This window comes from Mirounga leonina, unplaced genomic scaffold (genome assembly GCF_011800145.1).
Source record: "Mirounga leonina isolate KUSES-001 unplaced genomic scaffold, KU_Mleo_1.0 Mir_129, whole genome shotgun sequence".
Lineage (NCBI taxonomy): Eukaryota > Metazoa > Chordata > Mammalia > Carnivora > Phocidae > Mirounga > Mirounga leonina.
The window spans coordinates 16,967,166-17,039,254 of NW_023270323.1; the positions used below are offsets into that span (position 1 = coordinate 16,967,166).

Consider the following 72,089-nt stretch of genomic DNA (forward strand, 5'->3'; position numbering starts at 1 on the left):
CATACATGGTACATGGCTAAGAAACACTGAATACTATAATAAATGCAGCATTTTACCTTTAAAAAGGTCTTATAGTTGCTTGTACTTAAGCTTCCAGTGTATCCTGTATAACAGAGAAAGAGAAGAAGGGTAGAAAAAAAGTGAGACAAAACTTTTATCATAAAAGAGATGAAGAAAAAAAGAATAGAGAACAGAGAGGAAGAGCAAGAAAAAGGCAGAGAGGAAAGAGGAGAGCATTAAAAGGAGGGAGGGAGGGTGCTGGCTGTGGGAAACAGAGTTGTAGCTTCTGAGTTACTGTCAAGTGGTTTGTGTTAGTTGGCTCGGGCTGCCGTAATTGGTGGCTGAAACAACAGAAAATCTGTTTCTCACAGATCTAGAAGCTGGAAGTCCTAGATGGAGGCCCTAGCGGATTCGGTTTCTGGAGAAACTCTCTTCCTGGCTCACATGTTGTCAAAAACTGACCTCTGTGCTCAGGAGCCCACATATCCAACACGGAGACAGAGTTCGTGAATAAAGGAGGAAGATGGTTTATTGCTTTGCTGGGCAAAGGAGGCTACAGCAGCCTAAGGCCTTCCAAAAAACCTGCAAGCCCGCCCCAAGGGAGGGGCTGGGGGGTATATAGGGAAATACAGGATCTAGCCAGTTTTGACAGGAATTGTGTAGGTGCTGCCAGCCTCCTTAGTCATTTTCGGGGTGGTACTGGGTTCCTGAAACAAAAGGCTAGGAAGGGAGGAGGGGAGGTTTATGGAAGAGAGGAAAAAGGTTACTTAGTTCAAAATCGAGCCTGGCTGAGGCATCAGTGCAGCCATGTTGGTTTTGTTCAACTTTATGCTTTTAAGCAGTTTCATACAGACAAGTGCCTTCTCACGTTGTCCTCCCACGGCCTTTTTCCTCTGTGTATGTGTGGGGAGAGAGAATGAGCTCTGGTGGCTCTGCCTCTTCTTCTGAGGAATACCAGGCCTATTAAATTAGGGCCCCACTCTTAATGACCTCATTTAACCTTAATTATCTCCTTGAAGGCTCTATCTCCAAATACAGTCACATTGGAAGTCAGGGCTTTGACATATGAATTTGGGAGGGAGACACCATTCAGTCCATCACAGGGTTGAAAGAGAGTTATCTGAAATCAGGTGGAAAGTCGTAAAACCAGATGAGGACAGGTGCGGCTCACTGACCTCATGAGGTGTGTGTAGTATGCGTTGTGTATTCCTATGCAGCCTGGCTCAGCTAAAATGCCTAGTATTTGTGACAGATGAAACTGCATGTAAGCAAACCCAAAATTCACATCATGCTCAAATTGTTCTCTTCTATATGAATCGGGTTGCAACAAATTAGTGTTTTACAGAACAAGCATTATAGCAGAACTGACTGTTTTCAGTCATTCAGTCAACACTGAGTGCCTTCTACGTGCCAGGCACATTGCTTGGTACCAAAGAAACTGTAGTGAATAAGGCAAACAAGGTGGCTTCCCCTGAGGGGCTTACATTCTACTGGGGGGAGATTTCAACATTGTGATTTATAAGAAACACATACATATATATATTTTTTAAATAAGATTTACAAGAAATACTTATATTTATATAAATTTATATATTTGTAAGAAAGATTTATAAGAAATAATATATATATCTTGTCCATGGTTCCTGGCTCGCAGCCCCCCAAAACCCTTGGAATTTCCTGAGCAATAAGAGCAGCGGGAGCATCTTTCGTTACAATATTTGATCTATTCTCCTCAGTTTCTGAAATCACTTCAGAGCCATAAAGGTGAAAGGAATGTCTTGTTGTTCACAACAGTTTATGTCAATGAGGTGACTTTTGGAAAGCACCTACAGATGGGAGCTGGTTACCAGAAGAACCAACCAGGACTAGAGGGTTGGAACTTTCAGTTCCACACCGTGATTTCCAAGGAGGGAAAAGGGACTAGAGGTTCAAACAATCCCCAAGGGCCAAGGAGTTAATCAATAATGCCTATGTAATGAAGCCTCCATAAAAACCCCAGAAGGAGGGGGTGTGGTTTGCTTCCATGTTGGTGAACCAGAACGCTTCCACGTGCCTTGTGCTGGGCCCCAAACTCCACAAGGACAAAAGCTCCATTGTTTGGGATCTCTTCATGTACATCTTCTATGTATCTCTTCATCTGGCTTTTGATTCATATCCTTTGTAAGATACCAGTAAGCTAGTGATTTAACTGGTTTCTGAATTCTGTGAGCTGCTCTAACAAATTAAGCCAACCCAAGGAAGGGAGGCATAGGAACCTCAGATTTTTGTTCAGAAGCCCAGGTAACAAACTGGGCTTGTGATTAGCATCTGAAGTGGAGGGCATCTTGTGGGTCTGAGCTCTTCACTAGTGGGATCTGATGCTATCTCTGCTCTGGGTAGACAGTATCAAAATTGAATTGAATGGGGCGCCTGAGTGGCTCAGTTGGTTAAGCGACTGCCTTCGTCTCAGGTCATGATCCTGGAGTCCCGGGATCGAGTCCCACATCGGGCTCCCTGCTCGGCAGGGAGTCTGCTTCTCCCTCTGACCCTCCTCCCTCTCATGCTCTCTGTCTCTTGTTCTCTCTCTCACAAATAAATAAAATCTTTAAAAAAAAAAAAAATTGAATTGAATGGTAGGACAGCATAGCTAGTGTCAGAGAATTGCTTTCCGGTGAGAAAAACTCCACTAGCTTACTGGTGGATTGGATGAGGTTTATGAGGAAAAGAGAGGCACAAGAATGATTCCTAGATTTTGGCTCAAGGCACTGCATAAATAAATCATCATGCTGTTTATTAACCTGTGGAAGTCAGGAAGCTTAACCGGTTTGGGAACGAGAGTGGAGCTCTGGCCATGCTAGGTTTGAGATTCCTGTCAGAAGTGCAAGTAGCGATGTGGAGTAGGCAGTGATCGTGAGAACCGGGAACTCTGAGAGAGGCTGAGGCTGGGGATCGAAATTTGGGAGTCATTAGCCTGGAGATGGCACTTAGAGCAGAGGTGAGGTCACAGAGGGAGTGAGTTTAGAGAGAGAAAAGAGCCAGGAACAGCATTGGGATCCCGCATGGTTTAGAGGCCAGGTAGAAGCAGGGTTAGCCGAAGAGACAAGGAAGAAGCAGCCACTGAACTGTCAGAAAGACCAGGAGCTTGGGGCACTTTGGAAAAATGTTCCACGAAGGAGGAAGTGATCAACTTTTAAAGAGACTTTCAGAAATGTGGGTGATGAGTCACAGATTGGTTACAGTCCCTGTCTAATTTTAGGCAGTACAGTCCGTGTGCTTTGGTGTAATACATACACAAGCCCACAGACCCAGAGCCGATATCCTGTGTGGCAGAGTGAAGAGTTAAAGCCTCAGTATCACACTTGGGATAAATAATCCCAAGGGCCTGTATGGCCACCGAAACTTCTCAGTCTGTCTTTGCTTCTAAGTATAAAGGTCTTTTATACTTGAAATATGTCCCCCCCCCCAAATGTGAAAGAGATCTTTCTAGATCCTCTTCTTGTTCCCCTCTGAGTTTTCCGTTTAGTTCAGAGTTCTCCTGGTTGCTTACTGACTATATACTTTTTCCTAGTGAATGCGTTTCCTAGAAAAAATCTGTGGCTGAGAGTGGCACATGGGAAATTTATTGGGGAGTGCTCTTGAGAGTTACACCTGTAAATAGGGTTGCCAAATTTGATAAATAAAAATACAGGATGCCCATGAAATATTTAAATATACTAATACTAAAACATTCTGCATTTTTTACTTGGAATTCAAATTTAAGCGAGTGTATTGTGATTTATCTGCATCCTTACCTCTAAGGAAGTGAAGAAGGCAGGGTAGAGAGAGAAGATGATCCAATGTACAGTGACAAGAGGCTTCAGCAGATCCTAGTGCTTTGAAGCTAGTACGGCCCTATATGTATGACAAATTGTAGCAGGTGGGCCAGGCCATTGTATCAGAATCAGCCAGTCATTGGCCTCAGGGTGCCTTTGGGAGTGGGAGTAACCTCAGACAGGGCAGGGTGGTTCCCCAAGGTCCAGGGACACAGTCTTGAGCAGCTGCATCTCCAGTGGCTGGGAATGAGAGTCCCAGGACTGAAGAGCAAATCTGCACAGGGCACTGTAATACCCAAGGTTTAATGCTAACACCTTAGAAGCTATTCATTTCTTTTTAGATGATTTCCTTCTGTATCTAATTAGATAAGGTAGTTAAATATATTCTGCAAACAAAAAGTGCTAAACTAAAACATGCTGTTCAAATGCAAGGTGGTTGTAGTAATTATCATAGTCAAGTTACTAATACTAATATGATTGCCTACAGAGACCAGCCCCTCCACCCTAGGATGAATGGGGCTTATTTGTTTAATTGTCCATCTTTCCATCTAGACTTTAAGCTGCTGCTGCTTTTTTTTTTTTTAAGTGGGCTCCATGCCCAACGTGGAGCTTGAACTCACCACCCTGAGATTAAGAGTCACATGCTCTACCGACTGAGCCAGCCAGGCATGCCTAGACTTCAAGCTTCTTGAAGAAAGAAACCCTGCCTTCTTTATCTCTGATTACCCAATTCTTAGTACTATATTTGGCATACAGTAGGTACTCAACCGATGTCCATAAAAAACAAACAAGCAGGAAATAGATAAGCAAACCGTCCAAATTATAATGATAACACCCAGACCCACCCTCCATAAGGTGAGCCGTCATTTTCATTTTTCCTCTTATTTTCTTTAGTGACACAAAACTGGCTCTACTTTCTCTGGCCTTTGAGTCTCTTTATCAGACAGTTAGAAACTTGACCAAACCCTGAATCATTCAGTTCATTAGATATTTACTTGGTGCTTTACTGTTTTGAGGCACAACTCATGGCATGTTTTAAAGAGTTAAGGAGTCATGGATCCCTTTCCACTCGGGTCCCTGGCTTTTGGGAATTTTGAGTGTCCTTCCTAAACAGAAGAAAACATTGTAGTTGCCTCGATGATGAAAGCCTGCTGAGAAGTACAAGAGGCCTCTATTTCTCTCTTAACCTGCAACCTCACCTCTTATGAATGCTTCCTTCCATTAACCCTTGAGTGAGTCACGCTGATGCTTGATGATAATCCTCTGGTGGACATGCTTCTCCTCCCAGAATGAGTGTTGACATGAAGAAGTCTCCAGATCCCCTACAGCCAGACCAGTGATCCCAAATTTTAACCACATTGGATCCTGCCTGTACATCCTGCTTCTGGCTCAACACCCACCTTTACGCCCACAGAGTGAAGCTGTGACCACAGAGGCAGATACTTGCAGGGTGGTCCTCTGAGCACAGCCTCAGGGCAAGAGACATGAAATACTTATTGACTGCAGGCCAACGTTACAGGCACGCTGTCTGAAAGCATGGCAAGGGTGCCTCTATAACACGGAAGGTAGACACAGCAACATTTGCCGACCCCCCTCATTTGTCCTGGGGGCGGTTCGTTTGCACTAATCCTAGCAGCCCCCAAAGCAGCAGCTGTTCTCAAAGGGAGTCTGATATAATCCTTTGCTTAAGAAGAACAGTGGGAGGTAGTAGTTGTTTTTTGTTTTGTTTTTTTTAAAGTGCTAAATTGTTAACAGTTTTCCAGCTTCCTGCAAACAGGTAGAAAGACAGCTGAAAAGTTAGGGGGAACTCAGGACTACATTCGCACCTTCATTTTTTAATCCACACGCTTGTTTCTATCCTGTGTACATCTTTGTCTTGGAAAATAAATCAGACTTTCGAAAGCACAAGTCAGTTTTTCCCATTTTTGAGCAATCCTGAAATGAGATGGTTACTGATCTCCCAAGCCTAGCTATCAGGCTATGGTCGGTCATAACCGATCGAATTTGAGGTCTCCCTAGAAAAGCCTACATTCCATTTTCCTATGTTCTATCAGACTCCTAATTATCTCTTAATGAACATAGAATTATCTTGCATCTTTGTCAATAACCAGTGGAAAACATGCTATAAATTCTGAAAGGGAGAGCCAAAGAAACTGGTGAAATACTTCCAAAGTGTATAATGTAACCTATGGCTTAAGCTTTTGAGTCTATTGTGGTAAGTAGTATCCGACCATATTAAATTCCTTTCACAAGAATAAGTGTCATTTTTAACTAACTGAGAACTGGCTGTAACACACAAAAGATATGATCCATTGCCCTGATAATATAAGCAAGAATATAAGTACTCCCCCCTCCCAAACACAGGTCCTTTTAGTTTTACCTCTAGAATTCAGAACAATGCTAGAGTGCTGTAAGGGGTTAAATGAACATTGAATGTTTTTATTAGAAATGTATTAGAGATTTCTGCCATAAATTATTAGCAACCAAGAAATCGTTATTCTTTTAGTTTGAGTAGGCTCCTTTGGACTGAGTTTGTAAGACGGAGTTGATTTCGCATCATTAAACATTAAACTCCCTTGACTAGTAGAGAGCTTTTGTGGTTTGTGCTCTGGGCCAACAAGCTGGGATATGTCTCTTTCTCATTTGGGCTCTTGCTCTCCAGATGGTAAAGGCTGAGAATCTCAGACAACATGATTTCTAAGGTGAAAACGGACTCTCTCAGAGCTGACCCAATTTTATTATCCGGTGATCCAACTAATGTGGCAACGCCAATGGGCATGACTTTCCCTCCTAATCATAACTGACAAGAACGGCAGGTCTCAGAGGGGATTTCGAGTGGGCATTGCGATGACTGCTACTCTGCTTTTCTGCCATTATTTCAACAGACAACACGTGCTCACCTCTTTGTAGTGCATCCTTTATGCGCAAAAAAGCACCGACTGAGCGCATACAACTTTTATGCTGCTTTTTGTGTCTACACTTTAAACCTATTCTGTCCCATGCTCCATTAGGACGGGACCATTAGGGAGGTCTTTGTATACCCTTGTGGTCCATTTAATATTCTAGTATGCAGTTGCACTTACTCTCAGGGGCCCATTATTGAGGAGAATGTAGGACAACCAGCGAACTTAAAAGAATGTAAATACATCACCTGTGTCAAAGTATGGAGACAGGTTATGGAAGGCACACATCCTACAAAGAGAGCCCTGTGGTAAAATGAATTACTGTTGGGGAAGCAAAGACATAATTGCACTCCAGAGAGTAAAAGACATTGTGTTGCCTCCTCAGCAGAAAGTCACCTCCCTTTATGAAAACCTGATAAATTTCCCAGTTTCCCACAGAGAAAATGACAGAGAATTTAATGAGAAACACATTGGAACCAGACCTGTCACCGTGTGATTACGTATTCACTAATCTCTCTGTAGGGTACAGAGAAAGTCGGTCTTCTCTGAGAGAGTTTATCTGAGTGAAGGGAAGAAACAAATTACCAAAAAGAAATGTCTTCACTCTCCCACTGATACCTACTGACATCCCACTGGACTGCTTGTTTGGCCTCCAAATAGCAAGAGCATCAGGATTTGCATAGTAACCTATTTTTATGGTGACCAATGACCTTGAAGTTTCATACAATGGATAATATATTGGTACTTAAATGCAGCTTGCAAGTGCCTGATATTTTTAGTTTGGGCTCAGGATTTGTGTTTGAGAAGTCCGAGTACAGTGAGAAGGGTAGCAGGTGTTCTTACTCTTGTAGGAGTATGTGACATTTCGTATGTCGCATGACTTCTGTCATCATTACTTTCATCAAACCTTACCCAGCCACCTATATCCATTCTATAAGCATTTTTGAGTACCTAACATATGCCAGGAAACTATATGTAAATACAATTATATACCAAGTTCTGGAATAAGTAGACTATCCCATAAGCTCCACAAAGTCTTTAAGTCAGAGGGACATGTCATTCAAAATTGCTATCAGCTAAGAGCATTTCTTAAGTTCTTTCAATTAGCCTGGACTTGGGTTGGGCAATGTACAATGAGGGCAGATATATTCCCTCCAGAAATTCAAACTCTGGGTGTACACTGATGTTAACATTCACAAAGAATAAACCGAACAAGGATTGAGCAAATAAAGGGCTATTTCACTAGTTGAATGCCTTGTGCGAAGCAGGACCTCAGAAAATACTTACAGAATAATTGGAAAGTAAGGGAATCACGTATGTCATGAGCTATACTTATTTGGAGGAGTGGTGTCAAGATCAGATTACTCATATTCGTGAATTTCTAGAAGGCTTCATGGAGAAAGTGGGATTTCAGTCAAAACAGATATGTTCAAAAATTACATGTTTAATAAGGTCCTAGAACTATTGATTATCAACAATGATACTACTCTGACCATTCCCCTCTGGATTAATTCAAATTTGCAAAGTCCTTCATAAAATGCGAAGCCCAGAGTTGATCCCCATTTTGTAAATCTCTTGATCCAATCTCACACTTAGTTTATCATTATTTTTAAATCCCAGACAAGGCCTTTAAAAAATATCTATGTTTGGGGCGCCTGGGTGGTTCAGTCGGCTAAGCGTCTGCCTTCGGCTCAGGTCATGATCCTGGGGTCTTGGGATCAAGCCCCAAGTTGTGCTCCCGGCTCAGTGGGGAGTCTGCTTCTCCCTCTCCCTCTGCCCCTCCCATCCCCACTCGTGCTCCCTCTCTCTCTCAAATAAATAAAATCTTAAAAAATAAAAAATACCTATGTTTATCACTTCATTGACCATTTTTTTTTCATGTGATTATCCAGTATAATCTGGACATCAATTTTAGTTTTATCTGAGAAGGAACCATGTCCTTTTTTTGGTACCTCAACGTTTTAAGACTCATTCAATCGATGACAAAGCTGGAAATGATGTTAAAGATCATATGGTGGACAATGAAATGAGGCCTAGAGAATGACTTGTGGTAAATATACGGTAGAGTCAGAAAATATGATAATTTAATAAAATAAAAAGTATGTAAGAGCTCTTAATTTCTAATCTACTATTTTTATTACATAAAATTGCTTGAAAACTGGTGGATGATTTGTAGCTCAATTGTCTCATGGTGTATCTGAATGTTGTTTGTGGTTCTTAGATGTAAAAGTGCCTGCACCAACTCAGCTCAGGCTGGGTTCGCCTCCCTTCTCTCCCCTGAAACTTCCCAATAGGCAAAGTAAGATGGAGGAGCTAACTCTTTTCTTTGACTAGTAAATTATATGATAATCTTATCTCAAAAATTGGCTAACACAATTGGACTGACTACTAAAAGAAAAAAACTGATGAGTCATATTCTTTTATCTAAAAGTTTCCTTCTCTCAAAACTTTCTAAAAAGATCATTGGCTTGGGGTGCCTGGGTGGCTCAGTCGGTTAAGCCGCTGCCTTCGGCTCGGGTCATGATCCCGGGGTCCTGGGATGGAGCCCCGCATCCGGCTCCCTGCTCCGCAGGGTGTCTACTTCTCTCTCCCTCTGCCTGCCACTCCCCTGCTTGAGCTCTCTCTCTGTCGAACAAATAAATAAAATCTTTAAAATAAAATAAAATAAAAAGATCATTGGCTTAAAAATAGATTTCACATGATCAAAATGTAGATGTAACAATGAAATAAATCTTAGAGGAGGTATAGAATTCCTTTGACAAATTATTTTTGTTTGTGGGCGCCTGGGTGGCTCAGATGGTTAAGTGTCTGCCTTTGGCTCAAGTCATGATCCCAGGGTCCTGGGATCGAGCCCCGCATCGGGCTCCCTGCTCCTTGGGAGCCTGCTTCTCCCTCTGCCTCTCTCTCTCTCTCTGTCTCTCATGAATAAATAAATAAAATCTTAAAAAAAAAATTATTTTTGTTTGCTTCCCATTGCAGCCATGCCAGCAATGCTGGTTTTATTTTAAAAATTAACTGTACGAGCAATTTTCTGCAACTGTAAAAATGGTGCCAGGATTCAAGGTTTCGGCTGGTGCAATATTTTCATTTTGTTATTGAAAATGTGGGAAGTCCTAGCTTAGTTCCTCTGTCCTTTGGAAGGGTAAAAAATGTTAATGGAAGAAAATTGTTTAGTTCTCTATTTCAAGATCAATTTTATAGAAAATTTTCCTACCAGATTTACGGTGTTTTATTTTCAGTGATAAGAAAGAAAGGCATCTAAAACAATATAATTATTATATTCAGAAATAACTTTTGGCGTTATCCTTTATTGTCATCACATGATTTTGAACTGCTGGGCCACTATAACTCAGCAAAAGAATGAAGATAATTTATATACACCCACACTCTCAAATTAGTTTCTTTAGAAGGAAGTGACGGTATCATTTGTGAAATAAAAACCACAGTGTTATTACATCTTATTGGAAACCTCTATTTACCTCTATAGATGTTCCAAATAAAGAATTTCTGAAATTAAATTAAACGTAATATAAGTAATAAAACTGAATTGTCAGTCGGAAGGTATTTGCCATCTCTCTTCTAGGCAAAGTAGGCTCCTAAATTTTAATACCAAATGCATTGACGTTTTTAGATAAATATAATCATGATTAAACAACGTCATTTGATGTGAGATGGGCCAAGTTACTTAAAAATTATAAAAAACAACATGAGCAAGGACCCACCCCATCAAAAGTTCTAGGTATTAGTAAGGAGTTCTATTTATACATGTTTTCTGTACATGAGTTCATTCAATTACTTAATTTAGGTAACTTTAAGCTTCAGTGAACATTAATTAAATGTAATTGTGTATGGCCAGTAAACTGAAGATAAGTGTAATTTACATTTTTTTTTAAATTTTAGCTTGCTTTTAAATTTTGAAATTAATGAGTCCTGACTTGCATAATATATATTTAGTAACTATCCTACTTTAACTTTCATATACTAATCAAATCAAACTAGGAGTACAAGATAAGCTATTACTTTATGGTTTAACAAACTACCAGCAGCATTAACCTAATATAATATACGCATTAATTTAGTTTGTTGTTAATCATCATTACTATCATCTTTTCCTTGCCCATTTAGCAACACATGTCTACTTTCTGTTTTACAATTTTAATTTTTCATGTGTACTAAGAACTTGATACACAGTGCACAATTCTTAACAATATATTAGAGTAAACTAGAGGGTTATTTTCAGCTGTTTACTGTGCATATAAGGTGATATGCCAGCTGGATAAGAGTCAGACATATTTTGTCTCCAAAATCTTGTTTCATTTAACCCAAGAGAATTATAATGTATAAATTAAAGAAATTTGTGTAGTATTTCATTTTATATTTTTTAAAATCATGCATTAAATGCAAACAATATTTAGTCAGATTATTGGCTTTATAATAAAACATAATACTAGAGTATAGGCATGATGTTTTTGTCGATGGGTGATTTCATATATATTATATGTGTATAATTTGTTTCCATTTAAAGAAAGCAAACTGCTTAAGTAGTAGTAAGTTCAATTGTGATAATTTCTACTTTGCATTTGTGCACCAAAATAAACCATACTTTTAAAAAGTTTGTCAATATCCTTTAAAAGAAAAGAAGCATGCTTAAATGTAAAACACAAGCTTTCTGTGAACTCTCTTGCTCTTCCTGTGAAAGACATACTGGTAAGCTTTAGCTGTACCTTTTTTATTGGCACATTTCTGAATATAAACACTTACATTTTATAGAACTCCATAGAAATGATTGCCCAAGAAAACAAAAATTATGTAAATTCTCTTAAGTTTTCTGTGGTTCATGCCCAACATTCAGTATTCGGGTTGAGAATTAAGTGCCCTTTTCAATGATGGAGTTCCCAAATTAAATTTCCTATACAGCATGGCCAGCTTTCTAAAAATCTACATTAGAAAGTATCTATTCTAAAGGGCTATCTATTCACCGGAATGGTTACCTTCAGGATAGCAAACTCAAAGGGCGTTAGGCTGAGTAATAAGAATATTTTTGACAACAGGACTCGACGTGCATAACTGTTACACGATTCATCTCCTTCGGGTCTACATGTTTTTCTGCTAAGTGGGCTGCTCCCTGTGGATCTGTACAGTGGGGACAGCAGAGGATCATACAAGAGGTATTTTAAAATGTTCTGGTTTCATAGTGTGTGCTTGTTGGACAGAATAAAATGTATTCTTCCAGCTATTCAAGCATGAGGGCAGGAGGGGTAGATAAAAGGAGAAATGAAGGCAAGGCAGAGTTAGATCCCAATAAATGCTGCAAACTTAGTGTACTTGTGCCTCGAATCCTTTTCCTTATCTCCAATTTATAATTCCGTCAAAAAATCCTTATACTCTCCCCTTAGTCCCAACCCATTATAGCCCAGCCACCAAAGGGGTAGGATTCCACATACTGTCATGAATTTACATACATGCACACACGTGCACACACACACACAGATCTAAGCTGAGCCTTTGGTGCCATTGAAGAGAATTTAAGCATTTTAAGATGAAGAAGTAAACTTACGTTATCTGAGGTATGGTAAAAAAAATAATAAAAATTAAAAAGTGCAATGAATAAGAGAAATGAAAAAAATCCACATGTTACAAATGGGCTAGAAACACATTTATATTCATAAACTGCATTCAAATGGTTATGTCATATTAATTAAAATAATAAAAGTAAGAAAATATGCTCAATGCAGAGGTACTTTTAAAAAACAAAAAAACAAACAAAAAACAAAAGTTAATAAAATATTTTATCTGCATCAAAATATTCTTTGGAAACCAAAAATAAAAATGTATCATGTACGTTCTTTCAGGTTGAGCTGTAAAAGTCAGAAAAATACATAGTCCGCACTGTTTAACTTTCTGAAAATACCGAGTATGCACTAAGCATAAAGCAAAAGGCTTTCCTCGTCTTCCGGACCTGAAGCAGTGTGCCCCCCATACTGGACAAAGAATTCCGATTCAGTTCCTATCAGAAGACATCTTTGTTTCAGTCACACTGAAACCCAGGACCTGACTTGGAGACAGTGTAGCAGAGCTGGAGCTGGATCCAAACGTTTTTCTTTTTCAGAGCTGTAAAGACACCCCTGGAAACTCCTGAGAGCAAGGCCTGGTTTCTCACAAGGCCAAGATGAAGATTATCCAAAGCGAAACTTGAGTCTGTATTTCACGGTGTTGGGACTCTTCCGAGGGGCAGACACTGGCACCTTTGGCTTCCCAGGACTGGGTGGCTTTTTCTTCTCAGGAACGGTAACCGTGAAAGAAAGTTCTGGCTGCTCTAGCTGCTTGAATCTTGGCAGAAAGTGGGTGGAGATGTGCTGGGGTTTGACCCGGGGGCTGCAGCCCCGCTTAGCTTTCCCTCTCTTGTTGAGGGCCACATACCACTCCCGGCCCGCTGGCTCAGTTCTGTGTATTGCTGAGGCGTAAGTATTATAGCTGTTTTCCTGAAATCGCTCCCTGAACTTGCAATCATCTGTAAATTTGGCCTGGGGGGAGAAAAGAAGAAGAAACATAGGTGGTAATAATACTTTCAGCATGCAATAAAATGAGGTCTTTGCAATGCTGATTTCGGTTTACTATGTACTTAGTGAAATAATATCAACGTATATAAAAAGGATAACAAGGAACTCTTAATATATTGAAATTCTGTTGTGGTTTTTAAATTTGAGATTGGCAGTGAAAAAAATTAACTTTTAATATTTTAAGATTTTTTTCCCCCTCTTAAGCCATCAAGAAAATAAATGCAACTGAATTACTAAGGAACACTTGCCTGGTAAAACATGAATTCATATTCAGAGAAATGGGGTCATATTATTCCTCTGAAACAAGGATACATTTTTCAATGTTATCAGTGTGATTCATGGTGCTGAGAGAGGGGTAGCATATGGCCCTATTAATATTGCATGTGTTAGAGTTCTTTAGGAAAAAATATATCTTCACACAGAGATACAGGAGAGAATATTCGATGCCAAGAAGAAAAAATTACTTTTGGAGTCACTAGCAATACTTCATCCAGATCTCTCCCTGTCTCTCTCTCCCTCTGTAGACACAGACACACACAGACACACAGACACACACACACACAACCACACTCAGACACACACAATGTCTGCCCTTGAAATGCTCCCAGAATAGTGGAAAAAGCAGACAAGTACACACCCATCATGGTGCAGCTGGATACGGGGGCTCATGACAGCGCTATGCAGAGGGTACAACGATAGCATAGAGGAAAGGAATCTAAGAGGATGGGGGTGGCCGGGCAGAGGGCAGGAAGTCTTCCTACAAAAGATGACATTTGAGCTGAGTCTTCAAGATTTTAGTAAGGCAGGTGACACGAGAAAGGGTTCTCAGAGGGGGAACAGTGTGTCCGCAGGTCGGCATGACATACTATAGGTAGTAACTTTCCTACAGGATGTGTGGTGGAAGAAGAGGTAAGGCTGCCAAAGTTGGCCAGGAAGAGCTCTGAAGATGCTTATTTTGCCATGCTTGTGATGCTGATGATTTTCTGTTTACTGTGTCTTAGTGAAATAATATCAATGCAAATAAAAATAACAGGAACTCTTAATATATTTAAATTCTGTTACTGGTTTTAAATTACTTTGAAATTTCCAGATAAACAATTAACTTTTAACAGAAGATTATGTTGAGGAATTGGGGGCACCTGGGTGGCTCAGTCCTTAACCATCTGCCTTCGGATCGGGTCATGATCCCACCATCCTGGGATCGAGCCCCACATCGGGCTCCCTGCTCAGCGGGAAGCCTGTTTCTCCCTCTCCCTCTGCCCCCTGCTTGTGCTCTCGCTCTCTGACAAATAAATAAATAAAATCTGAAAAAAAAAAGAGATTATATTGAGGAATTAAAGGAAAGTGTATGGGGGAAAAGCATGAGCATAAAGTCAGACCTGAGATCAAATACCAATCCTGCCAATCGAGGTCTTAGCTTTAGGCTCCTTATCCACAATCATTCATAGGGCTATTGTGAGTACCAAAATATTTTTCTAGGGAAAAGATGGGTAGCTTTCATCAAATGCAAAAGAGGCCAAGGGTCCCAAAGAGTAATAATTCCTATCCTAGACCAGACCACCACGTTTCATAGTATCAGTGAGCACCATTATCTGGAATTCCTGGGTTTGCGAATACCAGATATGTTGATGTCTATAGAGAAAAACACTACTTATGAGATATCATTTTCATATCAGACCAAGAGGTACTATAATGGAAATAAGAGTTCTTTTTTTTTTTCTTGCTTTTTCTAATAGTGCCAAGCTTTTCTCTGCACAACATTGTCATCTGAAAGTCAGAACACCACAAGACAATCTACATAGATCTACTGTTGATGGTCACATGAATTTTTTGACTTGTGCAAAGTACTGACAATATTGGAAGGCAACCAATTTCAGAGCGCTTCCAACAGCACATTGATGTTATGTATGACCGTTTACCCAGGTTATTTACATTCAAGCATAGTTCAATCAATAAGGCTCTTTATTTGAAGGCTAGCAAGCTATATATCTAGAACTTCCACAAGTCTACGGCGATTCCCCGGATTTGATCTCTAGCACCTGGAAGCGGGTGTTTTAAAGAACCACCACCTATGGCATTCCTCTCATCCTGTCATACCCTACCAGCCTATGTCTAGGCCAAGGGCGCTATGCTGAAGTCACTATAGAAGAGTACATATTTACTGTTCCTATTTTTGTTTTTAAGATTTTATTTATTTATTTGACAGAGAGAGACACAGCGAGAGAGGGAACACAAGCAGGGGGAGTGGGAGAGGGAGAAGCAGGCTTCCCGTGGAGCAGGGAGCCCGATGAGGGGCTTGATCCCAGGACTCTGGGATCATGACCTGAGCCGAAGGCAGACGCTCAACAACTGAGCCACCCAGGCACCCCCCTATTTTTTATTAAAAAGACTTTCTCACAAGTCAAATGTAGATTTTTTATAGTTGCTTAGCTTTTAAAAGGACTTAAATGCTCTCCCATTTCGTTAGATAATCCTAAAGTGTTATTTTAAAATAAAAGCTATAGCCATCTGTAATGTTTTCTGCTACATAAAAGGATAAGCAGTTTAGAAAGATATATGGGGTTTCATCAAAGAGAGTAGCAGGTATGTTTACCCTCCCTCATATGTTTTTGTTCAAATGTACTTGAAAAACATTTTTAAAAATATATACATTATACCTTGACCTGACTTCTACTCTTGTTTGGCAAAAATCCATTGTCCTGAAAAAGGATAGCAGTGATTGCTTTATTCAATTTTGACAGGTTTTTTAAGTGTACTGTATTATTTAACCTTTTCTTTCCTGACACGTGTGCTCACACACACACACACACACACACCATGGTGAATTAAACCTATAGCAATTCCATCTTAGAGCCTTCATATGGGTGAAAGCCCACCAACTCTACCTGCTAAAATGATTCCATCTAAAACCTTTCTCTTTTCCTCCTTAAGATTGATGTTCTTAATCTCTTTCTTAAGAGGAAAGAAGGCTCTTTGGGCTCTAGATTTTTCAAGGGTCACTAACTGTCACCTGGGGCAGAGGTGCCCAGAACCTAAGGACCCACACACAACGTGAAGCCCTGTAGCCTTTCCAGCTCCCACATTAGAATAGGAGTAAAGGCAGTCAGACTGTTTTGGCTTTCTTAATTGACTTCTAAATTAATGTTTTGTCTGAAAAATTCTTCCAGCTGCGATGGAACAGAACCATTTGAAACAAACATTTCAATGACTTTTTTCATCAGGAGCTCTAGTTTCTTCCTGAGGGACTAACTGCCCCTGTCACTACTCCTGGCCTTGTTCAGATAAGATGGTGACCCTAAGCATGAATTTCTGTCCCTAATATCATGCATGAACCATTTTTATAGCAGAGAGTCAGTAAGCAATATGGGTCTTAGCTACAAGGTATTTAAATATATATACGTTTACCATTACACCATTTCAGATGATAAATTTTCTAGACTTCTTTTAATTTTTTAAATCTCCTTTGAATTATAAGAAGTCCTTTGGCAAAACACATACTTTTATATAATAGAACTACATTATATTTTCCTAGAAAAAGTGAAGTTGCCAGAAAGACATTTTCTATAGTTAAGGTGTGAAGTAGAGAGGTGAATGAAATTTCCAAATAAGCTACTGAATTCTGGACCCCATCACCGCATCATGCTAGCACCCTCGGCCATTACAAGACCAAACGCAAGAATGTTCCTAAAGAACCCATTTCTTTGTTCCAAATTCATTTTTTACGAGTCCATTCGACAGATGCTTATTGACTATGTATCACATGTCAGGCACTGTGCTGTCACTTTTCCAATGAGGAACAATACAGACATGTCCTGTCTATGCTCTTTGTTGAGTTAAACTATATGTTTTTCTCCTTAATTTCTCCTTGATCTTGTGTAAAGAGGAGTGTAAAAAAGGAGTGTAAAAACAAGTTACATTCAACACATCATAATTGCAAAACTACAATGAAATGGTCGGCTAATTTTTATGTAATTTAATACAGTCCTAATGCAATTTAATATAGTCTTAATGGACAAAACAAATGAAACTTAAACAAATGAAACTATTTTTTGCTTGAATAGCCTAATTCTTCAGAGGAAGGGAGAGAGCGCAATTAAGGAAAACAAGAAATTTTTGATTAGAAGGACGCTGTGTCTTGATTCTACTCGTCTCTTCCCACAGTGAGAACACACAATGGATGTTTAGGAGAAAGGTCAAATTCAGTTCAAAGAAAGTAAAACTTTGATTAACTGGGATATTTTAGAAAAGACTAATTCTGCTTAATTGAAATCTGAGGGCCAAGTAAGCCAAACAGAAAGTTCTTTCTGAAACGTTATTTTTTAAAAGCTTTCTAAAACCTCTTAACATAGTTTTGTTCCTTCGTAAATATCCTGTTGTATCATGATTGAGGATCTTGCAGTGAATGAGCTGAGGCCATGCAAACAGGCACCAATTCTCACTTCGTGCAACGACAAAAGTACATATGCAGTATACGGAAGGTGGATGGAGAAAGGAGTGAACTTGGACCGACACCGGTATACTCTTCGGAGTTTGTGGGGTATTTAATCAATTTTAGTTCTTTATTTCACTTTGTTTTCTTTGATTTGCCTCCCTCTTTTGAAAAACCTTGTGAAGAAATAATTAACCAAATACAAATAATTAGAATGTTATTGTGGGCTGGAATATTATTAAATAATTAAATTATTATTATAGACTATAATAAAAACAATTATAAACCAAATTGTACTTTAAGCAAAGTTCCCTTGTTGCATGCATCCCTGCTTCTGGTTCCCCTACCTCCTTTTAGTGCTTCTTGGGCTCCATCCCTATTCCCACATATGGGGCTGTCCCGACCAGGTGCCCTTAGCCTAGGCCGCTTTGTGTAGTTGGGCTGAATGTTCCCTGACCAAAGGCGCCCACCTCTGGTGGTGATTAAAGGCTAAAAGGCAGGCCCTGTTCCAATGCTTCCATGCAGAGTACCCCAGCGCAGGGCAGTGCGCACCCAAAGGGCTGCCTTTTACTTTTGACTACAAAGGCTACTTAGAGGTCAGCTGTGGCCATACTATGCTATCTCCAGGGCATAGCCTACTTCCTGCTTGGCACTGAACATCTGTCCACTCTATATCTCGGTTCTTCATCCTGAGTGACTAAGGGAATATACAAGTTAGATTTAATAATAGACCAACCTGACATAATGTAATGAAGAATACCCACCACAGGACTTCTCCCCCTCCAAACTTTATGAATTGACTTAAAATTACTCCAGGAGCCAGTTCAAAATGCAGACTCCCGAGACCCTACCTCCAGAAGTTGTGTTTTAGTAAATCTAAGGTGAGACCCTGGAATTGCATCATTAACCAGCATCCTGTGTGATTCGATGCAGGTGAGGTAAGAGTTTTCACTCTGATGCTCTTAATAACTCAAAAAGCTGGGCTATCAAGGACTCTTATGTGCCAGGGGGCTTTACATCTCTTATTTCACCCTCGCAATAATCCCGTGACGAGCAGAATGCTATTACCTAATTCTCCGGTCAGAGAAGTAAAGAAAACAATTCACTAAAGCCCCATGTTTACCAAGTGCCAGGGTAGGCACCTGTGACTTCAAGCTCCAATCTCCCAACTCCTAGATTCCAGCTCCTTAACACCACACAAACCCAAGGGCATCTCCTAGACTTCCGTCTAGTCCTACCTGTCTTAAAGTTGCTCCATGTTAAAATACTGATGAAAAACAATGCCTGGGGCGCCTGGGTGGCTCAGTTGGTTAGGTGACTGCCTTCGGTTCAGGTCATGATCCTGGAGTCCCGGGATCGAGTCCCGCATCGGGCTCCCTGCTCAGCAGGGGGTCTGCTTCTCCCTCTGCCCTCTTCCCTCTCGTGCTCTCTGTCTCTCATTCTCTCTCTCTCAAATAAATAAATAAAATCTTTTTAAAAAAAAAGTTTAAAAAAAAACAATGCCATTCCCCAAACCATTGCAGAAATAGAATACCATCTCTCGCTTTTGGCTGAAATGGATCTCTGAAGCTACAAGTCAATTCATCACACCCAGATTTCCTCAATAAAAGAGGCTCCCTAGCTAGAGTCACATAGTGTGAAATCAAGGGAAAACTGGCATTTACTGCAAAGGCAGAGCCCTGAGCCCATTTTTGAGCTTGAATTACTGGACATTTGGTTTTACTATGTAAATTGAAAGCCCTTAGAGGGCAAGGGGAATTTCTATTCAAATGCCTTTATAGAGCTCATGGTCTTGACTGGGAGAGTGGAGTGCTTAATAAGTTCTTTTTTTTTTTTTTTTGATGATGATGCTAACTATTGCCCAAGCCTCCATTTCCCCTTTCAGTAAACATGCCGAGCTCTTGGGGCTGCTGACTCCTCCTCACACTGCCCCCAGCGCAGGAAGTCCAGTCCAGACTCCCATCCTGGGCAAGCCAGCTGGCATCCTCCGAAACCAGGAAAGGAAGATGTTCTAGTCCTTGCTTAGGGCTGATCAAGCACACATTCCATGCCTGTTTCGTAAACTCTGCAATTAGCTTTCCTTCCAAACATGATCCCCTAAAACCCTGAGAAACAAAAATAATTCTACCACATGCTTCTCTCTGGACCTTTAAAACAAGCTAAAATGTTTTTCCCCCAATAGGCAATGCGCTATCATGTATACTTTATGAAAAGGCTGAAAAAAACATGATAACCATCTTTTCCAGGATTTCCGTTTTCTTTAGGGAAAAAACAAGATGCAACAGGGCTCTAAAAGAATTATGAGATTATGATCGTAAGAAATCCTTGTCTCTTAAGAGCTTGAGCCTGAGAATTTTGCTTTCAAATTAGGTTCTTTGAAAAAAAGCAAAACTCTTGAGATAAGGGGCTACTGTGGACACAAAAAATTTGGACCTACAGAAAAAAAGGTCAATGATAAATAGGATTGGGGGCTGGTCTAAATATCTGAGGGGTCACAGCTGCCTGACCCCCAAAGCAGAAAGTCTTTTTCTGAGAGAGGAGACAGGATCATCATACAGCTGCCTCAGAGCAAATTAAAGAAGATCTTTTTTAAATTAAATGCTGAATACTGGGCGCCTGGGTGGCTCAGCTGGTTAAGTGTCTGCCTTTGGTTCAGGTCATGATCCCAGGGTCCTGGGATCGAGTCCCGCATGGGGCTCCCTGCTCTGCATAGAGTCTGCTTCTCCCTCCTCCCCACTGCTTGTGCACTCATGCTCTCTCTCAAATAAATAAATTTTTAAAAATCTTTAAATGCTGAATACTTTCCAGGCACTATTCTAAGTCTTTTATATGTATTATCTCATTTAAACTGCTCAACTATCACAATAGATTGGTACTTTAGTTTTCCTCCTTTTACAGCTGATAAAACCACGGAGAGAAAGATTAGGTAAAATGACTAGCTTTAGGGCGCCTGGGTGGCTCAGATGGTTAAGCGTCTGCCTTCGGCTCAGGTCATGATCCCAGGGTCCTGGGATCGAGTCCCGCATTGGGCTCTCTGCTCCTTGGGAGCCTGCTTCTCCCTCTGCCTCTCTCTCTCTCTTTCTCTGTCTCTCATGAATAAATAAATAAAAATCTTTAAAAAAAAAATGACTAGCTTTAATTTAACTAGAATGACACAATCTAACTGTGTTGGTAACCACCACACTCCTACATCTGGACCCACCTCAGATAAATCTAGAATGGCTCTGTATGGGGATTTCGATAGAGATAATAAACCTGAGGAGAGAGCAAGAACAGAGTGAGGAAGGAACAGGAACAGACAAACAGGCAGAGAGACAAAGACAGAAAGAGAAGCGAGCTCATTTCCACAAGTACCTCAGCCTGGAATGAGTTGAGAAGGAGAGTGGAGGTCACAGCAAAAGCTCTGACTAACCTTCACGGCTCTTGGGGAGGCAGACATCGACTCCAACTCTCAATGATTCTTAGCACATCTTGAGAAGGAGACCAGACACCTTCATCCTTGTAAAGAATGCTGAAAAAACCTGCATGGTAGGAATCTGGCTGCACTGTATATTTGGAGTGTACTAGTAAAGATTTTAAGGAGAGCTGCATGTAGGTTGCGACGAGTATGTAGGTTGAATGAGTGCAGGAAGAAGTGCCCACAGAGATGACTGAAGTTCAAACAAAATTTCTCTTACCGAATTAACAAACTTAGCACGAGAAAAACATCAGCACAAATGTTGCCTAAGTGTAACCCATTCTCGGCTCTTTTTTGTCTGCCATCTTTGTGTCTGCTGATAGTGAAGCATTTTCTAAATGAAAAATTTCAGTGAACAAAACAGAGCTCTCTTCTGCTTTGAAAGTTCATCTTGAGAAGCATTCCCTATGCAACACATCATCACATTGAATGACCAACCTGTGTAAAACTCTGTGATAAGCTCTGCGGCGAACACATCCCCTCTGCTTCTCTGGACTTTAAAGTCAAATACTAGAGACACAGAAATAGATGGGGAAAAAAAAGAGTCCAAACAGAGCTTGGGTAAGGGGGTGCACAGCACAAGCAAAATATTGTAAGGATGCACCACAATATTTATTCTTTAACATGTAATATGAAAATACTATTAAACTATGTGATTATTAATTCCTATAAAACAATAGGTGAAAACAATGTAATTGCTTCCAAACAAAACCTAGCATCTTCTTTCAACTAGCTTTTACCTACAAATCATTATAGCATTTACAGAGAAAGAGAATTTTAAAAGGATGGTTCTGGTTCAATCACTTGTTAACTGTGTTAACCTAGGAAATGATTTAACATTGCTAAGACTCTTTCCTCACCTAATCATGTAATGACATAAAGTGAGTAAAAGAGTTTTTAAAGAACTATGCAAATACATTGTCTGTACCTAGAAACTAATTTTTAATATTCTAATTGTTACTGTAAAAACTAAGTTGAAAATCTACAATTATCCATGAATATTTCTCAATACCGTATGGGCATTACTTTCTCCAGAATTATACGAAGGCTATACATTTTTGGTTCATATTTACTCTATAGATAAAATCCTGAAAGTACTCTATTAATTTAAAATTTTTACCAGTTTTGTTGAGATATAATTGACATATAACATTGTGTAAGTTTAAGATGTATAACATGATTTATACATATACACACATATATATAGCAAAATGATTTTAAAGTACTCTTTAAATGTCTCTGCACAGTTATTAATTTAAAGCAGCTCATGAATTACACATTTAATCCTAAAAATATAAAGGTTTTTTCACCTTTTTAGTGACAAAGCAATTTTGTGAAAATCAAAACTAAAGCAAATAATTATATCTAAAGTTACAAGAACAATTTTCAATGTGTTTAACTAGAAAAAAACAAGAAAGAAACCATCTGGGCATAAAACTGATAATTGCTAGGATTAATATTATTTCTAAATTCAACTTCCTTAAAAATAAATCACTTTATAATTTAATTAGGTTTCCATCTAGAGAAAAAGTGCTAATAAAAGCTCAGATAAGAGAAAGTGGGCTTGGACAATTGCTTTAAAAAGAATCCACATAATCATAGGGCTTAATTTTTTATCTACAATTCAGCTCAAAGTCATTAGAATGACTTTTATATCAAAGAGCTTCAGTGAGTGACAAGAGCAAGACTTGCTTTGTACTGTTTAAAAGTCATTATTCCATGAAATAACTTTAGCCTGCCAAGATGAGAAAGAATAACAGATGCTGTTTTTGCATTATCTGCATTATTTCAGCCAGCCATCCTTAGACATTTGGGTCAAATTTCTGGAAATTTGTTACTTGCATTTGACAGGGGAATCATGTATCCTCACCTCTCGGTATGACCTTTCTAATTGGCATCCATTTGCAATAGTTTGAGTTCTGTGGCAATTATCCTTAAGCTGGCCCAAGTTTAGTCTATTTTTTGCATGTACAAGAGCACAAATTAGAACAATTTAAAAGTTAAGGTGCTCACCCAAAACAAACCAATAAGAGAAAGTTTCTTTACATGCACTGCACTTTATTATGATGCTTAGATTCTGGAAGTGTTTCAATTTTTTACAACCTTAAAGTAGACTGGGGAAAAGCTATTGTGTTCAGATGTGTTTGATCATTGTCTTCTATTCTGCATGTGGATTTTTAAAAATCAAATATTATTTTTTTGATTAAATGGCATGTCCATGAGAGACTATGGACTCTGGGAAACAAACTGAGAGTTTCAGACGGGAGGGGGGTGGGGGGACTGGTTAGCCTGGTGATGGGTATTAAGGAGGGCACGTACTGCATGGAGCACTGGGTGTTATATGAAAACAATGAATTGTGGATCACCACATCAAAAACAAATGATGTATTGTATGGTGACTAACGTAACATAATAAAATAAAATAAAATAAAAATGGCAAGTCCGGGGCGCCTGGGTGGCTCAGATGGTTAAGCGTCTGCCTTCGGCTCAGGTCATGATCCTAGGGTCCTGGGATCAAGTCCCGCATCGGGCTCCCTGCTAGGCGGGGAGCCTGCTTCTCTCCCTCTGCCTCTGCCTCTCTCTCTCTCTCTGACTTTCATGAATAAATAAATAAATTTAAAAAATTTAAAAATAAATGGCACGTCCTACTTGTGCACAGAGATGCAGAACTTTACCCTTTAGAATAAATAATCAAAGAGCAATTACTTTATGAGAACTATATTATAGCTTGCTAGATTACAATAACCACCTCAGAAGATGAAGTAGGTAAATCTTTTCATAATTCTTGCAATCGGTGATTAAAGAGGTTAGCAAAGGTTTTTCATTTATCTTAATCCACTGAGATTTCTATTATATTTAGATTACTGTATAATAATAGATAGTATTTACTAAACACTTACAATGTACCACATACTGTTTTAAAAGTTTTAAATGTATTATCTCATTTAATCCTCAAATAACTGTAGAGATAGCTTGAATTCTGCTACCCCCTCCAAGAGGCATTAACAAGTCACTTTTAGAAAAAGGAAAACTGAACACTAGAAAAAGGAAAATTGAAATTCTCACACATTGAAACAAGTGAAACTCTCAATGAATTTTTTAAAGAACTGTAATTAAAAATCATAAATAGTAAGCTTCAATTGATTACACTCTTAATTAAAATTTCCTATATACTTCAAAAACCAGAAAAGTGGTATTTCTCCAATTCATTTAGTAAAAATTAAAGAGAAAACGAAGTAAAGGACTAACGTTATATAATTGCTTTGTAAAAATGATATAATGTGACAAATCTTAGTACACTATAGAAAAAACATAAATCACTTTTAAGTGCTGTGCAAATGTACTAATATAAGTAAATCAAATCTGTGAGTAGAAAAACCAACCTAGACATATTTTATTATCTTTAAAATGTTTTAATGCTTCCCAAGTAGTGAGCATTTTCAGAAAAAACACAGAAATCTATAATTTGTAAATTGATTATAAAACATATAAGTGGCTTGAAGAAACTTTTGAGTGCAAAATTAGTCTTTGTAATTTTAAGAAGTATTGTTTTTGATGCAACAAAAATACAAAATGAGAGTCCTCAAATGGATAAACTAAATTTCTCTAAGGAAGATCAAAATCTTCCATTATTGGTTTCTCTCCATACTTATTGATGTGAAAATATGTTATATTACTTAGACCTAATTTTTGACATCATGAATATCTTGTAAAATTGAATAAGAACTTGATCTACTAAATATGCACACACAATCACCATAAATATGGACATTTTAACTGTTACATAATATTATCATTTCCATAATATTTTCCCTCAGTTGAGCCAATTTTAAGAAATAAATAATGGCGATCACTTTGAGAGTGCTATCTTCAAATACATTCATCCTTAAAAATTTTTTGTGGATTCTATATTATCTTTTCAAGTTAATGAAATATAAAAATGATTACTTACAAAGACATCTTGGTTAAAAGTACATATAATTAAAAAAAATTACATCCTTTGAGCAAATTTTTCATCTACCAATGTGGAAAATCACTTGATCCATTCTACAAATGTAAAATCTCCATAAGACCTTTAACAAATATAAAGTGGTTCTACTTACACTTGCATGGAGTTTTCCTTTTTTTGACATCGCTAAAAATTTGTTGCTGAAAACTCCTCGTATTCCTACAATCCCCTGAGACACAGCAAATATTTCCAAAATACCTAGGATGACAGAAATCCCAAAATAAAACACAGACTCCTCTACATATCATTGTGAAGAATTAAATTTCTACATAGATTCTTTTCATTCTTTATAGCTGTGATTAAAAAAAAAAAAGACGGTATTTAACATCCTTATTTTTCATGACATTCATTATGTTAAAAAAGAAAAGCTTAGCATGCAAGTGTTCACTTAAAATAACAAATTTTAAGATTCGAAAATTTACTTCTGGTTCATTTGTAATTCTTTTTTTTCTTACAAATAAGTCACTTTTAGTAAGCAATGTTTAACAATAGAATCTTCTCTAGTTGTAAAGGAATCGAAAAGAATTTCTTTAAATGTTTTTCAAAATAATTCTAATCCATTGTTTTCTATCAGAGATAATACACTGCTTTTAATATTAAATCTCATAAAGTCTGGCCCAAGACTAGTATAACCCACGGAAAGTCAGAGATAAATTCTACTTATTTACATGAAATAAATCCCTCTTCTCAAATTATAATAACTATACAAGGACAAATCAATATATACCATATTCAATCATTCAGTGAGTAGTTCATTTAAAGACTACACATAAAAAGATGTTGAAAGCATTATAAATAATTTGGGATTATTGGCTCAATGAGTGTTTAATGCATTACGGTTTGAGACATCTTGCATTTTAAATGGCTTTTCTGGCAAAACATTTAATGAGGTATTTTATTACATTACTGTTTATATTTAGTATTTCATAGTTAGCATTATCAAGTCAATGTCCCTCTGTCTCCTATAATAATTTGAAAGTCCACATCAACTGTGTCAAGAGAATACCACATACCACAGTTCATAAGAGTATTTTAAGAAGACGAAATTCATAGTCTGTATATAATTGGAATTCCTGCCTGTTTATCATAAATTCATATATAATGTTATATGAACATGAGAAAAGCATAGTGCTTTTTGTTAATTGCCTACATCAAATTGCCAAAAAATAGGTGGGGGAGGACAAAATAATATAGTTCACAAGAGCTAAAAAGGGACCTACTCTAGAAAGAAAGGAAGGAAAGAAGAAAGGATGGGAGAAGGGAAGAAAATCTCAACCTTTCAATCTATATTATTCTGAATATACATACTAATTAGGATATCTCAACAGCATTCTGCTGAATAGAGAAATTCACCAGAAATTTAAAAAATAGTAACCTCCCCCTGCAGGATTTGAAGTACACGTAAAATTATTCAATTTACCAAAAGCAATACTGTGGATACACATATCTATGATATATACAAATACATATATATATATATGAATATATTAAGCACTTTTTTGCACAATGTGAATTAATACCTATAATTGTAGCAAATACTGCTGCTTACTTATTCAACTTGATTTCTTAAAAACACTTGATCAGAAAGTTCATGGGGGGGGGGAAGGGGTAGCCAAAGAACTATTGTCTTTGTTATAAGCATATTTAGTCCAGAGTAAATAAAACACATCTTCAGGAAACTGCCACTACCACTTTATTAGTGGATGTTTCTTGAAAACAAAACAAAAAACCCCAAAAAACTATTTGAAAGGAACTACTTTTGCTTTTAGGAAGAAACTCCTAAAGAAACTGTTGTCTCATAAGTTATTTTCTTCAGAATGTTTTCAAAATGCTCTTTTCAATAGATTTGGCTGTACAAATTATTTGACTGTGATGCACACCCAAGGATTTAGAAGCATTACCATTTTATCGAATAGTGACAAAGCACACAGAATGCTTTGTAAAGTTAAATACACCATGTAATATGCTGTGATAATTTTATTAATAAAGCATTACTAGAACATGATGCAAAGTTATATTTCTATCGCAATTACAGAATGATATTAAAAACAGCATTAATGATTTTAGATATTTGGAAGATGGGGAAGTAATTGTGAATGCTGCGTAAATGCGTTAAAAAATGACACATAGAAACAAGAGAAATTGTCTATGTGTGGAAAGAGAGAAACAAAAGGGACAATATGGACTGGTAGAAAAGGAGAGTTAGTTGTGTTTTCCCCCAATTTACTCATGGTTCTACATGGTTAGTGTTTTTATTCCATTCTTTGGAAGATTACTTGGTTTTGTAAATGCAAACCTGTGTGTTAGTGAAAAAAATACAGGGTAGCCCCAAAAGATAAAATTCTTATTAAATATATCTGTTTACAGGTTAACATTTGAGAGGTCAAGACAAAGTCTCTATAAATATTTGTTTAATGGGAGCACTGCTTTGCCTATGTAAACTACAGCTTCTGACAAGTAACGTATTCTATTTTGAGAAAAACTCATTTTGAGGCACTTGTTTCCTAACACACTGTATGTACATTCTGTGTATATATGCTATGTAAAGTTTGCATCATAACAAATTACATGGGGAAGATGAAATAATATATGTAAAGGGTTATTATTTTATTATATACTGCTTGGTTTCTTTTCTTGCAAGTTCCAAAGTAAAAATGATATACTGCCTGGGAATGAATGGATTTTATAATTTTTAAAAAATTTTATTTAATTGAAAGCTTAAAAATGTATTTTTATTACATATATTATTCTATTTAAAAGTATGAAGAATGCAGGAAAGATAAAGATGAGATCAGATGAAATAATTATTTTTTCACATAGGCAACTTTGGCATGATCTTCTAAATCTTAATGTAATTATGATGTAATATTGAGAACGGTATTAAGATCATAATTTCCAACATAATTCAACAGTAATTTCACAATGTCTTTTTTACTAGAATGTTGGAGCAGATTCTACAATTCAACTCTCTGACCTCACCTCCAAGAGATCGCACAATTATTGATTTTACTATGCCAAATCTCAGCAACGCACTAAAGAATTCTATATAATATTTTAAACCCACATGCATTAAATCACACATATATAAATCCCAGAAAACATTTCTCCAAAACTAAATTTTTCTCAATTTCAGTTATTTCCTGACTCCTACTAGAGTCAAGAATAATTAATTTTATGGGAATTTACAATTCACATTATGGATGCCAAGATGGTATCCCTAAGCAAAATTATGGAAGGCCAAGTGTATCTCACAGATCAGATAGTCAGTGAAATGTCTGCTAAACTGGATTGTTTTCTTTGACCTTCTCACTACCTCTCTTCCCTTTTTCAGGACACCCCATGTGTACACATGTATGGATACACGTTTACTCTCCAGTGATTTTGGACTTCTGCTTGGGGAGTCAGGCAGGGTAATTATTTCCCATTAGAGTGCTGGTGACAATGTGTTATCTTTCCTAGGGTGTTAACATGTAAGAGGATCAAAAGAAAAAAGCAGTGCTTAACAGAAAAAAAAACCTATTTTCTCTTGGTGGAATTTGGGGGTTGACATCTAGATTGAAGGAGGCAAGAATTTATATACACATTGTTTAATCCACCCACTTACAAGCATAGGCATGCATTACAAAGTAAATTTATTTCAGTAAGAGAATATATGTCTAGATTTTTTTTACCTTAGTCCTCTCCAGATTTTTTAATACAACAGGACTCTATTAATGATGGTTGATAAAATCATGTAGACTTTTCCCTTTTCTCTTTTCTTAGTGAATGACATAATAGACACAGATATCCCATGTATTCAGAAGCTTTCAACAGCTCATCTGAAAATCCTCGAAAAAAAATAATTTAAAACTGAAGTTTCTCTACTTGCGTTCACACAGCAACAGATATGCCACATCACTATCAAATCTGAGGCTTGAAATACCCAGTTTAGCAGTTTTCAGTGATTAAATTAGTAACAGAAATCTTCCATTTGAGTTTTTCTATTCAGTAGATACAGATTCTGATTTAGCTAGGCTTGGGGGACTATTTAAAAGGTTGACTCTACATGAAACGAAAATTGATAGTGAATTTAGATTTTTAAAAATTAGTAAAATTGAGGGTCCTGTTTAGTCAGAATATATGATTGGAATTTTCATATTTTATGTGAACACTTTGGCTTTGTGCAGCCACATCCTTCAACTTTTGCTCCCTGAATTGATAATTACTTGACTGCCTATTCTTCAATGGTCCGACATAAGTCAACAGAAGCACTGAAGCTAAACTTGAAAGCGTATACATTAAAGCAAAATTTCTTTTTCTATTCAATAGTTAGATTATATCATCTGGGTTTTCTTGCCCATCTTTCTTCACCCTTTCCTAGTATTTCTTCATAATAAGAGTGTATCTCTTGCCCTCTTTCTTCACCCTTTCCTAGTATTTCTTCATAATAAGAGTGTATCTGCAATGAGCTTTTTTTTTTCTGTCTCCAAACTTGGGATATCTACTGTATAAAAGAAGCTAAGAACATATTAAGTGGTATGCTTTAAGTAAATTGTGTTTCGAAATCTATGGCCAGAGTACACTCCGGATGGTAAAACTAGAAAATATTCAGTTTGCAGAAATGTTAATGTCAAATGATAGTTGTGAGATATATATTTATATATATGCATCTCTTCTGACAAACATTACAGAAAATTACTGAGCTTAAAAGAACCTGCTAGAAGGGAGTTTGATGGCAAAGTTTTGACTCTTTTCTGAAGTAGCATGCTGTAACCAAAGAAATGTAAGTTTTTTATCATTGCTAACTTACAGACAGTAAAATGAGATGATGAGGTAAAACTCTGGTGTATCATCTATGGTCCTCTTTGGTCCCAGCTCTCAGTGTCTCTTGTGAGACTTAAACAACAAATGTTTCCTTATGTACTCTAACCAACAGCCCATGACGAACACCTTAGTTTACATACGTGTCAGGAAACCGTCAAGTGCTGTTTTCAAAGAGGTATATGACCACCCAACAATTAGCAGGCTTCTGTTTCTCTTTCACAGCTCTTTAGGGCAGAGGCTTACTTTAAATTTTTAAATTACATGCTTTCCCACTAAACATGACATATTTCATAAATTCTTCATCCAGCAGTGGTGGCAAAATCATAGTTAGTAGTATTGGACACTCCAGACATCACAAAGAAGAACATCACCATGATTTAAGCATTTAAGTTACGGTTTCCTCTGTGAGAAAAATCTATGGAAGGCAAAAACAAACTAAAATTCCCCCAACTCCCAAAAGTAATCAAAATATCAATCTTGATGATGTATGTAGCCTATTATGGGTGCATGAATGAATGAATGAATGAATGAATGAATGAAGGCAAGCCATATGAAAGATACAGACTAAACTCTGAAAGGCTATTCTATACTGGAATGAATTGGGAAAAGTGTTAAATCAAGGAAGTTTTATTTAGGCTACTTAGGCGCTGTTTAGTAAACATCCCTGTTCTTTTTTAGGTATCTTTCAAAGTCGATTTTAAAATAAACTGTACCTTGGAAATAGCAGATATTGGTCAATTGGTCAATTGGTGAGTGTATTCTTTGTTGATCTGTTCTCATTTTCCTTCCTATGTATGCTTTTCTAGAACTTCCCCTCTGGCAAGGCCTAAGCAGCAAAAATCTTTGTCTTTTCCAAGAGAAGAGGGTGGATATGTAGGGAATGAGTCTGGTATTTCAGAGATCCCTAGTACACCCAAACCTCCCCCCCTGAGATCCAACCAGCAGCCTGGTGCATGTTAACTTTGGGTCCTCCCTTGGGAACACAGAAGTTATCTTGTGTTGGTGCTGATTTCCTGGATAAACTACAAGAACAGAACAGAAAAAGTTTTCCTGTAAAAGAGGTGGAAAGATCACTAGAAGTGCGGAATGAGCTCTGTCTGGTATCTGATGGCGTAAAGAATTGGGTGGGGGGAAATGAGAAGGACCAATGGCAATACTGAAGTAAATGTGACTCTCGCTGTCCCTGAAATCTCAGAAAATTCCCCTTCACCCTAACACACCTTGCCCTTTCTCACCAAAGACGGTGAGTTGTTTGATGAGGGCGAAATGAACCTTAAAACCCAGAAACAGGCTCCTGCATGGAGCGCGTGGGAGGCCCCGGGGCTCGCAAGGGCATACTCGAAGAGCCCTCTCTCCGGTTCAGGGCTCCAGACCACCTAAACGCGTGTAACACGGCCAGCCTGAGCGGCACAGGGCGCAAGACGAGTCTGGGGCACGGGCGGGCATGGACTCGCTCCTCTTGCCGCGCGAACCGCCAGGTCTTCCACAGCCCGCCTCCTGAAACCCCCGGGAGGAGCGTCGCCAGCCGGCCACCCCACCGACGTGCGCACCTCCAACCCTGCTTGGGAGGCGGCTGCCAGATTGCCAGCCCCGCTGTGGCGCCCGCGCCCCTCCGGAGCTTGGGTAAGGAAGAAGCTCAGTGGCCCGTGGGGTTGTTGGTTTGAAACGAAGCAAGTTAAGTACACCTGGGAGCTACCAGGCTGACACTCGACAGCCAGGTGACCGTCCGCAGCGCAATCTCCTGGCCACGTTCCCGCTCTTCCTGAATACCTCACAGGCCCGGCTGTGGGTCTGTCTTTTGGATTAACCCCTGCTGGATGAACGATCTGGCCCTACCGAGGAAGAGCCTCAAAGAGATCGCCCCAGTTCCGCACACACCCCCAAATCCTCTCTCCCCTCAGCTACCTAGAGGCAGTGAGAGGAATCAGAGGAGCGCTAGTGATGGTCTGGAAACGCAGATGGGGGTGGAAGGAAAAGAGGCGATGGGAAGAGTGGAAGAAGAGAGAGCTAAAGAGAAAACTCAGAAAGAAAATGTAAAACTTTGCTTTAAAAAAACTTACACGATGTGCACCTGTAAGGAATTGAACGTCCTCTGAGTTTCTTCCAAAATAAAGAACTTTTCCTTAATTGTCCTTGGGGACCAAAGGCTGGCCACTTCCTAACAAGGTGCTGTCATGGTCTCAACATACTAAACGTTGCAAACCCAACTCTGAAATTAATCATTCAAATGTCCATCACCTATCTTTCTCTAAACGTGTCCAGTTTTCCAGATCACTGTCTTCTTCCAAGGAGGGGATGTCTGGTCTCCCCTAGAATATACGTAGATATTCTAATGCATATAATGTGCAAATATGTATATACAATAGACACAAACACGGATACATAAATGTATAATATATATTACTCTGGGGTTTATGGTGGCAGTTGGAGGGGCGGCATGTGAGATTTGATTCGTCTAAAATAACTGTTCACTTATGGGCAAGGAATAGGGATGCGCTTTGATACCTCTTGAAAAATGCTAGCCTGGTAAACAGAAGCAGGAGGTAAACAGGAACCAAAGGAGCAGAAAGAAGATTTTTGTTTTTTCTCCAGGCACAGGCTGGAGGCTCCTCTTTGGGACCCCGGCAAACTGGAAACAAGGTCTACCTGTCTTGTGCACCAGCCTCTGGTAGCCTACACCTCAGGAATCGCCATTCCTCATACCCGCGAGAGGGGTGCGCGTGTGCGTGCCATATAGACGCATCTCCACCCAACCCGCCCGGCCGTTTCGAGGGCCAGCTGGGTCCCAGCGGCCAGGGTTCCAGAAGGTGCTCCCGTGGGCCAGGGAATAACCGCTGTCCGTCCCGAATCTCCCACTGCCCGCTTAGGACGCGCTTGGCCAGGAGAGCGAGCAACTTACTTAACATATTGGCTTCATGGGAGCCATTGACTTTGCCATCCGGGTAGATCTGCAGATGGAAACCGATGCCCACTCTGCAGTAGAGGCTGCCGGTCCGGCGCCCCGAGGGGCTCCACTGGAAACTGCTCTGCTCCAAGCCGCTTCCTTGGTTGCCCAGAGAAGCCCCGGGGGAGGAGGAGACGGAGGAAGAAGAGGAAGACGTCGTGCCGCTGCTGCTCCGGCTGCTGCTGGCGCCCCCCGGGTTCCGACCGGCGGCAGCGGGTCCGGGTTGCCCTTTGGGGGCGAGGTGCTTCTCCCCTTGAGCCCAGGCGCTGAGGATTAGGTGGCTGAGGAAGAGGAGGAGGAGGAAGGACAAGCTCATTCTTCCAGCCGCGGGGTTTCTAAGTGCATCTTGTAGGGCTGGTTCTGGGCTCCGTAGCCCCCGCGCGGCTGCGTGCCTCTGGCGCTGCCCCCCTCGCCGCACCGGGTGGACATAGCCTCGGGGAAGAGAGGGAGGGAGAGCGAGAGGCCACTCGAACGGATCTCGGCGCGGGTGCTGGGATATTTATAACGCCAGTGATCTCACTGCTCGGTGCACGCCTGCAAAGCTTCCCCTCACCCGCCGCTTTGTGTACTCTCTGGCCGGTGCGGGGAGGGAGCCTCGCGGTCCCGGGGGCGGGGGGTGTGGAGGAGGGAGGAGATGGGAGCGAGTGAGTGGGAGGAGAGGCGCTGCACCCCGACGCTGGGCACGCGCAGCCCAGGGCCACGCACCCCAGCAGTTCTCACGCGCCGCACAGCCGGCTACCCTCCCACTAGAGCTAACGCTGCGCGGAATTGAGCTCGGCGCGAGCGTTTGAGTCCTCCAGGGGCAGCAACCGAGATGGGGGGTCTAAACGTGGAAGTGAGTTCGCGTCCTCGCCAACCTCCGCTGCACGCCTGCGTCCCAGCAACGCACTCTTGCCCACCCAGGACCCAATTTCCAGGGTCCCTTCCCCTCGCGCAGCAGACCCCGCAAGCACAAACCCAGCCCCGGGAATCCCTCGGGAACGAAGTCCGGCTGGGAGATTCCCAGCGCTTCAAAGTGCTTGCAGCCGGGAACCAAACCAGGATTCGCAGTCCAACTTGGGAAGCCGTTGGTGTGGCGCGGCAGGAGGAGAAGGCTGTTGTTGTTTGTTGTTGTCTCTGATTTATTAAACAGCTAAGGAGTGGGTTTATTCGGCATTTAGAGAGCCCCTTTGAGCCATTAGGCCACGATTCGAGCCACTTTCCTATTGGAAACTCTGGGTTGCGCTAAACATTATGCCGAATTTGTTTTTCCTTACGGGAAGCTTTCGGTCTGTGTCCGGGAGGGTGAGCGCACACGCACACCGCGCTCGGAGCGGGGCATGAGGGGCAAGTCTGGGCACCAGCACATGTGGCTGACTGTCCAGTTGTCCTCTCTCACCCCAGGATCCTCTTGGCAGGAAGGATTAGCTAAGGGCTCGCTTCGGCTTACTCAGAGCTGCAGTTGACTGAAGGGCCGACCCCAATGAATGATTAATGATGCGCGCGCTGGGTTTCAGGAAACCTGAGAACCGAGAATTCCCGTGTATGCAATGCTCCTACTGTCATTTATCTGAGAAATATACCTGACTTGCATTCTTGTAATATTTCTGTCTGAAAACATATTTGGAGCTTTAAACTACACTCTGATACATTATTCATTGGTCATTTTAATGAAAAGGCTGTAATTTTGACCCATAAGGTCAATTGACAGAAGCCAAGGTTGATGTTAAGATACAGCTTTATCCATTACTGAATACCCATTTAAGAGTTCCTGTCTCAATAATGAAAAGCTTATAAAATGCATATCGATTTTTCAGGATTGGATATATTCCATGACTACAATACTTAACATCAAGGCAGCTATAAAACAGAAAGTCACCTGTACAGTTCAGTGAAGCCACTGTGGGGGAGAGAGGTCATATCACACATGGATGTGCAGAGCTTGGACACATGCCCCTGATACACTACGTAAGATGCTATCCTGGACTGAACACCCCTTCTCTTTACACTGTTCTAGCCTCAGGCTCTGTACTTCTGGCTTTAACTAGTGTGGGCAGGCAGACCCTTACAAGGCAATCCTGAAAGTGGACATTGAGAACAGACAGCAGTCCCTCAGAACAGTGTCCCTGACTGAAGTTGTCTCTTTCCTGAGTGAATGAATGATTGTGGGATGCTAACCTAGGCACTGTGCCTTCTGCAGGTGATGCCCTTGGTTCAGTGACAAAGCTGTCAGAGTTAAAGGCCCATAGGTAGGTGCCACTGGATGCCATCAGTAAGTCCCCTTTCGTGTCACACGGTCTATCCCATGCCTCATGGGGCACAGATTTTCCAAACAAATCCAGTTTCTCTTCTTCCTCTTCCCTAGGAGTCTGCTGAAGGAGCAGGAGTGGCTCCTGCCCCAGACACACTATCAGCCTCTTCCCCAAACTTGGGAAGCCACAGACCACTTGGCTGAGCTTCTGGAGGCGGAGATTTGGCCTCTTGTCTTTTTCCCTTCTTTCAGCTTCTCAAGTCACACCCCCACTGAAACAACCGTTTTTTTTGTATCCCTCTCTTCAGCTGCAAGAGTCCAGAGAGGACCAAACTTTTGTCTAGAGATGACCTAGGAAGGCCAAGACATCTGCCTGGGTTTTAGTCCACCTCGACCTGAAGGCTGGCTAGGTGCACTTAGGCTTCCTCTGGGATCCGAGGGGAAGACTTTAGGAAGAGCCGAGTATTCACTAAGATAAGAGAAGTGACCAGCTCTTGTGGGCAGGGATTGAATTTGGCAAACCGGACCCCAGGTTCCTTTTCAACTCAGATACTGGGGCGGGGGGCGGGGAGGGGGGGAGTACTGTGTGCTTAGAACAGAATCCTCGTGGTGTGCGCAAGGAAGTAGGGTGGAGCCCACTAAACTTTTAAAATCTATAACAAGAGAGTTAAACGTGTATTTGGTTATTAAAAAAACAAAACAAAACAAAAAAACCCTGCAGAAGCTGAACAGTGAAAGAAGACCGTGCACGTGTTTCGCGCGCGAAGCCTGCAAGCCTGCTCCCTCTGCAGCTTAGCAGAGGCTGGAACGGTCGCCCTGCGCTCCCTGGCTGCCCGCCCTGACCCGCGCCCTGCCTAACTCACTGCGCAGCGGGTCCCGCTGAACCTCTGCTCACCGCAACTGTGCAGTCGGAAAAATTCTCATTTCACCTTCTCGGCTAACCCAGGCTATATACGCCCCTAAACTTCACTCAAAGAAATCATCGAAAGCCACCCGCCCCCCGGCCACGTCCCCCACCTACCCCCGGCTGGAGACGTCCCCGCCGCCCCCGCCGCCCCCGCCCCCCCCCCGCAAGCCGCAGCGAGGGGTCAAGGTCTCCTCCGGGCGGTGCTGTTCTTAATTCCCATACTCTCCCAGCCCTGGACACGAGGACCAGGAGAAGGTGCATGCCACTGGCTACCTGCAGAGGTAAAGCAAACAGTCCTCGAAGACTAATTTCCACCCCTTGCCACCCGCCACCCGACATGGAACCGAAAAATGAATCCACAGGTTAGTGGATCCCACCAGTCACCTAGGTGCCAGGTTCCAAGTGCGCGTGCGTCAGCTCGGTCCCCCACCCTCTTCGAGTTTACCTGCCGCTCGGCCTCACTCTCGGTGGTCCCACCTCCTCAGGCTCACCTCTCCTAGCTCCAGCACCCGAACTTTCTTTCTAGACCTTTTCTAGTTCTGTCTGGGAAACCAGATGGTAAATATCTCTTACGTGTTCTGGAGCTATAGCTATGAGCCAGTCGCTAGCGACAGGACTCATAACCTGTCTCCTCAGGCTGGCACCCAAAAGCCTAAGGAGAAAGAAGTCAGGGCAAAAAAAAGTCAGTGCCCAAACTTCCCTTCACCGGAGGGAGAGGCTCATTATTTACAACCTTCCTCTGGTTGTAAACAGAGGCCAGAGTTTCCAGAGGCCAGCGCTCCAGAGGTAAGGCCAGTGTCTGGTCCATCCATCATGCTGGGAGTATGGTGCTGGGACGAGGGAAGGACAAGAGGTAAATAGCGGGATAGGCTGAGCAACCCTGGGCAGGGCAAGCCAGAGTCCGGGGAGCCTCTCCAACCTGGAACCCTAGCTGCTACTGAACCAGCAGATCTTGCCCAGGCTTTTGTTCAGAGAGCCTCAGTGGTGCCAAATCTCTGTTCCTGACGGGACCACACTCTCTCAGGTTTGCCTGGTCTGAGGCTTCTTACACTGGACGGCAAGGATGGGTTTTCTTTGTCTGATCCAAGCACACAAGAGTCCAGAGGTTTTCAGAATGTTTTCCTGACTGAGTTGCTTGAACCTGGCCCTAAAGGACCCTGTGGCCCTCCCTTTCCATTCCTGCCACCCTTCCACACACAGGGAGGCTGTATCCAGATGGCAGGACCACTTTTTTGCTAACCAGGTCCCTGATGACCTGGCAGTGATGTCTCCTTTCCTGCAGTTTGTAATGGGGGCACAGTTGTATTGTGGGAGGAGTCAGGAGTTGACCCTGTTGGGGCCTTCAGTGCATGTTCTCGCCAGGACCCTCTATTTCCTCCAGGCCTGGCTCCTCACCAGCCAAGTTGGCAGCAACTATATAACAAATAGCCTGTGGCTGAAGGAGGGCTGAGCAGGCTGAGCAGGGTGGGGAGTGACTGTGTGAGAAGGAAACAAAGAGTGCACAAGCGGGGTGGCAATGGTGTGATCAGAAATTCCACAGGTCCTGATGTGAGCGCTCTTCCTCGGTCTCTGGCAGCCATGACTTCTCTCTGAGGAGGCAGTTGTTCTGAAACGGCCACAGGCAGCTGGTCTTCTTTATTTCATGTGGAGTCAGAAAGCAAAGCAACTTTTGCTAGTAGAAGTGAGTCTTTTGTGACCTGAACTGACTCAATGAAATCAGTTATCTTTTCTTTAAAAAGTAACTCAAAGCTCAACTAAAGCTCAACTATAAAGCTCAATTCGGGTGCTTTCCAACTAACCTAGTGTCTGTTTTGGTTTTAGCTTCTGATAAATCCAGGCACTGAGTCCCACGGCACTACAGGCCCCCAGGCACCTTAGCGTGCAATATCCAATTCCAGAGACGTCACTGCTCTTCAAGTGCTAGAAGCCCCTTCTCCTGTCTATGGCTAGTCATAGAAGATGAAGGATGTGGTTCCTAGTGCTTGTTATACGTGAGTACAAACAAATATGTATGTTTTTAAAGATCATGTCACATCCCTTCCCCAAACAGAGCCTATTCTGCCCTTTAAAAAAATATATATATATATTTTATATATTTATGTGAGAGAGAGCACAAGTAGGGGGAGGGGCAGAGGGAGAGGAGAAGCACACTCTCTGCTGAGTAGGGAGCCTGATGCAGGGCTGGATGCAGGGCTCCATCCCAGGGCCCTGGGATCATGATCTGAGCAGAAGGCAGACGCTTAACCGACTGAGCCACCCAGGCGCCTGACCATTCTGCCTTTTGTAACAGGTTTTGTGCCTGGCACATTCAGTATCTAATAATGTTGAGAGAGCTCATTCTGAGCATATGTGGAAAGATGTAGGTACTTCCAGTCTTAATTCCCCATACCAAGTGTATCTAGTGGTAAGAAGAGTAGGGGAATCAGAGACTTTTCTCGTCTGTGAGAGGAAAAAAAGGTTGAATTAGAATTACGGCTATTGGAATAGCTCTAGCATTCTGGATGTTTGGTTTGTATCCAGAGAGACAGGCCATAAGCAAATGGGCACTCATTCAAGAAAAATGAGGGCGGGGGATAGAGAGAAAGAAGGCACAGTGTCCTCTTCTAGGACATCCTTCTTGTGCCAAATGAGACAGGAGGGAAGAGAACAGAAGTGAGAACAAGCCTAGCACCAGTGATAAACAGATAGGAAGCTGCTGAAACCCGGGCTGCATGGGCTATCCATTCACCAACCCAGTCAAAGGCCATTTGTTCAGAAAGTAATTTGATCAAAACTGATTTCTCAGACTAAGTCTGAAAGCCAGTCCACACAGACTAAGTTTTTTTCTCCAATAATAAGATGCTTATTTTTTTTCAGTGTTAAAGGGATAGGGGGACCAAAATTGGAGATGCAGCTGTTGGCAGGGAAGTACACAAAACTGTCAAGATATCTTCAACAATAGCAAGTGGATGTTGTGCTTTTTTTCCATTTTTTCCAAGAAAAGCGTGAGTATCATATTCTAGAGAAATACTCCTTGCGTACTTTTTCTAAAATCTGGAATTTTCTGAGAAGTCCAAAAAGTGATTTCAGCTTAACCAAAAGCTGTTTTAAAAAGACAAAGCAAGGGGCACCTGGGTGGCTCAGTGGGTTAAGTGTCTGCCTTTGGCTCAGGTCATGATCCCGGGGTCTGCTCAGTGGGGAGTCTGCTTCTTCCTCTACCCCTCCCCGTGCTCCTACTCTCTCTCTCAAATAAATAAATAAATAAATAAATAAATAAATAAATAAATAAATATCTTTAAAAAAAAAAACCAAAGCAAATAAATAAATATAAATAAAAAGAAAAAAGAAAAACAAGATAAAAGTAGGAGAAATCAGTCAGCCCAATTTGAAGATTTACTACATAGTATAACAAGCAAGACTGTGTGGTACTGGTGAAGGGATAGATGCACAGATTAATGGAAGATAATAGAGAACCCAGAAATAGACCCACATAAATATCCCCAGCTGATTTTTTTTTTTTTTTTTTGCGAAATTACAAGATATTACCATTGGAACAATCTGAATTAAAGGTACATGGGTCTCTTTGTAAAAAAAAAAAAAAAAAAAAGCAAAGACAATGACAAAAAAATTGCAAAAAAATGTATCCCATTCCTGTGACCTCTAGGAGAATTATTTGTGAACAGCCTTTTTTGATTCTTCCTCTTCATTTTTTTTTCACATTGCAAAACTGCTAGCTCAAAAATCCTGGACCATTCTTTTGGTAATCACAGTATAAAAGCACTCAATAATTACAGTATATGACAGATAAAATTGAACTACCCACATGACTACCCCCTCAGCTCCCATGTAAACGTATACAAATGGGATTTGTATAAAATGAAGCAGAAGGACCTAACACATGTAATTTATTTTGAATATTGTGATTGTATATATATAAAAATCATGTTGATGAACTCCATGACTTCTTCCAGTCTATCTATGTCTTTGCCATTGGCCCATACCAGATCAGAGCAGTGACAGGATCTTTAGCTCCTGAAAAAAAAAAATGACGAATTCATGTTCACAGATATTTTTATTTTATGTTTTATTATTTATTTTTTTAAGATTTTATTTATTTATTGGACAAAGAGAGAGAGAGAGAGCGTGAGCACCAAGCAGGGGGAGAGGCAGGCAGAGACAGAGGGAGAAGCAGGCTCCCACTGAGCAGGGAGCCCGATGCTGGGCCTTATCCCAGGACCCTGGGATCCTGACCCGAGCTGAAGGCAGATACTTAACCGACTGAGCCACTCAGACGCCCCTTTACAGATTTTTTTAAAAGAAGAATTTATGCAAGCTACTCTGCTATTTGCTCTATCTTTGAAGCTCCTACATGATCCTTAAGTCAGGGGTTGAGGAACATACACTGTATTATTATCAAGACTTTTCTTGGTTGTAGATGAAGCAGTTTCTTCCTGGAACCCAGAGGGGCACACAGTGGAACTCAGTGCTGTGATGAAGGCCATGACGAAATGTATTGTGATTTAATTATTGCTTAGCTGTTTCACTTTTCTTTCCTTTTTTTTTTTTTTTAAGATTTTATTTATTCATAAGAGACAGAGACAGAGAGAGGCAGAGGGAGAAGCAGGCTCCCCGCTGAGCAGGGAGCCCGATGTGGGACTCGATCCCAGGACCCTGGGATCATGACCTGAGCCGAAGGCAGACGCTTAACCATCTGAGCCACCCAGGCGCCCATGTTTCACTTTTCTTATGGATAGAAATGGTCTCCAATCAATCATAAGTTCCTCAAAGGCAGCCTCCTTCCAGCATACACTGCCTTGTAATCCCCCAAATACACAATAATGTGAATCCTAAATGAGGATCCTTACCAGGAATGGTTTCAAAAGATGGCTTACCAATCATTTCCATTTATCACCAAAAGAGATAAGAACGTTAGGATTTAAAAGTACATTGTATGTTCATTTGTTTTGTGTTTTTGTTTTGTTTTGTTTTGTTTTGTTTTTTTAGATTCCCCATATAGGTGAAATCTTGTGGTATTTATCTTTTTCTGTCTGGTTTATTTCATTTAGCATAATAACCTCCAGGTTCATCCATGTTGTTGTGAATGGCAAGATTTCATTCTTTTTTGTGGCTGAGTAATATTCCACTGAGTATATATACCATCTTTTCTTTTCTTTTTTTAAGATTTTATTTATTTATCTATTGTGGAAAGAGAGAGAGAGAGATCATAAGCAGGGAGAGAAGCAGAGGGAGAGGGAGAAGCAGACTCCAAGCCAAGCACGGAGCCTGACCCAGGCTTTATCCCACCACCCTGAGATCAGGACCTGCGCTGAAACCAAGAGTCAGATGCTCAACCGACTGAGCCACCCAGGCGCCCCTATTCCACATTTTCTTTATCCATTCATTGATCAGTGGACACTTTTAGGTTGCTTCCATATCTTGGCTGTTGTAGATAACACTGTAATAAATATAGGAGTGCATATATCTTTCCTGATTGTGTTTTATTTTCTTCATTTATTTGGATAAATACCCAGAAATGGAATTACTACATTGTATGGTATTTTTATTTTTAGTTTATTATGGAACCTCCATACTGTTTTCCATAGTGACTGCACCAGTTTGCATTCCTACCAACAGTGCTTGGGGGTTCCTTTTCTCCACATCCTTGCCAACACTTGTTGTTTCTTATCTTGAAACATTCTTATTGGCTTCAGATACATCATTTGCAAATATTTTCTCCCATTGAGTAGGTTGTGTTTTTGTTTTGTTGCTGGTTTCCTTCACTGTACAAAAGCTTTTTATTTCAATGTAGTCCCAATTGTTTATTTTTACTCTCGTTTCCTGTGTCTGGGGAGATAGATCCAGAAAAATATTGCCAAGGTTGATGTCCAAGAGATTACTTACTGCCTATGTTTTCTTTGAGGAGTTTTATGCTTTCAAACAAACAAACAAATAAATAAACAAATAACAACAAAGAGAGAAATAGACTCATAAATATGGAGAACAAATTCATGGTTGTGAAAGAGGAGAGAGGCGGGGGTGGGCAAAATGGGTGAGGGGGATTAAGAGATACAAATTTCCAATTATAAAATAAGGTACAGCGATGAAAAATACAGCCTAGGGAATATGGTTAATAATATTATAATACATTTATTGTGGTCTGCATTTCAGAATGTATATAAGTGTTGAACCACTATGTAGTACACCTGAAACTAATTTAATATTGTTTGTCAACTATACTTCAATGACAGATTTTTAAAGGAAGCAAAAGCATCAGAGAAGAAATAAGTGAAGCTTAAAAAGTTTTTTAAAGTACATTGTAATGCGTAGTCTGTGATTTCCTCTATCAAGGGGATGGAGGACTCTGGAGAGTGTGAGGGTGAATGTGTATGCATTTTCATCGTTTGCATCAACATAGCTCTTAATTACAGTAATCATTTTCACAAATGGACTTTGTTTTCTACCCTGGCTCCTTGGCTTTTGGCAGGCGGCACCAGGCAAACACCTGTTGTCTGGTTATACAGAGAAACACCTGTCGGTGGAGCCTCTAAGTACTAACATAGGGGCTGTCATCCGGAGTCTTGGGAACCTTTGCAATTGTGGGCAGAAAGAAGGAGCACCTGCTTAGGACCCAGGAGGACTGAATGATTGCTCATTGACTTGTGACAGAAGATGTCGATGAATCCAGGCCCCTTCCTCTGCCTACTCCCAAGAAATATAGCCTGCGGCTGCAACATCTGTTAATTAGTAAATGAAGGTGGTCAGATTCAAGGAAAATTCCTTTTTAAAGGGAACTGTAGTTTAACAGATATGAGGGCTTTGAGGCATCAAACTCAAAATGGCTTCCATGGATGAATATCCAGTTGGTAAGAATGGAGGAAGGGAAGCAAGAAGAAAAGAGAGATGATAGAAAGAAAAAATGGGACAAAGAAGATTCTTTTTTTCCATTGATAATCTCCTTCAGAAAATCACCATTTTGAGGAGTGCCTGGGTGGTTTAGTTCGTTAAGCATCTGACTCTTGATTTTGGCTCAGGTCATGATCTTAGGGTCATGATATCGTGCATTGAGCTCCCTGCTCAGCAAGAGTCTGTTTGAGATTCTCTCTCTCCCTCTCCCTCTGCCCCTCCCCCTACTCTATCTCTCTCTCTCAAATAAACAAATAAATAAATAACATCTTAAAAAAAAAGAAAATCACCATTTTGAATACGTTGGTGGTATGAGCCCTGGTTCTATGTAGAGACAGTTATATCTAGTCTAATAGGCATCACTGGAAAAAGTCAGTGTCAGTTCCTGAATAATCAATTGTTCTTTGACAGTTTAGATATTTAAATATGGCTTATACCCATACATGGAGAAGGAAGAGAAAAAAAGTGATGAAAAATTCTGGGAAGAGGAGACAGGGGGCGGGGAGATAAAAATCCTACATTTTTTAAAGATAGATTTTTTAGCACCAATATTTATTTTTCAATTTCCTAACCTTCTGTTCCCCATGTCCAAGATACATAGAAATCCATACCAGCTCAGAGAGATGTCTTGAACCTGACTCATCCCATAGAAGATTACCCACAGAGCTGGGCATTCTAAGGATGGGGCCATTGAGCCTCTCCATATATACCTCTTTCCAGCTGGGACTGTTCCCCATGGTACTCTGTGGGAGGGGCTGCCAGCCTGAATTCCTCCTCCAGATGGAGTGTGCTTCTCTCTTCACCCCCTTGTCTCTCGCAAAACCACTCTTCTTCCCTTACATTATGATTTTTTCTAGACTTAGGAGATCTCTTGGCATGAGATAAATAATGCCAAAGAGCAAAACAGAGGAGGGGGATGGAAACAATGGTAGGTAGGAAGGAGGGCAGGGGAAAGAAGTCATTAAGAGGACTTTTAATCCTGGATTCATTCTTGGGTTTTCTTTGTCTTGCACCCAGTAGATGCAGTTTACCAGGAACTCCTTTTGGCTTCATCTTCAAAATGTGTACAGAATCCAAACATTTCTTACGACCTCCATTGCACCCAGCCAGATTTCAGCTGTCATCACCTCTCATCCGGATGGCTGGTCTCCCGGCTTTTGGCCTTGTCTCCCTACAGATCATTTTCAGTGCAGCATTGTAATCTTCCTAAAGAGAAAAGTCAGTGTATGCCATGCTTCTTCTTACAACTACCAGTCACTTCTCATGTCTCACCTAAAACAAAAGCTAAAACCCTCCCAGTGGACTCCAACCCCCTACCTGATCTCCAGGCTCACTCTCTTCAGACCCTACTGGCTTCTTTGCAGTTCTCCCAACTCAGCAGCCACACGCTCAACTTAGGACATTCACAAAGGACATTCACAAAGGTTACTTCCTCTGTTGGAATTGCTCTTCCCCAGCATATTTGGCTGACGAACTCCTTTAAGGCTTTGCTCGTATATTTTCTTCTCAAATGTCACCTGAGCACCTGTATAAAACTACACCCTCTACAGACTCCCTAACACCCACACTGCTTTTCTTTTCAATGTTTTTCACAATAATTATTTATCTAATTAAGAGATAGCTCTTCCTATGAGTCAGACATTCTTGCCAGGTATTAATTCATCTAATGCACATAGCAACCTAATGGAGTAGGCACTATTGTCTTGTCCATTTTACAGGTCATAAGAAAACTGAGGCCCAGAGAGGGTAAGTAGCTTACCCAAGTCACACAGCTAGGAAGTGATCCGGCTAAGGTTTGAACTCAGTTAGATTCTAGGAGCGGTATATCAACAACCGTGCTTTCTGTACTCCTCGCTTTCTAACATACTATAGGATATATTCTGTATTGTGTTTATTGTTTACTGTCTCTTTCACCTTGCTAGCACGTAAGCTCCATGAGGTGAAGGGTCTTTCTTCTGTTCACAACTATTTACCAAACATCTAGAATGACACTTGACATATTGTGGCTGTCCAATAAATATATGTTGAACGAATAAATGAACTTGATGATTGAGAGTCTGCTCCCCAGCTTGAGATCCCTTATTTCAGGCTCATTACCAAAGATCCGCTTCTCAGGCACCCCACTTTATCCTCTATGAGACTTCACGTGGAGTAGAAAAAGGAGAAAGGGCATTCTAGTTCGGGAAACTTATCTCACTCTACAATTTGTGAATGAGTGAAGCTGCCTCAGGGATGCTATCTTTATTTCACTCTGAGCTTTTTTCCACCTTAAGTTCCCCTTACAATTCCCCCTCCCCTTCCCACCCCATATTTGGAGCAGGTAGATGTGGGAGGGCGTAAGCACGGAAAAGAGCAGGGGGCTCACTCTTGTTCCTACACACACGTACTAAACACCAGCTAACCTTTTCAACCTTGTTTGCTGTAAGAATTTTGTAGTAATAACAGCACACATTTAAGAGGGGTTTGATGCCCGCAAATGGGGGGCTCTGCGACGGAAAGCCACCGGTTCTTTGTGGTGCCCACACTTAACAAAACAAAGCAAAACTTATACATCCAATTTCTTGAAATCTCAGCACCATGGCATGGAAGCCTGCAGCGCTTCAAAACTTAGCTCATTTTGTAAAGACGCCAGGGGGAGAGGTGGAAAAGACCCCCTAATGAGAACCAGTATCCCTGAATTCTAATTCTGCGGCTCTCCCCTGCATATAAACACACACATACTGAGTAAAGGGTAGCCTTAGTTAAACTGGAGAGCCTCATTTTCATTCTAAAAATAAGGGTGATCATTTCTGTTTGATGTCTGTTGTTTTGAGAAGGAAATAAGAACACAGGTGTGACTATGAGTGTGAAATCCTTACAGTAATTTAAAATTAAAATTGTGTAATTATAAAAATTATAATTGTTTATGTTAAATTTGTCAAAATAATGTATTAATATTCCAAAAAGTTCTAACTAATGTCTGAGTACAAAAATATTTTCATCAGAGGCCCCTGTGTGGCTCAGTAGGCTGAGCGACCAGCGCTTGAGTTTGGCTCAGGTCCTAATCTTAGGGTTGTGAGACAAAGCCCCTCTATCCCGGAGGCTCAGCGCTGGGCTGGGCATGAAGCCCGCTTAAGATTCTCTCTCTCCCGCTCCATCCGCTCCTCCCCTCACTTGCACTCTCTCTCTCTCTCTCTCAAATAAATAAATAAATCTTTTAAAAAAATTTTAATCAGGGGCGCCTGGGTGGCTCAATCGGTTGAGCCTCTGCCTTCGGCTCAGGTCATGATCCCAGGGTCCTGGGATTGAGCCCCATGTTGGGCTCCCTGCTCAGCGAGGAGCCTGCTTCTCCCTCTCCCTCTGCCCCTCCCCCCTGCTTGTGCTCTCTCTCTCAAATAAATAATAAATAAAATCTTTAAAAAAATAAAAAATATTTTAATCAGTTCATCTTGTCTTTGAAAAATGCAGATAGTAAAACAAAATTAATGCTTGTATATGTCATACTTTGTGGCGGAAGAGCTTGTGTTTACAAGATTGGATTATGACCACCTAGAGGTATCTCAGCAGCTGAAAGGCAATTTCAGTGAACATTTGTGAATTATAGAAGGAATGAGATTTATCTGCCTTAGTCTGAAGAACATGAAAGGAAAGAAAGATAATCAAAGTCAAGAAGCACATCTGCATTTTCAGCTATCTTCTTCAAATAATAGTGATCCTTTTTATTGTTAGAATTACATGAAGGCAGCAATAGTCCCTGGTGGGTCATCTTTTCTGACTCTGAGGCCTCCAGCAGGTGCAGCACAGTTTGCAGGGTGTAAGGATCTGTTCCGATAACTTGCCCCCCGCCCTTAACAAGAAAGCGATTTTGCTTCAGATTTCCGTATCAGAATACCTTTGTAGCAGCCACCTGATGCCATAGTGGTTAAAGCTATGTGTCTTAAAATCAGGCAGATAATCTCACATTGACTGAATCAAATAACCTCACAGTAGCTGAGGGGCTAGAGATCACTTAGAACAAACTCAAACCCATTTTCATCTCTTTTTCCCCAATAGTAAAACTAAGTTACAAACTTGTCAGCTTTAAGAGTGTTTCTCATACGTGACTAAATTTTAAAGTTAAAAAAAAAAAGTATTTTAGGGCCTCTCAACTCCACTAAGTTTCATCTAAAATGTGCTTTGATTTGTTTGGAGAAAGATGAGCAACAAGATTGTATGTTTAAGATAACAAGGCATTATGGGGCGCCTGGGTGGCTCAGTCATTAAGCGTCTGCCTTCAGCTCAGGTCATGATCCCAGGGTCCTGGGATCGAGCCCCGCGTCGGACTCTGCTCAGCGGGAAGCCTGCTTTTCCCTCTCCCACTGCCCCTGCTTGTGTTCCCTCTCTTGCTGTGTCTCTCTCTGTCAAATAAATAAAAAATATTTTTAAAAAAAAAGATAACAAGGCATTATAATGAAAGTTTTGGGACATGTCTAAGATTAAAAACTTTAAATGTATTGTAAGGGGAAATGTCAATGTATTGTAAGGAAAATAGATCATAAAAGAATCATCTATTTAACAGCAAAGTTTATGCTGCTTTGTGACCAAAGTAAAGCATTTTGAAACATTGGAAACTGTAGTTAAAAATATTGGCTTTGTATGAATTAATAAGGAGGAAGGAAACTCTTGCACTTCCCATTGCAATTGTTCCATACCTAATCTCATTGCCATTGAAAGCGGGATTGGTAATGAACCAAAACCCTGGGGGACTCTAATAGCGTCTTAGAGGGAATCACAGGAAGCTACCTTCAGTGTAAATGCTGGGAACCATGTCTGAGGTCTCAATAAGAGCTGACACAAGACACAGTCATCCAACAGTAAGAAATCAGCATGCACCTAAACATCAGAATTAGAAGATGCTTGTTGAATTACTCAGCATTACTCCTCTCCACAAGCACACCTGACCTTGGCACATAAAACACACAATCAATCTCCACAAGCAGAACAAGGCTTAGAGCGCTTCCTAGCTCTGCAGCCTGGAGCAAGTTTCTAAACCTCTCTGGGCCTCACTCTCCTCATTGGTACAACAGAGTCCGTAATAACCTCTTTTGTTTTGATGGTTGCTGTGAAAACCAAGGAGCTAATGCATATAAATAGGGCAGTATTGTCCTTTCCTGGCACATTGAGTACCTGGGCATCATTAACCATCAAAGTGTAATCCCTTTTTCTCCTCCTACGGAATTTGGAGAAAACTCATTTTGGAGGAGAGGGGGATTTACATTTTGATGCAAGTCAGCAAACGCATCTAAATGGACTTTTCTAAGTCAGACTTCTTCAATTCTGTAAAAGGTAGAGAAAAATGCTATTTTACCTGAGTGGTAAAAATCACAAGGGATTTCCTTTGTCATAAATATCAGAGACAATGTCATCAGATGAGACACATAGAGAAATGACAGGCCTCCAATTTAACAACAGTGGTACACAAGTTTCGTGGACTATGAAATAATGATCTTTCCTGTCTTCCCATTACTGGAGTGATGACATTCAGACACCTATATCATGTGCTCTCCCAGCGAGTGTAGCCATATCTCTTCTAGATAACAAAGACACCTGTCATGTAATGCCAGAATAAAGCCTTCAAATGACACTCTATTTGTCAAATCAGTATGCTACAAAACATATTTTTCTTCTAGGGATTTTTCCAACCTGTCTAAATATTAAAGCCATCATAAAAGAGTCCTTCTTGTGTTAGAAACATAAAATATTCAGACAAAGACAAAAAAATAAGAGCAAACATTCCATTCACAAGGGGAAGATTAGAATTTCCAGGAAGCACACATAATCCTGTGCACACTTTTATGTTACTTTTGCTTTTCAACATGAAGCCGAAGAAGCGACTGGGCAACAGTAGTCAGTCAATGCTCTATTTAATTTATATCTTGTTTTCATTCCTTTTAAAAAATTTACATACGGTAAAAATTCATTCTTTTTGGTGTACTGATCTAAGTTTTGACAAATGAACAGACATGTAACTATCACCACAGTCAAGATCTTAATTGGGTTTTAAGTGGCCCTAAGATATATGTAATGTAATGCCATATAAATGACAAGGTGTAAGTGATTCTGTCCTTTAAATGGAAAACATGAAGAAGGGGAGGCAGAATGTTCCTTCCACTTCCCACAGTTTTCCTTATCTAACTTCTTCTTTTTTATTCTTTTATTTATTTTTAAAAATATCGCAGCTTCAAAGCTGCTTCCTCACTAGAGCCTTCCCTGACTTATCTCCCACCCCAAATCCAGATTAGGCCTTTCCATGATGTGCTTTCAAAGTATTCCATTCTTTTTAAAGTATCCCTACTTACCACAACTGTGTCTACACAGCTTTTTTTCTACATAGCTTTTTATGAGATAATTAGTCTAATGCCTGTCTCCTACACTGGGTAAGATAAAAAAGGACTTGAGTTGTGTGATTGGTCCTGCTAGTCTCTCCAAAAACAGCATTTGTTTCAAAAATTTTTTCAGATGCTAGGTTAAAATAAGCCTAATTCTTTGATCAAAGTCTAAACTATACTGTACCAACCTTCCTTTAGGGGTTAGACCTGTATGAAAGTAAAGATCAGTGTGTACAACTGAAAGACAGCAGTGTGATTTATAAAGTACATAAATAAAGTTAAATGTGGAAGCTTTCTGGTAGGAACTTGTTTCCAACCAGCAAATGGCATAAAGAACTGCCAAGAGAAAGAGAAAGCACACTTGGGAGTAGCTTTCACTGGACAATAAACTCTAAACCAGGTTGGTCCACAGAGGTTGATCTGGGTTCAAATACTGGCAAGAAAGGCAATCTAGATCACTTTGCTTTACTACAGAACAAGCAATCGAGGGGAGTAAAGGTTACACACCACAAGAGTTTACAAGGGAGTGCATGCACTGATCATTTCTTCTTAGTTCCTCACACTTGTGTGTGCAGAGTGGTTGGTTTATTCAGTCCCTTAAAGAACCAATCAGGTAAGAGAACCCCAAAAACTATAAGCCTTCTGCCTTTTATACTTTTAAGCTGAGGGGAATAGGCCACATAAGCAGCCAAGATCCTATCAACTAGGAATTCTTGCTATTCCACAATTGAATGTTCCCAGGTTCTCTTTCTTATATCATCATCGGATATATAGCAACCCAGCCGTGGACTACCATGAACTCCTTGAGAGCAGGAACTGTGTTTATTTTAGTCACTATTTGAATTTGCATTCCCTAGCATGACGCCTGCAAAGGAGAATGCACTCAGGAAATATGTATTGCATGAGCAAAGAAATGAGTGAATGAATAAATGAATGAATGGGTTCTGGTTCTAGTTCTGCCATTGGTTAACCATGTGGTTAGCCAAATTACTTACTTTATCAATGTATCAGGCTTTCCTCAGCTGTAAGATGTAAAATCTGTAAAAGCAATTAGATTAGATAATCACTAGGATTCTTTTAAAAACAAGACATGTCTTAAACAAGATCAACAAGAAGTCACTTAACTCTACTCTTAATCTCAGACTTTACTGACCATATTGGAGCTTATTTCAACTAAATTACATTAAAGGACAGAAAGAGTATGTTTTAGTCCTGATAATGCTGATTACTGGACTGTGGCTCTGAACGTATCACTTAAACTTCATGGACCTTCATTTTCTTATATATGGCTTATATATAAGAAGAATGAGAATATTTCTGACCCTTTTTTATCACCAACATTTGATTACTCTAGTTTATTTAATATGTTTTGTTTAAAGTTGTTTTTTGTGTGTGTGAAAATCCTTGAATTAATGTCTTTTGAATGCCCAATTTCCAATGATTTTCTTTAAACTTAAGTCAAATTAACAAGTCCTCTAAACCTTATGAAGAAGATAAATATCATGGAAAAAAATTACTTCTGAAAAAGACAATAGAGAGTAGGTATAAACGTGGGAGGAACAAAGCATAGGGGGGATAACGATACCCTAGGAGATGGGGATCATTGTGCCTGCCGAGGGATTAGGGTAAAGAAACATGATCATAGAATACTTGCGACAGGAAGAGGAAGAGTGCTCTAACTTATAAGAGTGGATTAATCATCATTTCATCTCCCAAACTTTCCATTTTTTGTTCTCAATTTTTGTCTCAAAGACAACAATTTTGATTCAAGCAGAACAATTTTACTTCTCTTAGGACAAATAGCTTTCATTTCTGCAAGGATTTCTTTTAGTCTTTGGAAAAGTGCCAAAGATCCAGGATTTCTCCAGATTTCAACCACATTTCTGACATTGTACATCCAATAAGATATGACACATGGACATAATGGGTTCCTAGAGGTATTTTTTAAAAAGAAAGGAAATGAAACATCTTTGTTACAGCTCTTGGAGACTGACAAAATCAGGCAGGATTAAAATATCTCTTATTGTGTATCTTTCACACTCTTTTTAAAGAATGCTACTTTGCATTTGGTGAAAAAAAGGCACAGAGAAGGTAAAGGAACGTGCCCTTACTCAGTGCAATTAGATTGGGGAAAATATTAGATGTGGCCTTAAGGCTAGAAACTCAAGAGAGACAGAGATTCTCTGAAAAGAAAGTAGACCTGCATATAGTCACATATAATCCATTGGAGGAAGAAAAAGGTGAAGCATTTTATTTATTTTTTTAAAGATTTTATTTATTTATTTGACAGAGAGAAAGAGAAAGCACAAGCAGAGGGAGAAGCAGGCAGAGGGAGAGGGAGAAGCAGACTCCCTACTGAACAGGGAGCCCCATGCAGGACTCGATCCCAGGACCCTGAGATCATGACCTGAGCCAAAGGCAGGTGCTTAACCGACTGAGTCACCCTAGTGCCCCAAGGTGAAGCATTTTAAATGAACTTTCTCTTCAGTGAACTTTTTTTTAAGATCTCAAGGTTTAAGAAAACAACAACAGTAAAATCAGAGAAGCAGCACAGAACAATAGAAAATATAAATGAGTGACAGAACAATTTTTGGAAAGAGAGCTAAGTAGATCAAGACAATGGAAAAGAAGTTATTTTTGAAATGACACTAATTTCTAGCTTTCTAAAGGACATCTTCAACTAATCTTTCCAAGATTCTAAAGCTTTACTTGTCCTAAATATCATTCAATATCTTTTTTTTCTTTTTTCTTTTTTTAGAGAGGGAGAGGGAGAGAGAGAATCTTAAGCAGGCTCCATGGCTGATGTGGGGCTCAATCTCATGACCCTGAGATCATGACCTGAGCCCAAATCAAGAGTTGGATGCTTAACCAACTGAGCCACCCAGGTGCCCCTCATTCAATATTTTTATCTTAGATTTGATGAGAGCCTGAGACAAGGATAGGGTCTAGATGGTTTATTTGGAAGATGATCCTAGAAAGCAGAAAAGAGAGCTTGGAGAGAATGAAACCAGAAATGGGGAAAAGGCCAAAAAAAGGGCGGGGGGCGGAATAGATTACTGAATTGGTTACCAGCATCCGTAGCTGGGGCTCGGACCCACTGGGAGCATGCTGGACACCCTTTGAAACGTGGAACAAAACTGTCTCACAGAAAGATGGGTAAGATGGAGCAATTATTCACTGATTCTTCTTCTTCTTCCTTCCAGGCTGCATCTGTGCCCTGGTTGAGAGTGCCCATGCCTTAGAAGAAAGCCCTGAGGTAGAAAAGCAGAGAGATACAATAGTCCCCATTTGAGATGGGACCCTGGCGATACACAAGAACTGCTTTTTCCAGCAATGCTGAAATCATCTGGGCAAAGAAAAGATGGTGCAAAGTATCTTTTCGATTAGTATTTTCACTCCAAATTGCTCCTCCTCATATATATATTCACTTTTTCCATTAAATGCTATCACCTTCTACCAAGTTATCCAAAGGAGAATGCTTTGAGTAATAACATACTTCCCCATCTACCACACTTATATTGAGTTTTGTTCTTTCCATATTTTAAAAAAAATTCTGATAAAACACACATAACATAAAACTTACCATCTTAACCATTTTAAAGTAATGTTAGTTCAGTAGTGTTTATTATAATTTTTTTTTTTAGATTTTATTTATTTATTTGACAGAGAGAGACAGAGTGAGAGAGGGAACACAAGCAGGGGGAGGGGAGAGGGAGAAGCAGGCTTCCCGCTGAGCAGGGAGCCTGATGCGGGGCTCAATCCCAAGACACTGGGATCATGACCTGAGCCGAAGGCAGACGCTTAACGACTGAGCCACCCAGGCGCCCCTGTGTTTAGTCACATTGTTGTGAAACGGACTTCCCGAAATTTTTAATCTTGCAAAACTGAAACATAACACCCATAAAACAACAACCTTTGCCTTTTATATTAAAGGTGGAAGAACAGGCCACATCAGTAGCCAAGATGCTTTCAGCTAGAAATTCTTGCTACTCCACAATTAAATGTTTCTAAACCCTCTTTCTTATATCATCATTGGATACATAGCAGTTTGTTCAAACAAACAAGATGAAGGTCATCTTAATTTTTTTCCACTTTTATTGAGAAATAATTGACATACCTCATTGCATAAGTTTAATGCATACAGCATGATGGTTTGATTTACATATATTGTGAAATGATTACTACAGTGGTGAAGTTAGCATCCATCTTTTCATATAGACATGAAATAAAGAAAGGAAAATAATTTTCTCCTTGTGATGAGAGCAAGAATTTACTTTCTTAACAACTTTCCTGTATATAATACAGTAGTGTTAGCTATTATCAAGTTGTACAATACATCCCTAGTATTTATTTGTAAGTGGAAGCTTGCACTTTTTGATCACCTTCCTCCAATCCCTCCTCCCCCCACACTATCACCCCCCCACCCTTCTGCCTCTGATAACCAGTCTGATCTCTTTCCATGACTTTGGTTTTCTTTTTTTTAAGATTGCATATATAAGTGGGATAATAAAGTATTTGCTTTTCTCCATTAGACTTATTTTACCTAGGATAATGCCTTCAGGATACTTCCATGTTGTCACAAAGATCAGGATTTCATTGTTTATGGCTGAGTAATATTCTACTGTATATGTATACCACAACTTCTTTATCAGTTCATCCACTGATGGACACCTAGGTTGTTTCCATGTCTTGGCTACTGTGAACAATGTTGCTAAGAAGATGAAAGTACAGATATTTTTTTTTCCAATCTAAATTGTATTTTATTATTATACTTCATCCTGTTAACAGGCTGGTTCAGGGTAACCTAGAGGGCTTATTAAAATACAGATTGCTTTAATGATGTACTGTATGGTGACTAATATAACATAATAACATAAAAAAATACAGATTGCTGGGCCCAAGAATTTTATTTTTAATGAGTTCCTCAGTAATTCTGATGTTGCTGGTCCAGGGACAGTGCACTGATATCCGCTATGCTACATAAAAATGTGACTGGTCAACCCCTGGAAATGTTTTACATGGCTCCTAAAACATTGTCCATTTGGTCAAGTAGCCTCAAAAGACATATTTAAACTATCTTTGGAACTCCAAATCATTCCATGTGCCTTTTAAAAGATTTTATCTATTTATCTGTCAGAGAGAGAGAGTGTGCGTGCATGAGCGGGGGGCGGTGGGGGACAGAGGCAGAGGGAGAAGCAGTCTCACCACTGAGCAGAGAGCCCAATGCAGGACTCGATCCTAGGACCCTGGGATCATGACCTGAACTGAAGGCGGATGCTAAATGACTGAGCCACCTAGGCGCCCCTTGATATGCCTTTCTTTCTTTTTTTTTTTAATAATTTTATTTTATTACATTATGTTAATCACCATACATTACATCATTAGTGTTTGATGTAGTGTTCCATGATTCATTGTTTGCGTATAACACCCAGTGCTCCATTCAATACGTGCCCTCTTTAATACCCATCACCAGGCTAACCCATCCCCCACCCCCTCCCCTCTAGAACGCTCAGTTTGTTTCTCAGAGTCCATAATCTCTCATGGTTCGTCTCCCCCTCTGATTTCCCCCTCTTCATTCTTCCCCTCCTACTATCTTTTTTTTTTTTTAACATATAATGTATTATTTGTTTCAGAGGTACAGGTCTGTGATTCATCAGTCTCACACAATTCACAGCTCTCACCACAGCACATACCCTCCCAATGTCTATCACCCAGCCACCCCATCCCTCCCACCCCCCACCACTCCAGCAACCCTCAGTTTGTTTCCTGAGATTAAGAATTCCTCGTATCAGTGAGGAATCAGTCTTTCTCTGATTGACTTATTTCGCTCAGCATAATACCCTCCAGTTCCATCCACGTTGTTGCAAATGACAAGATTTTGGGTTTTTTGATGGCTGCATAATATTCCATTGTATATATATATATACCACATCTTCTTTATACATCCATCTGTCGATGGACATCTTGGCTCTTTCCATAGTCAGATATTTTTTTGAGTTAGTGTTTTTCCGACCTTTGGATATATTCCCAGAAGTAGAATTTCTGGATTGTATGGTAGTTCTATTTCCATATTGTTTTCCATAGTGGCTGTACCAATTTACAATCCCAGGGGTAAACTCCACTTGATCATGATGAATGATCCTTTTAATGTGCTGCTGAATTTGGTTTGCTGGTATTTTATTGAGAATTTTTACATCTATTCATCAGTGATATTGGCCTATGATTTTCTCTTCTCATAGTGTCCTTTTCTGGTTTTGGTATCAAGATAATGCTAGCCTCATAAAGTGAGTTTGGGAGTGTTTCCTATTTGATTTTTTGGAAGAGTTGAGAAGGATTGATGTTAATTCTTTAAATGTTTGTTAAAATTCACCAGTGAAGCCATCTGGTCCCGGGCTTTTCTTTGTTAGGTTTTTTGATTACTGATTCCATCTCCTTATTAGTAATTGTTCTATTCAAATTTTCTATTTCTTCCTGATTTAGTTTTGGTAAGTTGTATGTTTCTGAGAGTTTTTCCATTTCTTCTAAGTTATCTAGTTTGTTGGTAATATAGTTGTTCACAGTAGCCCTTTACAATCTTGAATTTCAATGGTGTCAGTTTTAATGTCTCCTTTTTCACTGATAATTTTGTTGATTAGGTCCTTTCTCTTTTTTCCTTGGTTAGACTAGCTAAGTTTTTGTTAATTTTGTTTATCTTTTCAAAGAACCAACTTTAAGTTTGGTTAATCTTTTCTATGGTTTTTCTGTTCTCTATGGCACTTATTTCTGTTCTAACCTTTTTTGTTTCTTTTGTTCCACTAACTTTGATCTCAGTTTATTCTTCTTTTTCTAGTTCCTGATGGTGTAGAGTTAGGTTGTTTATTTGGGATCCTTTTTACTTCTTAATGTAGGCGTTTATTGCAATGAACTTCTCCCTTAGAACTGCTTTTGCTGCATCCCACAAGTTCTGGTATGTTGTGCTTTCATTTTTATTTGTCTCAGAAAACATTTTTACTTCTCCTTTGATTTCTTCTTTGACCCATTGATTGTTCAGGAGAGTGTTGTTCAATTTCCATGTGTTCATGAATTTTCCAGTTTTCCTCTTGTTCTTGACTTCTAGTTGCTTGAAAGGCTTTTTCCATCCCTTCATTCTCAGTCTACGTGTGTCTTGAGGCTAAAATGAGTCTTTTGCAGACAGCACATTGTCAAATCTTGTGTTTTATTCATTCAGTCATCCTATGTCTTTTGATTGGTGACTTTAATCTGTTTAAGTTTAAAGTAATTATTGATCGGTAAAGACTTACTATGGCCATTTTGTTCATAGTTTTTTAGTTGTTTGGTAGATCCATTGTCTCTTGTTTCTTATTCTATGTTTATTTGTGTTTTGATGTCTTTTGGTATCAGTATGCTTCAACTTTTTTATCATGTTCTTTTGTGCAATTACTGCAAGATTTATCCTTGTGGTTACCATTAAGCTTACATAAAATACCTTAAGCTTATAACACCCTGTTTTAAACTTATAACAACTTAAGTTTAATAGAATTAATATACTTTAAACTTTTACTTCTTCTCCCACACTTTAGGTTATTGCTGTTACATGTTTTTATTTTTTATTTAATTTTTTTTTAATTAGGCTCCAATGTGGGACTTAAACTCACAACCCTGAGATCAAGACCTGAGTTGAGATCAAGAGTTGGACACTTAACTGACAGCATCATCCAAGTGCCCCTACATGTTTTTAGATTGTGTAGTTAATAACAGATTATTGTATTTTTGGTTATTTTTGCTATGCTCTTTTCTTAACTTTTCAACTAAAGTTATGAGTTATGCACCACTCTTACCATATTATAGAGTCTATGGCTATATATTTATAATTTATAGTAGTGAGATTTACACTATTTTTTTTGTATGATGTTATTTAGCATTCTTTTACTTGCACTCAATGAACTGCATTCAGCATTTCTTGTAAGGTAGATCTGGTGGTAATGAATTCCCTCTGCTTTTGTTTGTTGGGGAAGCCTTTATTCCTCCTTTGTTTCTGAAGGACAGCTTCACTGGGTATAGAGTTCTTGGTTGACACTTATTTTATTTATTTCAATATTTTGGATATGTCATTTCATTCTCTCCTGGTCTGAAAAGTTTCTGTTGAGGAATTTGCTGTTAGCTTTCCAGGTATTCTCTTGTATATAACTTCTCTTTTTTCTCTTGCTGCTCTTAAAATTCTTTCTTTGTCTTTGACTTTTGACAATTTAATTAAAATTTGTCTTAATGTAGCTCTGTTAGGGTTCAACTTGTTTGGGATCCTTTGGGTCTCCTGGATCTGGAGATCCATTTCTCTCCCTGGGTTCAGAAAATTTCAGCCATTATTGTGTTAAATATACTTTCTGTCTCATTCTCTTTCTCTTCTTCTAGAATTCCCATAATGTGAATATTATTTCTTTTTGTTGTGTCCCATAATTCCTATAAGCTTTCCCAAGGCTTTCTTCACTCTTCTTCATTCTTCTTTCTTTTTGCTCTTTCAACTGGGTAATTTTCAATTTCCTATCCTCCATGTCATTGATTCTTTCTTCTGCATGCTGTAGTCTACTTTTGAAACTCTCTTTTGGATTCTTCAGGACAGTTATTGTATCTTACAACTCTAAGATGGTTGCTATTTCCTTGTTATACATCTTGTTTTGTTCATGCATTGCTTTCCTATTTTCATTTAGTTATTGGTCTGTTTTCTTTAAGTTCACTAAACTTTCTTAAGAGCATCATTCTGAATTCTTTGTCTAATAGTTCATAGATCTCCATTTCTTTATAGTCAGTTATTGGAGCTTTATTATTTTCTTTCAGTCGTGTCATATTTACCTGATTTTTCATGATCCTTGATTCCTTACACTGGTATCTGTGCATCTGAGTAACTGGACTTCTCTTCCAATACTTACACATTTGCTTTGACGGAGACAGTTCTTCACCAGTCAGCTCAGTTTAGGTTTCTGGGTATGTCCACTGGTAATGTCATTGGGTAGGTGGGGCCTGGTATTATGGCCTATTTTGGGTGAGGTAACTGCTTGAGATCTGAGTACAGGGGTGGAGGGGAGATGCCACTGGCTAGCTAGGACTGCTAGCTTGGTTCCTTACCAAGTGAAACTGTAGGATGGGCTCCACAGTTGCCTGGATTCTCTAGTCAGGCTTGCTAAATGGTCAGGACTGAGTACTATATTCAGTAGTAGGTGGGGCTATGGGTTAGTCTTCCTACCCTGGCAGGGCCCAGGGCCTGCACAGCTCATTGTTTGGGGGCCTAAATCAGGCTTGAGTGTGCACTGAATTACTGGTCAGGTGAGTCCACCGATTTTGTTCTGCAGATGGAGGAAGCCATGGATAATGCTCTCTGTTCAAGTGCCACTGCAGGTAGAGCTGCTGAATGGGCTACATAGCTTCCCATTAGCTCTGGTTAGGTTTCCTGGTCAGACAGGCTAAAGGTTGTGTTCAGTGATGAGAGGGGCTATGAATTAGATTTCCTGCCTGGGTATAGTTGGAGAAGAAGCTCTAAAACTGATAAAACTTTTTGTTGTCTTTTTTTTTAAGATTTCTTTTATTTATTTATTTGAGAGTGAGCATACACAGGGGCAGCAGCAGGCAGAGGGAGAAGGAGAAGCAGGCTCCCCGCTGAGCAAGGAGCCTGGTGTGGGACTCGATCCCAGGACCCCGGGATCATGACCTGAGCCAAAGGCAGCCTCTTAACTGACTGAGCGACCCAGGCACCCTTTTTGTTGTCTTAACTGAAGCTGACCCACACCCTAAGTTTTCTGGCCAAACAGAGTCACTGGCTTTGCTCTACAAATGATCATTCTGTCTGCCCTTCTCTTGACTTGAATGCTGCTGGGCTACACAGCTTCTAGGAGCTGGTCAAATGGCACTGCAAGTCCTTCTCCACAGCAGGTGGTGGTATGTCTCAGCCCCTTGTCTGGGCAGGTGGTGGAGGGGGTGGAGGACCAGTCTCAATTCCCCCAACAGGCTGTCTTTTTGGAAGGGGCTAAGAGGTACCCTCAGCCTTAGCTATGATCTAGTCCCCCTGCCTGTGCCTAGCATGGGAAACCTCTGTGCTCAGTACTAGCTTTGCTTGGGGAGCAGTCTGCTCGGCTTGTCTGCCTCTCAGCTCAAGCACTGCTGGGCCACACAACTTCCAGGAGTTGTTGCTGCCCCTCTGGTCAATTGCGACCAGAAAACACTGTCCACAGCAGGTGGGGCTGTGACCTGGCACCTTGGCTATGCATGGGCAAACTGGGCTCTTGGGCCAGCAAAACTCCTGTTTGAAGATGCAAATCAGGCAGATCTGCACTCCACTGAGTTCCCTAGTCAAAGTGTGCCCCCAGCTTGGCCCTACAGATAAGCAAAACCACTGGTGGGGATTACTACTTGGGCACTACAGTATGAACTCAGTCTGCCAAGATCCATGTGCAAGTTTTTGCAAGCCCTTCCCCTCTTCTCTGTCACAGTCAGATTCCCAGCTGTTGAGCCCTGCAGATTCCTCCACAATCCCAATGGTGTGGGATCAGAGTAGGGGCTGCTGCGAAGTGACCACAGTGCTGGGGGGAGACTGGTTGACATTTTTCCCCACTGCAGGAACTGGAGGCTCAAGGGAGACTTCTCTGAGTGGTGCTACATTGGCCTGGGGAAGGGGCAATGGGGTCATTGTATAGCAGCTTCTCTTACCCTTCTAATACAGTCTGTCTGGGTCCCTGAGGTATGGGAGGATGAGGGGACACTTCAGCCTCACACCAGTGTTCTAGGATTCCCTCACTGGTGTCTTATTCTGTAATAGCTGTTAGTTGTTCTTCCTGTGAGAGGGAGCAAAGTCAACAACCATCTCTGTTGCCATCTTGGCGATGTCACTATCCCCCCTCCCCTTTTAATTTTTTATTTAAAATAATACAATTTTTTATTTAAATATAATTAAAGGAAATTGTCAAAAAGCAGAGGAGGTCAAATCACTTAGGATTTTAACACCTAACCATATTCATGGTCAATAATTTTAGCTTGTTTATTTTATTTTTTATTTCTTTTAATAAGTAGGTGTATTTTTCACATAATTAAAATCATACCATATGTGCAATATAGTTCTTTTTAAAATTTTTACATGGCAAACACAATCAAATTGAAAGTGGGTAATGATAAAGTCCTACATTTAGGCTAAAAAAAAGAAGATTGCGGGCACCTGGGTGGCTCAGTTGGTTAAGCAACTGCCTTCGGCTCAGGTCATGATCCTGGAGTCCCTGGATCGAGTCCCGCATGGGGCTCCCTGCTCGGCGGGGAGCCTGCTTCTCCCTCTCCCACTCCCCCCTGCTTGTGTTCCCTCTCTCGCTGTGTCTTTCTCTGTCAAATAAATAAATAAAATCTTAAAAAAAAAAAAAAAAAGAAAGAAAGAAAAAGAAGATCACTTGCTCAAGTACAAGACAGATATTAGAGGATCTACATCGTTTCTATTAAAACATTCACAAACACAACACACAAGTAAAAGATTTGGGACTGTTAGTTTGCCAGAACCTCAGTGTAAATCTCTATTGAAATAAGCCTTCTAATATCAATTGCAATCTTGGGATACTTTCAGAAATATATGGATGAATGTTTCCGAGGCAGGATCACATAGTTTAAAATAGAAACAGAGAGTTACAGCCAATATGGTGTGAAAGATCTGAGAAATATTATCATTTGATCAAAAGATCTGGGGATGTCTAGCATAGAAAATAGAACTGGAGGGCTATATCTTTTTTTGGAGTTAAACCTTTTTGACAACATTCATTTGGATAGATTTCCAATTTCAACCCAAATATAAAAATTGAGTACTTAAAAAAAATAACAGTGGCCTTATTGCCATAACTTTGTTAGAGTTGAACAACTCATCAAGATTTTTAATGATTCATGTATGAAAACCAGGGGTCCCTTAGGTATGTTTGTTGCTGTGACTGGGAAAATCAGCACATCATTGCCAAACCAGATGAAATCCTAGAAGCACATACAATTATAGAACAGCGTAGATTGAACTTTATTAAAAAAATATGTTTTGTGATTTTAGATACTGGATCATTTACATTAAAAGAAGAATGCAAACCTATTCAAGCAAAAGAGATGTATATATGTTTTAAATATATAATTAATGTTGATAAGTAGTATGTTCTTCCACGCTTTTTTAATGCTATTTCAAACATTTATCTTCATATATGTATTTGGGTTGTCCCTTGTTTGTTTTAAGAAATGAGATCTTAGGGGCGCCTGGGTGGCACAGTCGGTTAAGCATCTGACTCTTGGTTTTGGCTCAGGTTGTGATCTTGGGGTCATGAGATAGAGCCCCATGTTGGGTTTCCAGGTCAGCACTTAGTCTGCTTAAGACTCTCTCCCTCTTCCTCTGCCCCTCCCCACCCTGTGCTCGCATGCTCTCTCGCTCTCAAATAAATAAATAAATAAATAAATCTAAAAAAAAAAAAAAGAAATGAGACCTTATAATACACATGGTTGTGCTTCTCTCACATAAAAACATACCAAGAGTAGCTGCATATAGATCAACATATATAGATGTAATTCACTCTCTTAAATATTTGCTTTATGTTCCATGGACTCCTATACAATTAATATATATTTTTATGGTTATTTAAGTTGTTTCCAGTATTTTTTTTTTACCATAACTACTCACAATACAAAACATTCAAGTGTACCTCTGATTATATTTCTGTGAGATAGATTCCCAAAACTGGAATAGCTTTAGATCATATGTTATAAATATTACTTTCCAAAAGTAGTATAGCTCCCCAGAGACCCCTCTAACAATGCATGAGAGTCTTGGCTCTCCAATGTTACAGGAACATGGACATTCTGGATTTTACATTTTTATAAAGTTGTCTTCAGTTATTTAAACCAGATTTCATCTGGTTTGGCAATGTTGTGCTGATTTTCCCAGTCACAGCAACAAATATACCTAAGGGACCCCTGGTTTTCATACATGAATCATTAAAAATCTTGATGAGTTATTGCTAATGATATAGAACCATTTTGTATAATTCTAGAGCATAGAACTAGCATAAGTGAAATTAGCTTTTAGCTTGGTATAATTTTTCTAGCAATTAGAGCTGTTCATAAATGAAATAGATTGCCTTATTAAGAAATCAGTTTACTATCTATGGAAGCTGTGCTTTAGAAATAACCTGGTTAAAAATAATCTTTATATTTGCATAATAGTTTATAGTTTACATAGCATATTCATATCTTTTGATTTCCATTAATCTTTGGATCTCTATTAATCCATTCTATGCATACCCAAGTTTTTTAAAAATCCTGTTTTCTAAAAATTTTTATTATTCCCAAATATACTGTTTCATTTACCTTCTCTTTCTCTCATCCCCGATTTTTTCTTTGGCATTTTGGAAAAACAGAATATTATGGGGCACATAATTCATCCAGAAGTATGTGGTTTTTCATGAATATCCTCACTATGTATCTTTTACAAGTTATATACCAAATTAATATTCACTTTAAAATCAAAAAGTTTAATTCAGACTTACCCATAAACCTAATAGGGCCCTTTGATTTAGACTTATTTCTATGCTTTAGCTAATGTCAGTGATACTGGAAACAAACTTTTACGCCCTTCCTCTCCCCCTAACTAAATTTTGATATGAACATCAAGAACTCTTTAAAAACAAGCTTATTAGAGTAGCTTCAATTAACAGATTTTTTTTTTTTTTTTTTTTTTTTTTTGGTAGAGGCTGCCGTTCTTAGAAAGCCAGGGAAAGAAAACGTTCTTAGAACAGTAAACACCACAGACCTCAGAATTTGGTGGTTAAATATCTTGGCAGCAATGAGATGAGTACACCGTCTCAAGGACAGGTGACATGGTATTTCCCAGATGTCACTGTTTAGTTGTGTCACTGTCCAGCAGCAGCCATTGATTAAGAAAAAAATCCTTCCTCCCCATGAAGGAGCGTGGCCAGCAGTGAAGGCAGTAGGGGAGATGCTGGCAAAGTACCGGAACAGGTGGCAGCAGCAGGTGTGATAGGCGAGAGATGACAAGGGCACAGAGCGCGCTGTTGGCAAGCTGTCGGTAACCAGAGTTCAGGAACTACTGAGAGCAGAGAAAGAGCAGAGATGGTGGCATGGGGACAGAGGAACAGGGCAGAACAGACTGCCATAGCAGGATGACAGGTACCCTCCGAACGCGCACAGACAACGAAGGTGATGAGAGTGGAAGTGGGGGCCGGCAGCCCCAAACTGGCTTGGGAGGATCGCACCGTGATGGCCGGGAAGCCCGCCGTACCCCAGCAGACGTGCGAGTCACCCCGAGCTCACGTGCCAGAAGGCAGCCCGCAAGCTGCAGCCACCGCGGAGAGAAGAAAACAAAGGGAAAGGAAGCTTAGTGATATTTTATTCTTCATTGATTGTTGATACTGCTTTTTTTTTTTCCCAGGCGAGGAACAATGATGTGAGAGGAGCATCTGGGTATCCCCAAATACTCTAAGAACCCAGAGTCCTTAGCTTCAGAACATCTTGTTGTGGCCCCAATTCTATTTGCTCTATAGCCCTTTGAGACCACCTATCATGAAGGCTAATTGCACATGATGGCAAAATGCTTCTCTTATATGATTCAATTGAATAAATATTACTGAGCTAGGTTACCGCATAAAAATTCTGTACAATAGAGCCATGGAGGACTACTGCTCTGCCGGATTTGGATACTGCCTTGACACTATGTAACCATACAGGGTGAAGACATTTAATTCAAGGTGATAGAACTCCATCAATATTTTACTATGTTTCCTTTGACACATTGTCCCACAAAAAGAAGATATTCTTGGAGGAGCAATATCTGCAGGAGTGTCAGTCCTGCTCAAGGAAAAGTTGAGTTGCAAAACAGTTTAGTTTCAGTAGCTTACCATATATATTATGTTTTCTGATACACTGAATCATTTTAAAGGTACTGGTTTTAAAATGGCCAAATTGTAGCCATGACAAAATTGGTTTATTCATTCAGAAAAATTTCCTTAGTGCTTACTTTCTGCCAGGTGTTATTCTGATTGCTGGAGATGTCATGATAAACAACAAAACAGCTGTGACCTTTATTGAGCTTTCACTGCAGTGAAAGGAGGCAAATGATAAATAAATAAACCACTAAAAAATATTAAACACAGTAAGCAGGGTGGAGATATTAGATTGGAAGTTAGAATATTGCTATTTTATATAGAGTGGTCAAGAGCAACAGTTTTTGACAAATTGCCATTGGATGGAGACATAAAGTGAGGAAGCAAGCTGTACAGATATGGAGTGGAAAAATATTCTGGAACAGACAGGCTTGGTGCAACTCAGGAAGAACAAAGAGGTCAATGTGATGGAAACAGTGAAAGAGAATGAGAGTGGTAGGAGAAAAGGTCCAAGGGGAGGAGGATGCTTACCCTGTGTGACCTTGCAGCTGATGATAAGAATTGTGAATTTTATTCTGAGTGATAAGGGAAACTGTTGAAGGCTTCTGAGCAAAATCATAGGGTCTGAATTAATTTTCCAGAGAATCACTCCGGTTGTTGAATAGAAAATAGGTTGTAAGGGACACAAAGATCGAAACTGGGAGTTCTATTAGGAAGCTATTGAAATAATCCAGTGCTGGGATGATGTGTCTGATGATGTGTCTTGGACTAATGTATTTTCAGTGGAGGGAAATGAAGGGGTTGGTTGCTGAGTACATTTTGAAGATAAAGCAACCCAAGCAACTGATGGATAGAATGTCTGGATTCTATGGGAAACAGAAGAAGCCAGAAAGCATGCCAGGACTTTTGAACTAAGCAACTTAACAGAATGGATTTGCCATTACCAGAGATAGGGAAGACTGCTGGAAGAGTAGATTTGGAGGAGAAAATCAAGAGTTCTGTTCTGGTTATCTATTGGGTAACCAATTGAAGATATTAAATAGGTATTGATTACAAAAGTCTGGAATTGGCACCTGGGTGGCTCAGTCGGTTAAGTTGCTGCCTTTGACTCAGGTCACGATCCCAGAGTCTTGGGACTGAGTCCCACATTGGGCTCCTTGCTCAGCGGGGTGCTTGTTTTTCCCTCTGCCATTCCCCCTGCTTGTGCTCGCCCTCCCTCCCTCCTTCCCTCCCTTCCTCCCTCTCTCTCTCTCACACAAATAAATAAATAAAATCTTTTTAAAAAAAGTCTGGAGGGGGGCAGAGCAAGATGGCGGAGGAGTAGGAGACCTGGATTTCGTCTCCTCTCAGGAATTCAGCTGGATAGGGATCAAACCATTCTGAACACCTACAAACTCAACAGGAGATTGAAGAAAAGAAGAGCAACAACTCTCTCATCAGAAAAGCGACCACTTTCTGGAAGGTAGGACGTGCGGAGAAGTGAATCCGAGGCGATATTCGGGAGGATAGACGGCGGGGGAGGGGCCTCCGTCGGCCGCTTCTGGCAAGTGATAGAACCACGGAGCACAAAATCGGAACTTTTAAAAGTCTGCTCCGCTGAGGGACGTCACTCTGGTGGCTAAGGGGGGGGGGAACCCTCGGGACAGTGTGGTCTCAGGACCCTCGGGGTCACAGAAAGACCGGGGGTGCCTGAGTGTGGCAGAGCTCCCAGGTAACAGAGCAGGGAAGCCGGCTGCAGAGGCGGAGCCCAGGCGCGGGCTCTCAGCTCGGGGTGGCCATAAACCGGGATCCGCGGCCCAGTCGGGCCCCTGCTCCTCCAGCAGGGACCCCACAAGCGGCAGATCCGGGGAGACTCACCTTCCTTCCCGGGGAGGAGCCGCGCGGGAGTGCACCGCAGGGATCTGCTGGGTTTGGAGACTCCACACAGGGTCGGGTGCCAGAGACAGAAACGCGCGGTCACAGGCCGGGTGAGCACGGAGTGCAGCCGGAGACCGGGGAGACGGGAGTGACTGACGGCTTTTCTCGGGGGACTCACTGAGGAGCGGGGCCCCGAGTTCTCGGCTCCTCCGGGGCGGAGATTGGGAGGCCGCCATTTTCACTCTCCGCCTCCAAAGCTGTACGGAAAGTTCGCAGGGAACAAAAGCCCCGGAGAGCAAACCCGAGCAGATTACTTAGCCGGGAGGGGGCAAGGGCGGGGCAATTCCGCCTCCGGCAGAGACATTTGGGAACCACGGCAACAGGCCCCTCCCCAGAAGATCAGCGAGAACAGCCAGCCAAGACCAAGTTTACCGATCAATGAGAACGGCAGAACTCCAGCGCTAGGGGAATACTGCACATAGAATTCACGGCTTTTTTACCATGATTCTTTAGTCTTTTAAAGTTAATTTTTTTAACTGTCTTTTTGTCTTTTTATTTCTTTTTGAATTTTTCTTTTTCCCTTTTTCAACCAACATCTTATCAATCCCTTTTTTTAAAAAAAAAATTTTTATTTTTCATTTTTAGAGTCATATTCTATCCCTTCATAGTAGTTACCCATATTTTTGGCTTATATATATAAGTTGTTCTCTCTTTAAAATTTTGAGATCGTTTCTTCTAACAGATTAAAATATACCCTAAATCTCTAGTATATGGTGTTTTCTATTCCCCTGCCTGATCACATCCTCTCCCTTTTTTTTTCTTTTTCTTTTTTCTTTTTTTAAATTCTCTTCTTTCTTTTTTCAAACAACTTCTTATCAATTCCTTTTATAAAATTTTTTATAATTTCCATTTTTACAGTCATATTCCATCCCTTCATCATATCAATCCTTATTTTTGTACATATATAAGTTTTTCTTTCTTTAAAATTTTGGGAGGCACTTTCTTCTAAAAGACCAAAATACACCCCAAATCTAGTGTGTGGCACTGATCTATATACCATATAGATCATATTTGATCACATTCTGGTTTTTGTTGTTGTTGTTGTTGTTTTGATCTTTATCTTTTTCTTTTTCTTTTTTTTCTTTTTCTTTTTTCTCTCTTTCCCTTTCTTATCCCACTGCTTCAGGTCTTTTCTGATTTGTTTAGAGTATATTTTCTGGGGACGTGGTTACTCTGCTAGCATTTTGTTCTCTCATTAATCTATTCTCCTCTGCACAAAATGACAAGACAGAAAAATTCACCTCAACAAAAAGGAAAAGAGGTAGTACTGACTGCCAGGGACCTACTCAATACGGACATTACTATGATGTCAGATCTAGAGTTCAGAATCATCACTTTAAAGATACTAGCTGGGCTTGAAAAAAATATGGAAGTTATTAGAGAAACCCTTTCTGGAGAAGTAAAAGAGCTAAAATCCAACCAAGTAGAAATCAAAAAGGCTATTAATGAGGTGCAATCAAAAATGGGGGCGCTAAGTGCTAGAATAAATGAGGCAGAAGAGAGAATCAGTAATATAGAAGATGAAATGATGGAAAATAAAGAAGCTGAGAAAAAGAGAGATAAACAACTACTGGATCACGAGGGCAGAATTCGAGAGATAAGCGATACCATAAGACGAAACAACATTAGAATAATTGGGATCCCAGAAGAAGAAGAAAGAGAGAGAGGGGCAGAAGGTATAATGGAGCAAATTATAGCAGAGAACTTCCCTAATTTGGGGAAAGAAACAGGCATGAAAATCCAGGAAGCACAGAGAACCCCTCTCAAAATCAATAAAAATAGGTCAACTCCCCGACATCTAATAGTAAAACTTACGAGTCTCATAGACAAAGAGAAAATCCTGAAAGCAGCTCGGGAGAAGAGATATGTAACCTACAAGGGTAGAAACATTAGATTGCCAACAGACCTATCCACAGAGACCTGGCAGGCCAGAAAGGACTGGCAGGATATATTCAGAGCACTAAATGAGAAAAATATGCAGCCAAGAATACTATATCCAGCTAGGCTGTCATTGAAAATTGAAGGAGAGATAAAAAGCTTCCAGGACAAACAAAAACTAAAGGAATTTGCAAACACAAAACCAGCCCTACAGGAAATCTTGAAAGGGGTCCTCTAAGCAAAGAGAGAGCCTAAAAGCAACATAGACCAGAAAGGAACACAGACAATATACGGTAACAGTCACCTTACAGGCAATACAATGGCACTAAATTCCTATCTTTCAATAGTTACCCTGAATGTAAATGGGCTAAATGCCCCAATCAAAAGACACAGGCTATCAGACTGGATTAAAAAACAAGACCCATCAATATGCTGTGGGCAAGAGACTCATTTTAGAACCAAAGACACCCCCAGATTGAAAGTGAGGGGCTGGAAAACCATTTACCATGCTAATGGACACCAAAAGAAAGCTGGGGTGACAATCCTTATATCAGACAAATTCGATTTTAAACCAAAGACTGTAATAAGAGATGAGGAAGGACACTATATCATACTTAAAGGATCTATCCAACAAGAAGATCTAACAATTGTAAATATCTATGCCCCTAACATGGGAGCAGCCAATTATATAAGGCAATTAATAACAAAAGCAAAGAAACACATCGACAACAATACAATAATAGTGGGGGACTTTAACATCCCCCTCACTGAAATGGACAGATCGTCTAAGCAAAAGATCAACAAGGAAATAAAGACTTTAAATGACACACTGGACCAAATGGACTTCACAGACATATTCAGAACATTCCACCCCAAAGCAACGGAATACACATTCTTCTCTAGTGCCCATGGAACATTCTCCAGAATAGATCACATCCTAGGTCATAAATCAGGTCTCAACCGGTACCAAAAGATTGGGATCATTCCCTGCCTATTTTCAGACCACAATGCTTTGAAACTAGAACTCAATCACAAGAGGAAAGTCGGAAAGAACTCAAATACATGGAGGCTAAAGAGCATCCTACTGAAGAATGAATGGGTCAACCAGGAAATTAAAGAAGAACTAAAAAAATACATGGAAACCAATGAAAATGAAAACACAACTGTTCAAAATCTTTGGGACGCAGCAAAGGCAGTCCTAAGAGGAAAGTATATAGCAATACAAGCCTTTCTCAAGAAACAAGAAAGGTCTCAAGGACACAACCTAACCCTACACCTAAAGGAGCTGGAGAAAGAACAGCAAATAAAGCCTAAACCCAGCAGGAGAAGAGAAATCATAAAGATCAGAGCAGAAATCCATGAAATAGAAACTAAAAGAACAGTAGAACAGATCAACGAAACTAGGAGCTGGTTCTTTGAAAGAATTAACAAGATTGATAAACCCCTGGCCAGACTTATCAAAAAGAGAAGAGAAATGACCCAAATCAACAAAATCATGAATGAAAGAGGAGAGATCACAACCAACACCAAAGAAATACAAACAATTATAAGAACCTATTATGAGCAACTCTATGCCAGCAAATTAGATAACCTGGAAGAGATGGATGCATTCCTAGAGATGTATCAACTACCAAAACTGAACCAGGATGAAATAGAAAACCTGAACAGACCTATAACCACTAAGGAAATTGAAGCAGTCATCAAAAATCTCCCAACAAACAAAAGCCCAGGGCCAGATGGCTTCCCAGGGGAATTCTACCAAACATTTCAAGAAGAATTAATACCTATTCTTCTGAAACTGTTCCAAAAAATAGAAACGGAAGGAAAACTTCCAAACTCATTTTATGAGGCCAGCATTACCTTGATCCCCAAACCAGACAAAGACCCCATCCAAAAGGAGAATTACAGACCAATATCCCTGATGAACATGGATGCAAAAATTCTCACCAAAATACTAGCCAATAGGATCCAACAGTACATTAAAAGGATTATTCACCATGACGAAGTGGGATTTATCCCTGGGCTGCAAGGTTGGTTCAACATCCACAAATCAATCAATGTGATACAATACATTAACAAAAGAAAGAACAAGAATCATATGATCCTCTCAATAGATGCAGAAAAAGCTTTTGACAAAGTACAGCATCCTTTCTTGATCAAAACTCTTCAGAGTATAGGGATAGAGGGTACATACCTCAATATCATAAAAGCCATCTATGAAAAACCTACAGCGAATATCATTCTCAACGGGGAAAAACTGAGAGCTTTCCCCCTAAGGTCAGGAACATGGCAGGGATGTCCACTATCACCACTGCTATTCAACATAGTATTGGAAGTCCTAGCCACAGCAATCAGACAACAAAAAGAAATCAAAGGCATCCAAATTGGCAAAGAAGAAGTCAAACTCTCACTCTTTGCAGATGATATGATACTTTATGTGGAAAACCCCAAAGACTCCACCCCAAAACTGCTAGAACTCATAGAGGAATTCAGTAAAGTGGCAGGATATAAAATCAATGCACAGAAGTCAGTGGCATTCCTATACACCAACAACAAGACAGAAGAAAGAGAACTTAAGGAGTCGATCCCATTTACAATTGCACCCAAAACCATAAGATACCTAGGAATAAATCTAACCAAAGAGACAAAGGATCTGTACTCAGAAAACTATAAAATACTCATGAAAGAAATTGAGGAAGACACAAAGAAATGGAAAAACGTTCCATGCTCATGGATTGGAAGAACAAATATTGTGAAGATGTCAATGCTACCTAGAGCAATCTACACATTCAATGCAATCCCCATCAAAATACCATCCACTTTTTTCAAAGAAATGGAACAAATAATCCTAAAATTTGTATGGAACCAGAAAAGACCCCACATAGCCAGAGGAATGTTGAAAAAGAAAAGCAAAGCCAGCGGCATCACAATTCCGGACTTCCAGCTCTATTACAAAGCTGTCATCATCAAGACAGCATGGTACTGGCACAAAAACAGACACATAGATCAATGGAACAGAATAGAGAGCCCAGAAATGGACCCTCAACTCTATGGTCAACTAATCTTCGACAAAGCAGGAAAGAATGTCCAATGGAACAAAGACAGTCTCTTCAACAAATGGTGTTGGGAATATTGGATAGCCACATGCAGAAGAATGAAACTGGACCATTTCCTTACATCACACACAAAAATAGACTCCAAGTGGTTGAAAGACCTCAATGTGAGACAGGAGTCTATCAAAATCCTAAAGGAGAACACAGGCAGCAACCTCTTCGACCTCAGCTGCAGCAACTTCTTCCTAGAAACATCGCCAAAGGCAAGGGAAGCAAGGGCAAAAATGAACTATTGGGACTTCATCAAGATAAAAAGCTTTTGCAAAGCAAAGGAAACAGTCAACAAAACCAAAAGACAACCGACAGAATGGGAGAAGATATTTGCAAATGACATATCAGATAAAGGGCTAGTATCCAAAATCTATAAAGAACTCATCAAACTCAACACCCAAAGAACAAAGAATCCGATCAAGAAATGGGCAGAAGATGGGGTGCCTGGGTGGCTCAGTTGGTTGGGTGACTGCCTTCGGCTCAGGTCATGATCCTGGAGTCCCGGGATCGAGTCCCACATTGGGCTCCCTGCTCGGCGGGGAGCCTGCTTCTCCCTCTGACCCTCCCCCTTCTCGTGTGCTCTCTGTCTCTCTCATTCTCTCTGTCTCAAGTAAATAAATAAAATCTTTAAAAAAAAAAAGAAAGAAAGAAATGGGCAGAAGACATGAACAGACATTTTTCCAAAGAAGACATCCAAATGGCCAACAGACACATGAAAAAGTGCTCAATATCGCTCAGCATCAGGGAAATCCAAATCAAAACCTCAGTGAGATACCATCTCACACCAGTCAGAATGGCTAAAATTAACAAGTCAGGAAACGACAGATGTTGGCAGGGATGCGGAGAAAGGGGAACCCTCCTACACTTTTGGCGGGAATGCAAGCTGGTGCAGCCACTCTGGAAAACTGTATGGAGGTTCCTCAAAAAGTTGAAAATAGAGCTACCATATGATCCAGCAATTGCACTACTGGGTATTTACTCCAAAGATACAAAAGTAGGGATCCGAAGGGGTACGTGCACCCCGATGTTTATAGCAGCAATGTCCACAATAGCCAAACTGT

The 72,089-nt window shown here is 40.3% G+C and overlaps 1 protein-coding gene across 2 annotated transcripts; it reads right to left on the minus strand.

Moving 5' to 3' along the window:
• Nucleotides 1-12,493: 12,493 nt before the first annotated feature.
• FGF5 (fibroblast growth factor 5) lies at nucleotides 12,494-34,428 on the minus strand. Of its 2 annotated transcripts, XM_035004381.1 has the most exons (3): nucleotides 32,852-34,428; nucleotides 25,244-25,347; nucleotides 12,494-13,218 (listed from the first exon to the last, which is right to left on the minus strand). In XM_035004381.1, exons 1-3 carry the CDS (start codon nucleotides 33,210-33,212, stop codon nucleotides 12,871-12,873), a joined length of 813 nt encoding a protein of 270 aa, XP_034860272.1. In that variant the 5' UTR covers nucleotides 33,213-34,428; the 3' UTR covers nucleotides 12,494-12,870. The 2 variants fall into 2 exon arrangements, with proteins under 2 accessions (XP_034860272.1, XP_034860273.1); XM_035004382.1 differs by lacking the exon at nucleotides 25,244-25,347.
• Between the last annotated feature and the right edge of the window lie 37,661 nt (nucleotides 34,429-72,089).

Bases quoted from the DNA above. Each gene is read 5' to 3' on its own strand.
- FGF5 (XM_035004381.1), bottom strand. From the start codon at position 33,212: ATGAGCTTGTCCTTCCTCCTCCTCCTCTTCCTCAGCCACCTAATCCTC. The intron at 25,348-32,851 runs GTAAGTTGCTCG...CTGTCATCCTAG, and splicing joins CCATGAAGCCAATATGTTAA to GTATTTTGGAAATATTTGCT. The intron at 13,219-25,243 runs GTAAGTAGAACC...TTCTCCCCCCAG, and splicing joins AAGGAAAACTCCATGCAAGT to GCCAAATTTACAGATGATTG.